A 72,089-nucleotide genomic window follows, 5' to 3' on the forward strand; every position below is an offset into this window, starting at 1 on the left:
CTAATAGTACAAACTTTTCTTCCAAGCACTACAGCTCCGAGAAAACAAATTGGTATTCTTGAGCGCTAATAGTTGCCATAGTAAGGAAGGAGGGTTACGAAGATGAGGGGAAATTTGGTTCAAACTATCAGAAATAGTACTAAAGACAAAGATGGAATTAGTACTAGAGATAGTAGAGGAAAGTACTATGAGGATTAGTACTAAGGGGACTCACGAGAGAAGGAGAGAGAGAGAGAGAGAGAGAGAGAGAGAGAGAATGATGATAAGAAGTCGTATATTATATGAAGAGAAAATACAAGAACTAGGAGGTTTAAGACTAGCGTTGAACCGATTTAGTTTTGAATAATGCCATGTGCCTCTATTTATAGTTTTGTCAGGAGTACTCCCGAAGTTTCTAGAATGTTCCAAAGAAATCTAGAATATACATGAATTTCCTATAGTGAAATAATAAATGAAAATATTATTTATTGTATTACAATGCATAGTTTAATGGTAAGGGTTCAACCCATGTATCACAAGGTCATGGGTTCAAATTTTTATGGAGCCATACCATGCCATATCATGTGTCGAGAAACGTGACCAACCACAACCGGTTTCATGTATGTGTTCGGGTGCAAAGAAAACAAGCAAGGTAATGCACAAACAGAAAATGAAAAACAGAGACACAAGATATTTAACGTAGAAAACACAAACTAGGAAAAACTACGGGGGTCCACAAACCTCGAGAAACAGAATCACTATGACAGTATGATTAGGATGAATACTTTAATGACCCACAAATTGAGAGGAGTATATGTGTGCAAGGAGAAAAACAAGGAGAGGAGAATCACTAGCAGAATTGGTTGTCCTTAACTGTGTGATGTAACTGCCTCCCCTTGTGCTATAAAAGGGGAGGTTTCGAGCTGTTGAAGGGATCCTATGATTTTGGAGAACAATGTGTTGTCGTATCGAGCTCTGCATATTTCTGTTTTCCTATCCTCTATTTTTGTTGTTGTGTTGTAAGGCCTCCGTTTTGCGTTGGTAGCCCATGTGCTCCCGATCGGAGGCTCACTAGCATTTGTGTGTGTGAGTGTGGGGAGCTCGAAGGTCGGTTGCTAGCCGAGTTCGGTTGTAATTCTCTTATTATAGATTAATAAAATACGTCGTTGTTTCCCAATTTCTGTCTTTCCCGTCTCTGCCCATGTTCTTATCTCTGTTCCTTCTCGTTTGCGTGTGCCTACTCGAGTATGTGAGCCCCTTAACTCATTTCTTACTACTTGGCAACAGGTCCGGAATAGTACACGTCTCTGAGCCGTGCAATCACCGTCCGGCATCCGGAGACTAGTCCGGATGAGATACGTGTCCGGACCGTGCTCCAGCAAAGATATCCAGACTCTAATCCGGATAGTCTCTCTTCCCTTACGAGCTCCTTGGTTCGAAACCTTAGTGGTGCCGCCCTGTTCTGACATATCCACGCGAATATCCACGACAACGTCGTTTTTGACGAGTCGACATCTTGGTACGAACCAGAGACAACTCTGATTCCGACCCCAGTCACCCGGAATTAGCCAAAAGAGAGATAGAAGAAGAAGATCGCATGAGGCGTATGTTCCAAGAAAGTCCAATTACGACAAGGCTGAGTTGACCACAAGAGCCCCCAAGTGATCAAAGCACATCTCAGATGAGTCCGTACTTGGACAAAAGGAAGACTAAAATGCAAAAATACAAAGATCCGATTGACAATGAGTTAACTCACTCCCTTGATAGTGAGTTCAAAGGCCTTGACATCCCAACCATCCGGACGAATGGAGCGAAGAAAGCCTTAGTCTTTGCAAACGAGAAGCTCCGTCACTCCACCCAAGAGAAAAACCCGGTTAGCGGATTCCATTACGACGAGTATATGGCATATCATTATGCCTTTATGATGAAGGTGGCGATAGTCCGAGAATCGGAAAAATTTTCTAAGGCAGCCAAGGATCCACGATGGATCGAAGCCATGAATGAAGAAATGTAGGAACTTTACAAAAACGAGACATGGGATCTCGTTCCCCATTCTCCACATCAGAAAGCGATTGGTTGTAAATGGATCTTTAAGGTAAAATATAATGCCGACGGCTCGATCAACCACTACAAGGCATGACTCGTAGCTAAGGGATATGCGCAAACATAGAGAGTCAACTATGAGGAGACCTTTGCCTTGGTGGCAAAGATGAAGACTGTTCGGACAATCATTGCTCTCGCAGCTGCAAAAGGGTGGCACCTCCACCAAATGGATGTAAATAACGCCTTTCTACAAGGAGAATTAGAAGAGGAGGTTTTCATGATTCAACCACTCGGTTTCGAATGGAGCAAATACCTGATAGAAATCTACCAAATCAAGAAGCCGTTATATGGTCTCAAGCAAGCACCACGTGATTGGCATTGAAAGATCACCCAGTATCTTCACCAAATCGGCTTCCAAAATTCGAAATCGGACAACTCCCTATACATCAGAAACGAGTCGAACAACTCGATTGTCATCACCATGAACGTTGATGATCTGGTCACCGGAGTAAAGAATCTAGCCGACATTAATAAGGTCAAATAGCTCCTATCTGGCAGATTCGAAATGAAAGATATGCAGGAGCTCCATTACTTCCTCGGCATTGAAGTAATTCAAACACTAGTCGAGATACTGACCTCTCAACGGCACTACATTCTCCACTTGCTCTACAAGTTCAAGATGACTGAGTGCAAACATGTGTCTACCCCTCTCGATCGAAACCTCGAACTCGATGGCGATTTGGGAACAAACGATTGTGAGCCTACTCAGTATCATCATTTGATCGGCAACTTAATCTATGTAACCATCACTCGACCCAACCTCAACTATTCGGTCGGTCTACTTAGCCAATTCATGCAGAACCCTCAAAATCTTCATCTCGACTATGCTAAGAGAGTACTTAAGTATGTCCATGGGACGATGGATTTCGGCATCCTGTATAAATTGGACACGATCATTCAACTTGAAGGGTACACATATGCCGATTGGGCTGGCTATAAAGCTGACAAACAATCGACATCGGGATTCGTCTTCTCCCCCGGTAGTAGAGTGATCTTCTGGAGTAGCAAAAAGCAACCGACCATCATATTGTCAAGCACAGAGGTGCAACAGTCGTTGCATGCGAAGCTGTTTGGCTCAAACACATATTGAAGGATCTGGGCGTTCCCATCATGGATCCGATTCATCCATACTGTGACAACATGCGCAATATTTATCTAGCTCGAAACCTGGTGTTCCACGTGCGCACAAAGCATATCGAAGTGCATTACCACTTCATCTGAGCGCGTTCAGGCTAGAGATGTTGACCTATAGCACATCAACAAGAACCTGTCATGAATACATAAACATCATGGTTTCACCTGGGCTTGAACCCAAGACCTTGTAATATAGAATCAGGAACCCCACCATTAAAATAGCCCATGATCATATGAGATAATAAAAGCTACTTCTTATAATACACTGATTATTGTAAATACTTTGTAATATTTTAGAACATCTTAGAATATCTGAGAACATCTTAGAATATTCTAGGTGAAGAAAATTCTAGAACATTATAGAAATCTCTAGGCTATTCTATGGGAACCTATAAATAAGGGCATACATGAACTCTCAAATCAATTCGAATCAACACCAGTCTTAGGCTCTCATCGGCTATCTTGTATCCATTACCCATTCTACTTTAATATATTCATTCTTCTCTTATCATTTCATTTCTCTCTTCTTGTGATCTGTTTATACCTTTCTTCTGTCACTCTATCTTCTGTCTTGGTTGTGACAGTTTGATTCGAAGTTCTTGCTCTCCTTTATTCCTCCTCTATAAACATCACGAAACCATGGCCGCCATCAACTCAGAAGAATATCTCTCCCTTGTTGATGAAATGGAGAATCTTAAATCCAAGTTCGCATCTCTTGAATTAGAGAATCAACGTCTTCTTAGAGATCTACAAAAGGTTACTGTGGAGAAGCAACAACAACAAGAGGAGTTTACGCGATAGGTGCAACAACTAGAGTCTACAATCGTAATTTTACAACAGCAAAGGGTCGACGGTCAAGGAATTATCAAGGAGCCCAAAATCAGCCTCCCCGCTAAATTTGATGGTTCGAGGGTGCATTTCCGAGGTTTCTTGAATCAAGTGCGGTTGGTAATTCAAATGGATCCACGCATTATCCGATAGATGCATCTTGAGTTGGGTTAGTGGGCACCTTATTGACTAGCATAACGTTGTCGTCGTTTGCTCTATTATTAGAGACGAATTCTCCTCTACTCCATAATTTCGAGGAATTAGTCAAAGAATTTAAAGCTTGCTTTGGAGATAAAGATGGGGCAAGAACAACGATCAACAAGATTCGTACACTACGTCAAAGTGATCAGCCAGCATCGATATATGCAACCAATTTTTGTCTCATCACAAGCGATATTCCTTGGGACGAACAAGCCCTAATGGAGTAGTTTCATTTCGTTCTTCGTAGTAATGTAAAAGACCTACTTCTTACATTCCCCGAGGATCCAAAATCTCTTACGAAAGCTATTAGTCAAGCAATATGATGCGATAACCGTCTTTTTGAGCATCGATGTGAACGACAACAACAAATAACAAGGTCAAGATTCACACCAACTTATGCATCAGTAACGACGCAGTCATCTCCAAGGCAAACATATAGCATTGCTCCAACTCCAAGGCAACCACGTAGTCCAACCCCAATGGATAGGCCTACACCCATGGAGATAGATATGACGTAACGACGAGGACCGTTGTTGGATGAAGAGAAACAACGATGTCGAGTAAACCATCTGTGGTTATATTGCAGAGGTCCAGGACATATAGTCATTCATTGCTCCCGAAGGCCGAGGTGTCAGGTAAATCAAATTCACTATGACAATAAAACTGAGTCCAACATTTTAGAAACACTTAGTGATCCACCCTTGTCCACCCTTGTCCAACATATTATGAATAATCCACCCTTGTCCAATAAGTTTGAAGTCCTAGCCAATTAGAAGAGGAGTCAAACGAATAAGTCCGGCCAAAACAGGAGCCATTTGGTTGGACAACTCTAAATCTATACAACCTAGTGTAGGTTCCATTTCTTCCAAGCATATTAGTAGAGTCTTCTCAGCCCAAGTACAAGTTAGGACACCAAGTTGTCAATTTCAGGTCCAAGCCCTCTTAGATACCGGTTCCAATTCTTGTTTCATGGATAGAGATTTTGCCCAAATACATCAAATATCCTTGCATACTCTTAGTAGTAATTGATGAACGTCCCATAGCTTCCGAGAAGATATTCGAAGTATTATAGATCTAGGTACTAAAGTAAGCTTAAGATAAGGATAAAGAAATGAAAGATAGAAAGGAGAAAGAGAAAGAAGGGTGCCGATCCACCCGACCACCCCCAAGCGAAAGGATCGAGACGGACTCGAGCCTCGATCGACGTCCCATACCACCGCCGTGGCGTCGAGTCGTACCTGGTGTTGGCGCGCTCGCTACAAGAGTTGACCCACCACACGAGCAGAGTCTCGATGTAGTCAAAAGATGATCAAATGAGGGTAGCTAGGCCTCTTATTTATAGCGATACCCAAGGCCCCCAGGCAAGTTCACACTTGACCTAATGGGTTGTCTCAATCCCGAGGATTAAAAGTAATCCTCCCCTTCTTTACACTCTCGTTTAACCCTCACACTTATCCACGTGTATAGAATACTACGGTAAATTCTTACCACGGGATATTATATGGTCATGCCCGTAACATACTCCCCCTCTTTAAAACATTGCACTCTTGCAATGGAAAGTTAGGGAAGTTAGTTCTAAGAGTATTTTCGCGTCCCCATGTGGCATCTTTTATTGATTTATCCATCCATTTTATTTTTAGCGCATATTGATCCTAAAAAGCCATTTACTATTGAGGCGGATGCGTCAGATTTTGCATTTACTGCTACGGAGATAAACTACGAGGTACACGACAAGGAGTTATTAGTTGTTGTCAACTCTTTTGAGCAATGGAGACATTTCTTGGAAGGATCGTCTCATCAAACCATCATATATAGTGGCCATAAAAATCTTACGTATTTTCAAACAACTCGAGTGTTAAATAGGAGATAGGCTCGGTGGGCAGAATTTCTAACTCGTTTTGATTTCAAGATCATTTTCTGCCCCGGGAAACAACAAGGGAAAGCAGATGCTCTGTCTCGACGATCATATCTCGCACTTCGTCCTTGAGACCCGGCCTTTGACAATCAAAAGCAAATTCTCCTAGGACCATCAAAGCTACAAGCAACAACAGTTTATGCCACGCCACTTCAATCAAGCCTTGTGGATACTATTCGGCAACGACTTCACTCTGATGATTTCGCTAAGGATGTCTTAGCCCACATTAGTCGAAGCCATGCATCTTGCTCCACATTGCAAGGGTCATCTCAACACTATCAAGAATTCAAATGACAAGATGGCTTACTCTTTTACAAGAATCTCCTTTACATCCCTGATGGATCACCCGCCTTGAAGTATTGGAGCATTGTCATGATGCCCCTATGGCTGGAATATTTTGGTATTGCCAAGACCATGGAGTTGGTGAAGCGATCGTTTTGGTGGCCTCATTTGCAAAACTTTGTCGAAGATTATGTCCATACATGTGACACTTGTTGTCGAGCCAAAATACCCAGGCATCATCCTTATGGTTTGTTACAACTATTACCGTCTCCAACTAAGTCGTGACAGTCTATTTCTATGGATTTCATTACGGATCTGCCACCTTCAAAAGGATTTGATACTATTTTAATAGTAGTCGATCGATTTACCAAGATGGCGCATTTTTTACCATGTGTGAAGAGCATCAGTAGTCAGGAAACCGTAGAGCTCATTATGTGTGAAGTGTTTTGTCATCATGGTCTTCCAGACAATATAATTAGCGATTGTGGTCCTTAATTTATCTCTCACTTTTGGAAGCACCTATGGGCAAGCCTCAGAATCTCTTGCAAACTCTCCTTGGCTTATCATCCACAAACCGATGGACAAACAGAGCGCACAAATCAAACGCTCGAGCAGTATCTTCGTTGCATCATCAGCCATCAACAAGATGATTGGAGTAATATTTTACATCTTGCTGAGTTTGCATACAATAACACGGTACACTCTTCTACTAAGGTCACACCTTTCTTTGCCTACACTGGCAACCATCCTCGATGGTGTATCGTAGATCTTCCCGAGGTCACACGAAACCCTAGTGCTGAGCATCACCTTCATCGACTACACCAGATCCAGTTAGCATTATCTTCACATCTTCAGACAACTCAAGCACAACAAAAGACAAATGCAAATCGGCATCGTCCTAAGTCTCCTTTTAAGGTTGGTGACCGAGTATGGTTGCTTTGTCATCACATCAAGACTATCAGACCGTGTGAGAAACTCGATTATCAGCGCTTAGGTCCTTTTCTCATCACGACGCAGATTAATGATGCAATCTTTCGTCTTAACCTTCCATCAAACATGCAGCTTCACCCAGTCTTTCATATCTCTCTTTTAGAACCTTATCGGACCTCTTCCATTCCTAATCGAGTCGTGCCACCTCTGCCCTCTATCGAACTTGCTAACGGCCCCGAATATGAGGTAGCTCTTGGGAATATGTCTCTCCAATGGGAGGATGATCCGACTATTCGAAAAGCCGACAGTTGAAGAGTCGGAAAGTCGACTGTCAAAGAGCCAAAAATAGTGAGTCAACTGTTTAAGAATTCGACTATTATTATTATGGTAATAATGATGATGATGTCAGGAAATAGGTCTCTCCAGATGGGGAGAGAGAGGAGCCGAGTTGATGAGGGACTGTAGCCAACTCGGGAGACTATATTTGTAAATAGTCTAAGTGTGCGTCCCATGAGGGCTATGTATGTAAATAGCCAGAAAAGTTGCATAAGTATATATGCAACTGGGGCAAACTTTAACAGTGTGATAAACATAGTAGAAACAGATAGTGTGCAGTGTGAGGGAGAGAGACAGAGAGTGTGTGTGAGTCGTGCCATAGTTGTGTGAGTAACAACAAACGCGAAGAGTCTTATGCGCCTGATACACTCGACAGAGTTTTGTATTCCTCTCGGTGTTGTATATCCACTTTGTATAGTGAAGATTCTGTTCACCCGTGGTTTTCCCCATTTTAGGGTTTCCACATAAATTTCTGTGTATACTTCTATTTATCTTGTCTTTCTGGCATTTCGGTAATTCATATTTCAGCTCCTAGTTTGCTTATTGTGATCTATTCCGCATGGATTTCTCAACAAATTGGTATTAGAGCTTGAGGTGCAAGGATGGAAGGAGGCGTGAGCGGATTCCCAAGTATGATACTTCTAAACTCTCAAAACTATGCAGACTGGAAGATAAAGATGGAAGACCTTCTCATAGTAAAAGACTTGTACGAGCTAGTCGATAGAGCTAGAAATACCCAGGGGGGTATTGGAGTCGGACTAGAAGCTCCTAAACAGAAAGGCCGTGGTGGCCACTATCCGACAATGCGTCGATGTAAGTGTCCTTTAGCATGTGGCGAATGTCACAAATGCTTATGAGATGTTGCAGAAGCTGTCAGGTCTTTATGAGAGAAAGTACGCGCTCAATAGAACCTCGCTGTTGAGAAAAATCGCACGGCTGAAATACAGAGACGATGAGAGCATCGTTGAGCACATCAGCACATTCATGGGGTATTTAAATCAACTTGTTGCGACCAAGTTTCCCCTAGATGACGCAATGCAAGCCATCCTAATGATGTGCACACTGCCGGAAAGCTGGGAGAACCCGGTGGTTACTCTCAGCACCTCCTGTCAAGAAGAGAACTTGTCTTTATAGACGGTGAAGACAAGCATCCTAAATGAGGAGGCAAGGAGGAAAGACAAAGGAGTCTTGTCCCAAACGGAGTCGAATCTGACTCAACATATGGATAGAGGAAGGGACCGGTGAAGAAGAAGTCTGCAGCGAACGGACAAATCCCACGCCAGATCGAAGTCTAGAGGTAAGCCTGTGTGCTTCTATTGTGGAAAACCTGGACATTTCCAGAAGGACTGTCGACACATGAGAAAAGACAAGAGTGTCGGAAATAATGTCGAACCCCAGAAGATTCCGAATGAAAAGAACACTTCGGCCATTGCTACAAGCAATGAGGAACTTTTGTTCATCTGTGAACAGACAAGTGCAAATCTTGCAAGCGAAGAGTGCACTTGGGTGATCGACTCCGGCGCATCCTTTCACATTACTTCGTTGAGAGAGTACTTCTCGACTTACATAGTCGGGGATCATGGTTATGTAAAGATGGGTGATAGTGGAGAGTGCAAGATAACCGGAGTCGGAAGTGTGTGCTTAACGACGTCGACAGGGTGTCGACTAACGTTGAAGGATGTTCGACATGTCCCCGATATCAGATTGAATCTGATATCAACTGGAAGGCTTGACGACGAAGGCTACAGTGGTAGTTTTCGGAATGGCAAGTGGAAGTTCTGCCGAGGAAATCTCATAGTGCCCCGAGCACAAAAAGAAGGCACATTGTACATGATGCATGCCCGATTGTGCAAATCAGAAATAAACGTGGCAGCCGACTCGGCATGGGAGATATGGCATAAGAGGTTAGGCCAATTGAGTGAGAAGGGAATGTGCATGTTAGCAGACCAGAAACTTCTACCGGAAGTCAAGGGAGTGCACCTAGAGAAGTGTGTCGACTGCTTAGCCAGAAAGTAGAACAGGACGGCATTCCACACAAGACCACTGAGGAGAAGAGATGTTGCACTGGAACTAGTGGACACGGATGTGTGCTATGTGGATGCTCCATCGCATCGAGGAGGACAGTACTTTGTAACATTCATTGACGACCATAGTCAAAAGACATGGGCCTTCGTACTAAAGTCGAAGGATCAACTACTGTCGGTTTTCAAGGAGTTCCAGGCAAGAACCGAAAGAGAGTCGGGTCGGAACCTGAAGGTTGTCCGAACCGACAACGGTGGCGAGTACAAAGGGCAGTTCGAGGAATACTGCAAGTGCCAAGGTATTCGGATTGAATACACAGTGCCAAAGACCCCAGAGTTGAACGGGCTTGCAAAGAGGATGAATCAAACGATCATGGAGAGAGTGAGGAGCATGCTCTCTCATGCGAAACTACCGAAATCCTATTGGGTTGAGGCAATGTACACGGTTGTTTATTTGATCAACCTCCCTCAATACCTCTAAAGGGTGATGTCCCATAGAGGGTGTGGACAGGGAAGGATGTCTCCTACCAACACCTGAGGGTGTTTGGATGTTTGGCGTATATGCATGTACCAAAGGATCAAAGGGCAAAGCTCGACAGCAAGTCGAAAGCATGCATATTCATGGGATACTCGGAAGATGAGTTCGGCTACAAGTTGTGGGACTTAGTCCACAAGAAGGTAGTGAGAAGTCGGGATGTTATCTGATCAACAGGTCTCCCTCAGTACCTCTAAAGGGTGATGTCCCATAGAGGGTGTGGACAGGGAAGGATGTCTCCTACCAACACCTAAGGGTGTTTGGATGTTTGGCGTATATGCATGTACCAAAGGATCAGAGGGCAAAGCTCGACAGTAAGTCAAAAGCATGCATATTCATGGGATACTCGAAAGATGAGTTCGGCTACATGTTGTGAGACTTAGTCGACAAGAAGGTAGTCAGAAGTCGGGATGTCGTCTTTCTTGAAGATAAGAAAATTGAAGACTGGAAGCAACAGAAATCGGAACCGACTCCCCAGTCAACCTCGACTACCATCGACTTAAGGCCAAATGTGTCGTCACCGGCAGCTGTAAGGAGATAACTGGCCGACAGAACCGAATCCGAGTCGGTCGACTCGGAAAGACCAACAAACTATGAGTCAAAGTTGACAGACCTGCGAAAATCAATTGAGGAATATGAGTTGGATCTGTCCAACTTAGAGATGTCGATTGATGAGTAGAATCTCGAGCAAAGAGAAGAGTTGGCAGAGACATCTGGAAAAGAGCCAACAGGGAGTGGATGAAGATACTCACTCAAAGAAAGGAAGGCACCGATTACATATGCCAGTCATTACATCCTCTTGACTGATGATGGTGAACCGGAGTGCTATGAAGAAGCCATTGCTGACAAGAGCAAAGGAAAATGGCTGAACGCGATGCAAGAGGAGATGGAATCCTTGCACGTGAACTACACCTATGACCTAGTAGAGCTGCCGAAAGGTAAGAGAGCACTCAAGAATAAATGGGTCTACAAGGTGAAGACTGGAGAAGTCGACAGCGAGCCCAGGTATAAAGCCCGCATAGTAGTGAAGGGTTTCCAACAGAGGAAGGGCGTTGACTTTGACGAAATATTCACACCAGTTGGGAAGATGACATCCATACGAACTATTCTGAGCATAGCGGCCAACATGGATCTAGAGATCGAACAGTTGAATGTCAAAACCGCATTTCTGCACTGGGAGTTAGACGAAGAGATCTACATGCATCAACCCGAAGGCTTTGAAAAAAAAACGGAAAGAGAATCTGGTGTGTCGACTGAGGAAAAGCTTGTACGGATTAAAACAAGCTCCATGCGAATGGTACAAGAAATTCGAGTCCTTCATGGTGGAACATCGATTCTAGAAAACACAGGCCGATCATTGTGTGTTCGTCAAAAGGTACGAAAAAGGATATTTCTTGATTCTCTTGCTATATGTTGATGATATGTTGATAGTCGGTCAAGGCACAAGGAAGATTGGAAGCTTGAAGAAAGCTCTCGGCAAATCATTTGCCATAAAAGACCTTGGACCGGCAAAGCAAATCCTAGGAATGCACATAACCCGAGACAGAGCTCAGAAGGCACTATGTTGTCACAACAGAAGTATGTGACGAAGATCCTAGAGAGATTCAACATGTCAGATGCAAAGCCGGTCAGCTCCGTGTTGCCGGCAAATTCCAGATTAAATGCAAAGCAGTGTTTGAAAGGGCAATAGGAAAAGGCTGAGATGAAGAAGGTACCATATGCCTCGGCCGTTGGCAGTCTAATGTATGCTATGGTCTGTACGAAACCGAACATAGCATTTGCTGTAGGTGCAGTAAGCCGATATATGAGTAATCCAGGGAGAGAACACTGGGTAGCGGTGAAGTGGATACTCAGGTACTTGAAAGGCACCTCAGAGGTGTGCCTAAGGTATGTTGTCGGAAAACCTATGCTGGAAGGTTTTACCGATTCGGACATGTCAGGAGATGCCGACTCGAGCCGATCCACGTCAGGATACGTGATGACCTATGCAGGGGGAGTAGTGTCGTGGCAATCACGACTGTAGAAGTCTGTAGCCTTGTCGACTACAGAGGCAGAGTATATGGCAGTGGTAGAGGCTGGAAAAGAGCTAATTTGGATGAGAAATTTTCTCACCGAAGTAGGCATGGAGCAAAAGGAGTTCTTGCTTCACTGTGACAGCCAAAGTGCCATACACCTAGCCAAGAAGGCGGCATACCACTCCCGGACCAAGCACATACAGAGAAGGTATCACTGGTTGCGAGAGAGTCGAAGAAGGAGATTTTTCCCTTGTGAAGATCCATACCGACGACAATGGATTTGACATGCTGACAAAGAACCTGCCTATGGATAGACTCAGAGTCTGTTGACAAAATACAAGACTAACAGATTTCCTCCCACAGGTGTCAAGATTCGAACTCTTGACATGACCATGTTATAATCGAGTGTTATGTGTTAACCACACATCTAGCATATAATCATGTATATACTTCCTCATTGTAGGTTTTAGCAAGGATCATGTGCATAATTTCTCCCTCGTATTATTTACACTTGGCACATGCATGCGTACCTACTACCTACATGCTCTATTGTATCACATGCGTGCAACAGGTATGCATGCCACTTAGTATAAATAGTTGAGTTCACCTTGAAGGAATTCAAGGTGAACAACGCCAGTCATAGACATATCAATCTAGTATTGTCGTTTCGCCCATCTTCTCTCCTTAATCTTCATCTCTATCTTTATGCTCTTGTGTCATTCCTTCATCTCTCCGTTGTAGCCTCATCATCCGTGCTTCGTCTTAGTCCGCACTTGGTGTGTCCGTGACAGTTTGTTCACCTTCCAACTAGAAGCATCACCCGTCTCCGTCATCGCCCTTGCTTCTAGAGTTACCATCGTCACCGTACCATCATCAACATCGCTTCATTGTCTCTATTTTTTAGTTTCTCCTCATCATTGTCTCTATTTTTTAGTTTCTTTGCCGTTCGTGTTCGTGTTCGTGTTCTCGGTGAGGGCCGCACAAGGCCGCTCGCTCCCGTTGGTGTTGGTGTTCCAGTTCCCGATGAGGGCCGCACAAGGCCACTCACTCCCGTTGGTGTTTTGTGTTCCAGTTCCCGGTGAGGTTTGCACAAGGCCGCTCACTCCCGTTGGTGTTCGTGTTCGAGTTCCCTATGAGGGCCGCACATGGCCGCTCACTCCAACTATTGTTCGTGTTCCAGATCTTGGTGAGGACCAACATGGTCGCTCATGCCCGTTGTTGTTCATGTTCTAGTTCCCGGTGAGGACCACACATGGTCGATTACTCCCGTTCGTGCTCTTGTTCCCGGTGAGGGCCATATGGTCGCTCACTCGTTCGTGTTCCATTTCTCAGTGAGGACAACATGGTTGCTCACGACCATTGGTGTTCGTGTTCTAACTCTTAGCGAGGACTGTTCCAGTTCCCGGCAAGGACCCCACATGGTTACTCATGCCCCTTGGTGTTCATGCTCCCCGTGAGGACCACACATGGTCGCTCACACCCGTTGATATTTGTGTTCCAGTTCAAGGCCAGGACCACACATGGTCGCTCATGCCCATTGGTGTTAGATAACTCGTCTTGTGGAAGGGTTACTCCATGTCTAGGATTTACGAAATACTTTGGAGGTGATCTAAGATTTTCATCAACAATATCCCCTTAAGACACCAAACAATTTGGGAAGGCATCGTTGGAGGGGGGATAATGTCAAGATTCGAACTCTTGACATGACCATGTTATAATCGAGTGTTATGTGTTAACCACACATCTAGCATATAATCATGTATATACTTCCTCATTGTAGGTTTTAGCAAGCATCATGTGCATAATTTCTCCCTCGTATTATTTACACTTGGCACATGCATGCGTACCTACTACCTACATGCTCTATTGTATCACATGCGTGCAATAGGTATGCATGCCACTTAGTATAAATAGTTGAGTTCACCTTGAAGGAATTCAAGGTGAACAACGCCAGTCATGGACATATCAATCTAGTATTGTCGTTTCGCCCATCTTCTGTCCTTAATCTTCATCTCTATCTTTATGCTCCTGTGTCATTCCGTCATCGCTCCGTTGTAGCCTCATCATCCGTGCTCCGTCTTAGTTCGCACTTGGTGTGTCCATGACAACAGGATGATCTGACTGTTCAGAAAGCCGACAGTTGAAGAGTCAGAAAGTCGATTGTCGAAAAGCAGAAAACAGTGAGTCGACTATTTGAAAATTCGACTATTATTATTATGGTAATAATAATGATGATGTCAGGAAACAGGTCTCTCCGGATGGGGAGAGAGAGGAGCCGAGTTGATAGGCCGAGGCCGAAACCGGAATCGTGTACATAGCCAACTCGGGAGACTATATTTGTAAATAGTCTGTGTGCGTCCCATGAGGGCTACATATGTAAATAGCCAGAAAAGTTGCGTAAGTATCATGGTTGTTTACGTACCAATATTTAACGTTTAAATACGTATAGTACCTCATCATTTGTATAGTACGTACTATACCTCAATGTTGTTCTATCAAATATCATGTACATTTGTCCAATACAGTATTTAACGTATTTATAAAAAAACAAGTATAATACGTATTTATAAAGAAAATGTAAGTAAAACCCCAACAAAAAGCAAAAGAAAGAAAATATTTTAATGAAAAAGAAGCCAAAGGAAGGACGAAAGAAGAATAGAAGAGACGACGATGAAGAAGATGAAGAAGATGAAGAAGATGAAGAAGATGAGAGAAAAGAAGAAGATAGAAGAAGAAGAAGAAGAAGAAAACTAAGAAAAGAGAAACCTATCATGAGTGTGATAATTGTAGACGATTCCTCAATCTATGAAGGCATAATTGTAAATAATTACAATTTGAAGTAGAACGTCGTGATACAAACTTACACTAATTTATAGAATAAGGGAATGTCGACATCCATATTGTGGTCTGCATGTGTTCCTTTGTGCCACCCTTTTAGCACACCCTTTTTAGGATGCATGTGCCTAAAATGACCCACCCTTTTAGCACACCCTTTTTAGCCAAGCCAACCCAAATGGGTTCCGTTGTATCAACTATAAATTGATTAAGAAGTAAGAAGCTAAGTAGACTGGTTTTGATCTCTTATGTGCATTTCACAATATTACTACAAGTATTTTAGGATGTGAAATGTTCAAATGTCTTATATGCATTTTAGGATGTAGAACTATATTGTACATCACAAAATTGTGTAAACATATATGTTTTTTACAATATTATAGATATTTTTTAGAAAGGTAAATAATTTTCAAATTCTAGAAGTATTTAACGTAGCATACGTAAAATATGTATTTTACGTATTTTATAAGTATTTAACACATTAAGAAAACGTATTTAACGTATTTTTAAATTGGGAGGTACTATACAGGTATTAATACGTTATATACGTATGGTATCCGTACCGTACCTAACAACCTTGGTAAGTATATATGCAACTAGGAAAAACTTTAACAATGTGATAAACAAAGTAGAAACAGATAGTGTGCAATGTGAGGGAGAGAGACAGAGAGTGTGTGTGAGCCGTGCCATAGTTGTGTGAGTAACACCAGACGCGAAGAGCCCTGTGCGGCTGATACACTCGATAGAGTGTTGTATTCCTCTCGGTGTTGTATATCCACTTTGTATAGTGAAGATTCTGCTCACCCGTGGTTTTCCCCGTTAATCTCTGTGTATACTTCTATTTATCTTGTCTTTCTCGCATCTCTGTAATTCGTATTTCAGCGCGTAGTTCGTTTATTGTGATCTATTCCGCATCGATTTCTCAACAATAGCTGCTATTCTTGATTCTAAGATTGTGCATTGATTGGGTAGGCTATCCTCCGAGTGATCACACTTGGAGTTGGGAACACGTCAATAATGTTTCTAATGCTCAAGCTCTCTTATCGACGACTTCCATCGCCGCTATCCAAACAAACCGGGCCCTACATTGTTAACGCCGACTTCCACTCATTGTTCTCGAAGGGGAGATAGTGTCATGAATACATAAACATCATGGCTTGACCCTAAGTCCTTGTAATACATAATTAGCAACCCCACCATTAAGATAGCCCATGATCATATGAGATAATAAAAGCTACTTCTTGTAATACACTGATTATTGTAAATACTTTGTAATATTCTAGAACATCTTAGAATACTTTGTAATATTCTAGAACATTCTAGAATATCCTAGAACATTATAGAAATCTCTAGGCTATTCTATGGGAACCTATAAATAAGGGCATACATGAACTCTCAAATCAATTCGAATCAACACCAGTCTTAAGCTCTCATCGGCTATCTTGTATCCATACTCATTCTACTTTAATACATTCATTCTTCTCTTATCATTTCATTCCTCTCTTCTTGTGATCTCTTTATACCTTTCTTCTGTCACTCTATCTTCTCTCTTGGTTGTGACAGAACCTTCAGGTTGCTGACATCTTCACTAAGGCCTTAGGAGTCGACAAACTCAAGCGATTTACATCGGACCTTGGTCTCACAATAGTTGCATTGTCGAGCTTGAGGGGCAGTACAGTATCAGTCGAAGCCGAACAGTAACCAATCATTCGATCAAAGCTGACCAGAGGAGTCGAAGTATCATGATGAAAATCGAGTTGAACAAGGAGCTCAAAGCGATCGAATAGTCGAAGCCGATACGACCGACCATTAGGCCATAGAGCCGAAGAACTCAGAAAGCCGAAATGAAGCCGAACAACAAGACAACCTCTTTGACGATCAAAAGTTGTGTTAGAAGGGGCATGTTGAGAATCGAACCCAACTTCCTGGATGAAGTGCTTTCACACTAGGCTAGTTTTGTAAATAATAGAAAGGGCAATTGCCCTAGACTAGTTGTTATTTAAACCAACCTTTTGTAACTTAGTATTATTGGATGTAATATTATTTTTACTAATATAACTTCTTGTTCTAATGTTTCTCTCTCTCTCTCTCTCTCTGCTTGTCTTATGTATACTCAGCACCTAAACTGGCATGTGACTTCGTGTCCACTTGACACACATCGGTATACACCAGCTCCAGTGGTGGATTTCGTCTCATCGGTGCTCTTGACCGGAAGGAGGTTCGGTTTTGTTGGCCGACCAAGCAATCGGTGCACTTCTCAAGATGCACATCTTTCACCTCCGGAATGAGGTTATCTTCGGCAAGTCTTCCCATCCCCCTTTGGCTCATGTGACACAACGTCTTGTGCCATAGCTCACCGGCATTGTCGGATGCTACGTTCACTTCTTCTTGGCATATCCGGGCATGCATCAGGTACAATGTGTTGATCTTCCAGGCTCGAGTCGCAATCAAACTTCCCTTGCCGAACTTCATGACTCCGTTCCGGATGCTACCCGCGAAGCCTTTATCATCTAGCCGACCGGCTAATATCAAGTTCAACCGAACCTCCGGAACGTGTCGAACATCCTTCAGCAGCAACTTGCATCTAGTTGATGTCGTCAACAACACATCTCCTATGCCGATAATTTGGCAGGTTCCTTCATTCCCCATCCAGACACAACCGTGATCTCCGACTGTGTAGGATGAGAAGCATTTTTGGTTCGATGTCAAATGGAATGATGCTCTGGAATCGACAACCCACGTTGTCTCGTTTCCGACAAGGTTTAACTCATTCTCCTCAGTGATGAGCATCAATTCTTCTTCACTTGTCACCATTGCCAACGTTCCCTTCCGATCCGAGCCTTTCAGGTCCGAACCCTTCTTCAGATCGATGGTGTCGACCCCTTTCTCTTTCAGGAAATGCTGACAGTTCTTCTGGAAGTGCTCCTACTTTCTGCAATAAAAGCAAGTGGGCCTTCCCCTTGACTTCGACCTCGTCCCCAATTTTTCCCGGTTTTGGGGACTCCGATACTGGCCTCTTCCCCAGTTTTGATCATCTTCCATGACCAAGGCCTTCAAATCGTTTCCGGACTATCGGTCCTTCCGGCGAGCTTCTTCATCTAGCAAGTTTGATTTTACCCTTGTTAGGGACAACTGCTTTCCTTCTGGCCCGGCGTTGCCCAACATGACAACTAACATCTCCCAACTATCCGGGAAGGAACCGAGTAGGAACAATGCGAGTACCTCATCCGCGAGAGGTACTTCCAACGAGGTGGCTTGGTGTATTGGCCCCTGGAAGGCATTCATGTGCTCCGCCATACTGGAGTCGTCTTGGTACTGGAGCCTTACTAACTTCCGGTGTCGTGACGTGGCTCGCCTAGAAGTGTAGCGTTGCGCACACAAAAGATAACGTGAAAGTGAGGAAGCAATCACAGGGATTATGGACGGAAGAGACGAAAGAGTAGAGATAGAGTGAATAGAGATCAATAAGATATGACAAAATAGGATTTTTAAGGAATATAAGATAAGACAAGATAAGATATAAAATAATATATGAGAAAGTGTATGAAATTTATAATCATTTTCATGAAAGAATTACAAAATGATTGTGCACGTCGTTGAACCTCCGAACTTTGTCTTGCAAGGTAATCGCTCTTCTCTTTCTTGATCGTAAACCACTACAATCTTCACTTCAATATTTTGATGAAGATAAGGCTCGAACCGCCTCCCTCTTGTTGAGAGTTGACCACCACGACCGCCAAGCTAGAGCTCCACGTTTATGTTAAACTTCTTCCCTTCTTTCTCTATTTTTATGGTATCTCTTATGTAATACATAATTTGATTGATATCTCATACATATCCCTTCGATCTTCTCTTTCACCATTTAAATAGGTGCCCCCATGCATATAATGCATTGGAGGGTACAAGTCATGCATGTAGTGCATGAAATGCATGTGATGCATGATCGCCATTTGGCGTTCATGCATTACATGTGATGCATGATAAACATCTCGCTCATTTGAGCTTTTATGTATGAAACAATATATTCAATAACAATAAACATGAAAACATAATCTTAAAGAGAAAGGGTCTAGCCTAATGGTAGGTGTGTTGACTTTAGTGTATGAGGTTGTGGGTGAGGGTTTGAGTCTCAAAATACTATTGAATACAACATACAACTTTATTTTTATATCATGAAGCAAATCCTTTATGTAATATAAAGTATATATAAAGTATGCTTTATTTTATGTATATTACTAGTATAGAGTAAATGGTAAGATTTGAGAGTCATAGGGTGGGGTTATTGGTTCAAGTCCTCTCTTGTTCGTGTAATATAATATATTTATCTATATATATTATTTGTCTTTACATATATATAATATTATCATATGTGTTGTTAATATTATCTTTATATATAAAACATGATCAAATGTTATTTTAGTTACGTATTTATCTTATTGTAGACTTTTAATGTGAAGCTTTCGTTCTTCATGACACCGTAATACCGAAACCTAATTAACGACATTTTTGTTCTGGAACATGATGTCGATCTTCTCCCAGATTTCATGAGCCTTACTTTCTTCATTGAAGTTGTTGTACAGGCTCATGTCGATGAAGCACCAGATGTATGTTGTCATCTTCATGTGCATCACCTCTCATGTCGTGGCATCGATCTTGTCTGGTTTCTTGTCCCCGAACTGTACTGGCAACCAAAGATCTTTAATCACCAGCATGTCCCTCATCTTCAACTTCCACACTAAGTAGTTGGAGATGGTGAGCTTGAACATGCCACCGAGCAACTCTTCCATTTCCTATTTTGTTCGCTCTAATACCAGTTTGTGCGGAAATAAGGCTCGGCTACAACCGAATCTTCAACAAGGAATAGAAGAGAACAAATTAAAAGCAGAGATGACACAGGATGTTTACTTGGAAAACCCTAAATAGGAAAAAACCACGGGAGCTCATACACTCCAAACTATCACTATATGAGAAAGGTACAATCAGAGACTCGGAGGCAACGACCTCGAGCTCTATGTCTTCGCTTGCCGACGGTTACAAAAAAATTGGTTTTGTATCTCGCTCTCTTTCTCTGTGTACAACAACTCTATATCATCATCTACATAAAGTGATTGCCCTAAGTCATATTTATACTTAATTGACTTTTTGGCTATTTACAAATATAGCCTTAGTGGGCTTATCCTAACATATTTACAAATATGTCCTTGGATCCGGTTCACACCTGATCCATTCGGATTCACTGGTTCCGGTCTCCGAATCTTATCCAGAACCCTTCCGAATACGGCTCGTCCAATCTAGCTTCTCCGGTTCTCATCCGAATCCCATCCGGAGGGACCGAATTCCCAACAGTAAAGTGGTACTCATCCTCTATCTCTATGTGGCATAACCTACATATCCTTTCCTCCCTAGGGACTCTATTAGTACGTCCATTCTCAATCTCAAGTTGGCGAGATGATATTCTAAGTTGACCAATGGCAACCCTTAGTGCATGTGGTAAGAATACGTCTAGATATTTTGGTCGCGTAATAAAACCTAACTTAGAGAAATGCATGAAGTGTTCCTTATAGTACAACATTTATTCCGAGTGTAAATTTGTCATATTTCTTGGCGTATTACTTTATTGCAGTCCTCATGAGATATTAAAGTGTTATCAATCGCGTGGTCATACTTAAGGGGGGGCAGGTTATTAATGTCTAGTCCATTCACAAGAAGCCAACTCACCATCATGCCATACCATGAGCTAGTATAGCTAGACTCATACAGTGATCGAGAGGCCTTAAAGGCTTGATGGGATATTCTATCATGTGGTTGGTTATGTATCCTATGGATAAAGACTACAAGTTGAAAAAGTGCCTCCCCTAACATCGAGGGTAGAGTGACCTCAACCCTAATAATGTCATGTGGTACTGTCGATTTGCTTCAGAGTTGGCATGATAACATCATCACCAATGGTCTCTCTAATTGCGTCCACATGAAAGATGGTAGTCCTAGAGCCCAAACCATTGATGCATACATGAGGGAGGGAGTCACTAATGAGTAAAGAGCCACCATTTAGTCCGTGGCTCTTGAAAGTATGCTTGATGGCATTGTCTCTCAAGGGTGAGAGGGATGCATGTCCTCTTGTAAGTTTATCCTTCACTTCTTGTGTCTTCGAAAATTTACCTGTGCAAGCACTGAAAGTGACTCCGAGATAGACATATGATCCAACCACCTCAACTAGGCTACGGGAGATAGTTAGGTGACACTTAGCTCTAACTTGGGCCAATGTGTGGAAGATAAGGACTTTAGTTTTCCCTAGATTCACTACCAATCGTCGTTGTGCGCAAAAGTCATCTAAGGCATTAAGGTGCCTTTGTAGGTCGTGTTCAGATTCAGAGAGCAAAACTATGTCGTCTGTATAGAGCAAGATATGAACATGTGTATCCCCAAGGACTATTTTGTTGCCTCCCTTACGAGCAATGTTGTTGGGGCGTATAGGTGTACGGGATGGATAGGGTGTAAGGTGTATGGTGTGTAAAGCCATTCTAGGCTTCAGCCCCGGCTTCACCCCCCTCCCAAGCGGGTTACGATAGTGAGAGAGAGCTAGAGAGAGAGACAAATAGGAAATGACACAAATGTGAGAGGGGAAAAATGGCTATCTCTTATGTGCCCCATAAGGGTTTTTATAGTACATAATGTAACGGTAAATAATGACCGTTACATTCTTGTCACATGCACATAATTGTGCATGTGCTCACATATACTCATCCTCACACACTCGTATACATATTACATATTACACACCTTAGACTTTACACACCATAAACATTACACCCTATCCATCCCGTACACCTATACGGATAACAAGCAATAAAATTTGTGATCTCATCAATGTAGATCCCAAAAAGAGTCGGAGATGGGGGGCAACCTTGTTTTACACCAATAGTGCTAGTGAAACAATTGGATAGGCCACCTGGGCATCGAACACACCCGGACACTTGTTCATATAGTGCATAGATGGCCCAAACCATGTCATCTCGTATCCTCAAGCTTTTAAGCCTATCAAACAACCGCTCTCTAGGGACCGTGTCAAAGGCATTGCGGAAGTCCACAAAACAACAATATAATTTCTTTTTGCAAGCCTTAGTCTGGTCAATTAAGCATCTAAGTGTGAAGATATGATCAATTGTGGAGAAGGCTCGTCTAAAGCCAGCCTGTTCTGGTGAACGAAGATTTAAGGTCTCCATATAATCGCTAAGCTCTACCTCCATTACTGCACCATATAATTTAGCAAGGGTATGACCTATCATAATGGTCCTATCTGTATTTGGGTCCATGGGGTCCCCCCCTTTACTGTGTTCATAGTCCATTGTGGTGGAAAACCCTCAGCGAGGGCATGATTGAATATTAGAGTTAGCAAGGGAGCTAGGCACTCTCTCGCATAAATTATGTGTTCTGCTCGCAATCCTGTGTGGTCCATGTACTTCCTATGTTGTAATTTCTTTATGACCCACGGTAGGTCGGGGTGTAGAAGGCATTGGAATGGGTGGTTGGTTTGGGATTTGGTAAAGCCTCTTTGTATATGTGTGCCAGGTTTCGGGATCTTTGATGGGTGTTTGTGGTCTTGGTTCCCTCCCGTAATCTCTTACATGCAGTGGTGCAATCGATACTCATGAGCATATGGTAGAGTTCCCAATACTGGGATGCCTCCCATACTCATCTCTTACGACGTGTCATCTTGCACATTTCTTTGCGAGCTTGTACTGAGGTAATACTACCACTAAGTTGCGATATTGTAAGTTTTCTATGTAAGTAACTACAATCCTCATCATACCATCTATTTTGTGGCATAGATCCTAATCTACCTTGATTGGAGTGTCTCGTATATGGGGAACTGCTAACTGCTGCGGAGTGAAGGATGTGTGTGAGTTTCATACTAAGGCTCTCTAAAGGTAGGGAGGGATCAAGGGAGGAGAGATGGGCTTGAACATGTCGAGAGTATATGTAGAAGAGCCCATGTGTGAAATGTATTGTGGTGTGATGGCGTGGTTGACTAGGGTTGGTGACGTTAGAGATATCGCATTTTAGCTCGAAGTATAAGAAACTATGGTCCGCGCCAATAGGGCATGGAGCCACCCGGAAGGAGTTAATCATGTGGGTAGATTCAGGGTGTCCTATTAGATAATCAACATTGCTTTCCCCTCCTCCATGTGGGAAACATGTGAGCTCTTTCGAGCCTGGCCACTTGGCTAAACCATTATATATGACCATCCAGTGCCGACTACCAAGCTCGTGGCGTCCGCACCTTCCTTTGATCTACGTGTGGTGCCTTTATCTAAAGGATCAACATTTACCATTTCTAAGTTTCTATTCATCTGAAATACTGTGCATTGTCGGGATTGGGTTCTCGCATTGAAGTCTCCTACAAGGAATACTTCTCCTTGGGAAGAATATCGGATTATGTCATCCGATAGAGGTTTGTATGGGGAAGGCCCATGTGTCACTCCTTTATCAACTAATCTCGCCTTGCCAGCTAGATTATAATGAGAGCCTTTCAGGGGGAAGTAACAAATGGCGAAAAATACTGCTTTGTCCTTGCTTGTGGAGACGTTCACCCACATAAAACGAGCTTTTGGGTCTGTCCTCAATATTTCTATCCTATGATGTAGCTCTCTCCGAAACAATATTGTGACACCTCCAGATCCCCTATGCATCAACGTGAGGTTTGTCTAAAAGCGGACTCCCAACGAAATCCTTCGACTCGTGGGAGTCCTCTATTTGGGCTTTGGTGTGTTTCTACTAAGAAAAGTATATCCGATACCTTTAATATCTCGTCTAGGCAGCCGGGGTGTGTCCAGAGTGCGTCATTACAATTCCATAAGGTCATCCTAAGTGTATTTTCTGTCACATGGGCCACACGCTATCAATTAGTAGTGCGATAATTTATGATCACTCGCCCATCTCGATAAAAGGCACAATGCCCTTCTTACGAGCTTGCATAACTCATGGCATACAACTCTTGCGATGCTCAATTTGCATCTTAGTGAGGTCTTCATCGAGATAGATAGGGTCCCCACCCAATCCTCGAAGAATTGGTCTCTTCTTAAAGAAAGTGATTCGAGAGTCTAAGTCTTTAAATTGAAGGACTAAGGCTCTCTTCCTAGTTGTATCACGTCCGACCCTCCAAGCTTTGGTGATAGGTAGGGCCGCTATGTACCCTAACATTTTCCCAAGTGTTTGTGCATCCTCGTCTGGGATGCACCTTCCTTTAGCCCAGTGACACGCACATTTAAGCATCGGGCTTGGCGGTAATAACAATACTTTCATCTTTTATTTCTTTTCTAATGTTTCTTTTAACCACATCTACCCAACCTGTTTTAGCTAACTCTATGTTATTTTTAACTTCCTCTTTAACTTGTTTAATCTTGTCTTTTATACCTCTATGGAGGATATTTCACCGTCCTCTCAAGATACCTCGATGTCATTAATTTGTTTTTTAAGGTTTGTGTTTTCCACTTTAAGTTTCTCTATTTCGGCCTTGAGGGCGTCTTTTTCCTCTCTATCTTTTTTCTTGTGGGTTTCGGCGTCTTTCACCCATTTTTTCATATCCATCTCTATTTTTGTTAAACGATTAAACATATCTAAAAGGTTATCTTTACTTATAGCCTCGTCTTGTATATCCTTATGTTCCTTAGCTCGTTTAGACGCCATTGTGGTATCAATAAGGAAAAGATAAAAAAAAATGGGTGCGAGACTTCGCCGAGTTTGCGTGTATGTCGCAGTCACATCCACATTTCGTAGCACGCGACGAGCACGCCGAAAGAACCCACCAACAGAGGTAGACACAGCGCAAAGGTTCAAGGATGTGCCGTCAAGAAAAGAACAGAGCACCAAGCAACGTCAAGCAAAAGAGAGAAAAGAACACGACAATACAGTCGACGACGACAGACGGCGATGGATGGCAAGAGACGACAGCGCGGCAACAAATCGTGCAGCAAGCAGATAGTCACAGACGACAGCAAACGGTGACAGACGGTCGCAGATGGTTGTAGACGATAGCGCGACAATAGACGACACAGTCGACGACAACGCGACAATAGGTGGTGCAGCACAGTAGCAGACGGCACCGCACGACACCCAACGACTGCGCGACAGCAAACTGTGTTGTCGTTATCACAAACGGCTAGGAGAGAGAGTGTATGTGTGTGTGTGTGTGTGTGTGAGAGAGAGAGAGAGGAAAAGAGAGAGTGTGTAGTGTGTGTGTGTGTGTGTGTGGAGAGAGAGAGAGAGAGAGAGAGAAGTGTTCCCCCCCAATCCTAGAGAAAACTGAGATAACTTTGAGTATAGAGACAACTAAGAGACAACGGTATACACAAAGAAGTGAGAGAACAAAGAGAGAAAAACAGGAAATAAAGAGACATAGTGTCGAGTACGAGAGCAAGAGCGAGAACACTTTGCAGAAGAGAAGATAGAGATCCACGAGGGGTTGTTTGTGAAGTAAGGAACCCACGACTTTATAGCACCTCTCCTATCAATCCGTATCAGGTTCCTTCGTTCTTTGTTTTTCTTCTATTTTTTCTACTTTCTGTTGATTTATCCACCCAATCGGGTGAAGATAGTAACCAAGGTTGTTGCCTTAAGGCTAGCTCATTTCCTCTAGTTCAAAACTAGAGAGACTATACTCAGTTGTAATATTTGTTGTCTTATCCACCTAATCGGGTGAAGATAGTAGCCAAGGTTGTTGACTTGAGGCTAGTTCATTTCCTCTAGTTCAAACCTAGAGAGACTATACTCAGTTGTAATCTTTGTTATTCTATACACTCGATTGGCTGAAGGTTGTAACCAAGGCCATTGCTTTGAGGTAGATACATTCCTCTAGTAAGGTTGTATTCCGTTGTACTCAAAACATAGTGAAGTTGTTCGGAACCTACGGTTCCTGTGGTTTTTCCCTATTTTGGGTTTTCCACGTTAAAATTTTTGGTGTGCTCTCATTTTTGTCTTGTGGTTTCATCTATTAATTGTGTGTGAAATCCAAATCATCCTGATTCAATCCCATATTCCCAACATATTCTATATACTTTATCAGACATCCTATAGTTATTGTCATGGTGTACATGTAACTAGGTTTATGCAAAATAAAATTAGAAGCTCTTTCAAGTTTCATGCAATTGTGATTGGCAAAGTTGACATAGTAATAAAAACTAAGAGTCTCTCCTTCTATATTTGGATAATATCATAATACATTCTTTCACAAAGTCAAATAATCTATAGGTTCATGAACTAGGCAAATTCTTCTACACAAGTGTTTCCAACCAACTATTATATCGAAGTAAACCGGTTTATGGGTCAACAAACAAAGTGAATGCTTCCACAAAAGTATCATGACCAACTTTACCAATTAACAATGAAGAGTTCGTAAATAATCGATACAAAACCGTGTCTCGAAGGATGACTACCTTAGACAGAAAAAAATCATTATACACCTATTTCTACCACGAGCATTTAATATCCAAGCTTTTCTTGCCTCTCATTTCTTGTGTACTCTAGCCTCATTTCATATGAAGTTACTTGATGCTTTTATAAAGAGAAGTAATAATGAGGAATTAATAACAACTTTACGAGGTAATAATGAGTTCGCAAATATATTGACATAAAATTGTGCCTCAAAGGATGACTACCAAAAACAATCATTATACTCCTAATTCTAACACGACCATTTAATATCCAAAGCTTGTCAAGCCTCTCATTTCCTATGCACTCCAACCTCATTTCATATGAGGGGTACTAGATAGAGAACTTTCTAGCTCTCTTTTAGCTTGGATAGGTTGAAAGAGACCCAAGAGCTCAATACCCATGTGTTAAGGAGTCTAGTATGCATAAATATCAATAATTACAACAATTCTAAAATTTTAACACACGAACCCAATACAAAAGCATAACACAAAATCACAACCGCACATTCAAATACACCATCACCAAATCATAATTGCCATTGATATAGAATGATAAATATATAATGAAAAAATGTGCAAATAAGAATTACACATAAAACCATAGGCACACATTCATATCACCATTGATTCGAGAATGTTGGTCCTCAAAATGTGCTTAAAAACCGCCAAATGAAAAACTACAAACAACTAGTTTTTTAGACAAAATGACATAACATAAATACAATAGAACCACAAGAACCAAAATTTGTACTAATGCAATAAACCATTTAAAAATAATAAAATCATAAACATAACTTGTAAAACCAACTTTAAAAATCTTCTTTTGCAAGATAATGACTTTTACTTTAAAATTTACAAATCCTTCAAAACAATAACTACATTCACAACCTTTTGTCCAAAAGTCAAGCCTTGTTACACGACAATTCCTAATAGATTGGAATAGTAGATTCTAGCATAGAAACCTTGGCTTAGGAGAAACCAAGCTAAACCAAATTGCACCATGCAAACCCATACATTGATTGATGAGGTTACTCCTCATATCATAATGCTCTTTTAAATGCCAAACAATTCTTTAAAACAAAATTGTAGACACCATCTCAACAACTAATAAATGAATTAGCCACCAACAATACTCGAAGTAGTTGAGATGGCAAGCCATCATTGCTATATATCCTGTAAAAAAGAAGTGCATAAATAAATTCTTAGAAAGAATTTATACTCTTGGAGCCATAACTAATTGAAGCTTATTCTTCACTTAATAAATTTGCATAGCATATTAACATTCATTTATGATTTTGTCACGCTAAAAATCTTTAAACACAAGAATCCTATAGAGATCCTATTGAACTTTCAACAATGGAACCTAGATTGGATCTACTGATGATGGATAAAATATCACAACTAAGGACACCAAAATCTATTAGAATTGACTCGTACATCGGACTCAGAAACACCAGTACATTGAAAGAGTATGTCATAAAGAGTGTCCAATACATTGGAAGAGTATGTCATAAAGAGTGCCCAACTCATCAAAGCATTCATACACTACATGATTCCTTTTGAAAGAAATAATTGAAACTAGGATGTGAACAGCTTATGAGATTATATACTTCATGAACAACTTATGAGATTATATAAGTCATAAAACTAACTGGATTCCATCAAAATTTCCAATGTCGAGAAACTTGGGTCCAAGAGTACTTCAAAACAAGTTATGACACTACACTCCAAGCAATCTATAACTAGGAATAGATGTGATAATTACCACCAAATATTATTATGATCCCATTCCAATATTATTGTATGAACAAACTCAATAGATTTTGTGCAACCATATAAATTTCCTAGAGACCTACTTTTTTTTAAAGAAGGATATCCAATTTCCTACACACTTGAAACACTTTGGTCCCATACATTTTTCCTACTAGCATAGACACAATTGCTCAAATAATAATACACAACTTCGTAAACAATGTCCAAACAAACAATGTGACACACCAAGGTCCAATAGAGTCCCTCACAAACTTGAGAAAGATTATCTAGGGTCCAAAAGCAACCAAGATAACCATATCCTTATAATGAGCTTTGGAACTAACAAGGGTCCAATATGATTGTACCTACCAAACTTTAGATAGATAATATCTATTCTTTTCGAATAGTACACAAGACCCGGGTACTAACATGCTTGAGACCTATGTAAGGGATAGAGAGAGAGAGAGAGAGAGAGAGAGAGACCTTGGTGAGAGAGAAGCTCTTGAGGAGCATTCCGGGACAAACTTGGAAGATGACAACGGTGCCGTAGACCATGCACCAGACCGCGCCAGCCATGATCAAAGACCACCAACTCCGCCCCGACACCATGCTCTTTAGTGACATATAATTGATCTTGTTCATTTTTGTTCCTTTCTTCTTTCTTTTGGACTTGATTGTGGCAAGGAAATAATCTATCTATCTAACTATGTATGTATGTATCTATTTATCTATATATATATATATATAGATAGATAGATATAGTTGTATCCCTTTCTTCAATCCCAAAAGATTGAGTTACTAATGAGCTAGCTATCCAAACAGGATTCAATATATATGTATGTATGTATACATGTGTAGATCATGAAATGATAAATGGCCCAAGAAAGGAAGAGAAATGATGAGTCCTAGTTGCTTGCTGCTAGGAACAGAGCTTGTGAAGAGAGGTACTGCCGTGTAACTAAAGACTTGTTAGTGAATCAGAATCAATGGTTCCTATTCTGGTTGTCTTAGGATTAAAGACTGCTTTAATATTTGATCTACTGGATAAAAGGAAGAGAGGTTGAGAAGATAGAGGAGAAAACTAAGTTACTATGTCTAGCTGCAAACCACCAAGAGACAAGTGTCTTTTATTTGCTTGTATGTATATATTTACAATACATAGATATGCATACACAAATTCATATACATACATACATACATCCTTGTATGTATGTATGTATATGAATTTGTGTATGCATATGTATGTATAATGTATGTGTGCATATCTATGTATTGTAAATATGTATGCATCCATCACATGATATATATATGTACATGCATGTACCACATGCTATATGTGTGCATAATATGTGTATTCATAAATTCTAAACCATACATATGTATGATAAGTGCATAACAGACCTATACACCAACTCTATTATATGTATTTGTGTATATTGTACATGTGTAGCACTTAATCTATGTATAAATGCATAAATGTAACTTTTTGTGTATAAAATAGAACAATACACCAACAAACAACGAGCAAGATAAAGATTTCTATTACGATTTCCATCATACCACAGTCGTTGCTTGTCGAAGCAACTAAATGCCCTTTGAATTGGAGCCCAATTTGTTGTGAACCCTCTTTGTTTCCAAGTAAGAGACCCATCTTCTTCCTATTTCGATCATCCACCCCCTTATGGAAAAATAGAACTTTACTCGTGTAGAGCATCGTCCTATCAAGCGTCGATAGAAGCACAAATCGCTTCTCAAACTCTTATCATCTTCGTACTCCTCTAGTAGGCTTCTTTCAAACTCCTCACATTCGTGACTCCCCACTTGCATCTCAAGTATCTCCACATGGAGACTCAATACTACTACCCTTGTGAAGCCACTTACTGGAATGTCCCTCATTATGATCATGGCTTTGTAATCCTCCAAGTAGCACAAGACAATCTTTCAATTGAATTGCCTAGATCTTCCAACGACCGTTTCTATGGCTTTGTTTAGCCCGACCACACATATGGTTTGGAATGCAAAGCTAGCCTTAACACACTTACTACAGTTCCTAGTAATGCATGGGTTCCGAGATCTAATGTTGGCTAACCTATTTATCACGTTGATGTCCTAATCAAGGGTTTAGTTTGCACTTGTTTACACAAACTCTTCCCTTAAAAGACCATTTGATCTCCCAAACCTCACTTAATCTTTTGTATAAAGAACTCATTCATCATCCAACTCTTATTCATTTGATTGTCGTTATTCTACCATGTGGATAGTCCATAATACATTTTTATCCACACATTGTTCGTGGGGTGTCATAAAAAATATCACAAAATATGGTCCACTGAATTACAAAATCAAGTGCTATTAGATCTCCATAATCCATGAAACACAAGATTCATTCTTTATGCCACAAAAATGGAAACTTTGGTTATTGCATGTTGTTTGTGCTGACTCCCCCTCAAATATTGGCATCCAAATTCCTTTTGTGAGCTTTCTCAACCACCCTCACTTGTATCTCACATAATATGGTGTGTTATACCTTGATATGCTAACAACAAGGATACAAAGTTTCGTACTTCTTACTATTCAAGGAAAATATCCCTACCCATAAGAGAAAAAATTAGTTGAAGATGGAACTTTGTCCTCTTGATATTTAGCTAGTTGTAAGAAAAAAGTATTTGGTATGATTTGTGTTAGCCAAAGTTGATGTTAAATCTAATTGTACCCTTTAGGCACCTTAGTATATGCCTCCTCATGCCCACCTTGCTAATGACTCTTCTTTAGACTTGTTGCTAGCGCCCCCACCCCATTTGGAATTCCTGGTCTTTGTTTTGCCAATTCGTAACCATTTATTTATGTGAGTGTGATTAAGTAGAAGAGTAGATTGCATAAAATCTAGTAACCATTTATTTACGTGAGTGTGATTAAGTAGAAGAGTAGATTAGATGAAATTTAGTAACCATTTATTTGTGTGAGTGTGATTAAGTAGAAGAGTAGATCAGATGAAACTTAGTAACCATTTATTTATGTGAATGTGATTAAGTAGAAGAGTAGATTAGATAAAATTTAGTAACCATTTATTTACGTGAGTGTGATTAAGTAGAAGAGTATAGAGTTTTCTCAAGGAGTTAGTTTATACGAGAGTCATTGACATCTACTCGAGTTCTTGATACCTACTCTCACTCGACTTGCCAACAAAAGGGTAGATGATAATACATTCATGAGTTAAATCGATCCCTAGTTGATCATCGCAAAGAACACAAGGAATAAGATTTAGGTTTTGATGAGAACACCAAAATATAAACATATGTGGCAATGCTATCGGAAATAAATCACCAGTTGAACCTTGCAATGAGCTTTTCATAAACTCCCATGGTATGTATAAGCGAAGGAGGAACAAAGAACCACAAAAAAAATTATGTGTATATTTTATCCTTTAATTTTTTTTTCTCTCCCTAAGTAATCACCTAATCATCCTAGTTACCATGAACTATAATCCTAGTCATCAATTAACACTAATGGATAGTTTGGACAATAACCATTTTTCTCTTCTCAAAACATATGACTAGTGGTGGGGAAAATCACATATATACAATCAAAGAGTTGTAGTGTACCTTAGAACAATCTCAATGAATTTTCCATAAAAACTCTTTCAAATTGGCAGATACAACTACACTCACTCTCCTATTGTGTCAAGGCACCATGTTGAAGCTAAAAAACACTCTTATTATTGGTAACAACTTAATACTCACATTGTGACGAGCACTAACCACTCTCATGTTTTGGGAACACATTTCATGTGCGAAAATCCTTATTGTGATTAACCCATTTGATCATCATGACCAGTAAACAACTCTCATCATGGTGAAATATGAACTACCCCAACATGGTGATTTGACACATCTTAGAGAGGAATCAACCCTTGAACTCAAGGCCAAAGAGATAGATCTTTGGTCGGAATAACTAGCTAAAGCGAAAGAAAAGCAAGAAAAAATCCAATCTACCTAGCTAGAGGGCATAGGGCTTTGGAATAGTCAATTGGTGTGTGCTTAGAAATGTTGACTGTAGAAGATTGCCAAAGCTCATGAACACCAACATAGTATGAACCATATGTAACATATGTGCATTCACATTCAAGTATGTTTAGATCATTCGAGCGTGGTAAACACCCAGGGAGTATGGTAAATACCATATTATTGTATTACATTATTTATCATAAGTAGCAATGGGCTCGGTTCGGTTCGGTTTCTTGGCCTTGAAACCAAACCAAACCATTTATTAATAATAAAAACCGAACCAAACTATTTTAAAATTTATGAAGCCATTTAAACCGAACCGTTTAGAGACAAACCGTTAAACCAAACCGTTTACGAAAAATTTAAAACCAAACCAAACCGGTTTATCATAAATCAAAACCAAACCATTTTTTATTGATATTAATCATCATACTTATTATAAATTTGTGTGAGAAAATCATCATAAATTTATTCATCATACTTATCATAAAATTTGTCATCATACTTATCATAAATTTGGTCATCGTACTGATCATAAATTTGATCATCATACTGATCATAAATTTGATCATTATACTTATCATAAATTTGATTATCATACTTATCATAATTGATCATTATAAATGAAAAGGAGACTCTACATATAATACATATAAAATTTATTAAGTTAAAACAAGAGTTTAAAATTAAAAGTTGAAACTTAGAGCCTATAGAGAATATTGTTTAGTATTTTTTAACCCATAAACCTTTAAACCGAACCACATAAACAAAAACCGATAAGTCGATAAACAAATAAACCGATAAATTCAAAACCGAACCGAACCGAAATCGATTAGTAACATTTGAAACCAAACCAAACCGTTTATTTATCTTTGAACCTATAAACCATTATGCCACGGTTCGGTTTGGTTTGAGCCGAAACCGGGCTCATTGCTAATCATAAGGTAGAACCTTTTCTAAGGTAAGAAAGTCAAGGTAAAAAACGTAAAAAAATATAACATGTTTTCATAACATGCACATTCATTTGCAAACATATGAAAAAGAATGTTTGCAAATGCATTCGAGTATGTTACGTTCTATGACCAAGCCCATACAACTACTTTTGCACTTACCACAACCTTACCCAAGTTCTACTTTATTAGCAATTCTACTAGCTATCAAGAACGATCAGTTGGATCCCACAACAATGAGATCACAACAAAAACTCAGGGACAAATAACTCGAGACAAAGAGACAATGACAACAAAGACTTAACACTTTTACTCTAGAATTAACCTCCACTCTCGAGCCCATCCAAACATTCTTAGCCATGGTTGATAGAGAAAGGAGACCCATACCTTCCAATACCCCCATTAATCATAGATGGAAGACAAAGCTAGACTTTGGTTCCCCATGCTTCTAGATACATTTGGAGTGACTAACTTCATTTACAGGAGGTTATTTTCACCAACAACACATGAATAGGGAAAGATTTTTGAAACATATTGACCAATTCTTCTCCCTAAGACTAGAAGTCAAAGACATGGTCTAAGATTATATAACCCAACCAAACGCCTAGACAATAGGTGTGACGAAAGAAGTGACATGATGATTGATGAAAAATTCAACGATTGATTCACCCACCTGTTAGTACCTAAAAAAGCTACTCAACAAAATGCCAAACTTTCAATAACGAATGCACGGTACTCACGAGGGGTTCGAACACTCGATGATGGGATTGTAAACACCCACAGAGGTGGAGACAAATTCCAAGGGACAAATCTCCCGTCAATCCCATGGCCACACCCCAACCTAGCAAAGTACAACCACCCTAACTTCCCCAAAGGTTCCCAGTGAATTCCAACCAAAATGAGCAATATGTTGAGATCCATGGCAACATTGTTTAATGTGCATAAAAATACAACACATATCCACACATTTGGGATAATTGACCTTTTTGTAAACCCATCATATTCCAAAAGATAAAATGTATCATGGGTAAGAACCCAAAAGAAGTGCTCAATTATACATCTTCCGCCCACAATTAAAATCATAAATGAGCATTATATAAGGTAGAACAAAGAGATTCCAATCAAGGCAAATGATCGCACAATGGTAAAATGGTTATGTAATAACTAACAAGGGGCACCATAAACAAAGCAAAACTTCCTTCACATTTAAAAAATCAAATAATTTAGAATTTTACAAGGGGGCGGTGTGATATGTTTTTTTCTGTGCATGGCAAAAGAGAAGCTCAAACCTTGTACATAGACTTCGGTACACTTTGTTACAAAGAATATAGCTTTACAGAGAATACTCTCATCAAATCATATATCATATATATTATATATGCTTAAAGAAGAATATATATAGATAGATAGATAAATCTCTTACATTTTTTGGAAAATGGTGGAACAAAACGGCGAAAAAGAGAGCTAAAAAATAATACACACATCGGAAGATCGATTTTTGTCTTGGGTGGGTACGGATCACGTCTCTCTTTTCAGACGATCGATTTTTTGTAACTTGGTTGGGCATTTCTCTTCAGACGAGATCCTTGCATTGAATATTTGATCCAGATCACAACTTCTCTTCTACTGGGTGTGATAAACTCCAGAGCATAATGCTTGCTGTTAGGGTTAGTATCATTTTCGGCCGAACCTGAAACCGATAAAGAGTTTTAACATATTCTTCGTAAGGAATCAGCTTTGGAAATGGTGAACCTAAAAGTTTCAAATGCTCATTTAAACACACGTTGTGAGTTCAAATATCTGAAGCCAATTCAGGTGGGAAAAAAAAAAAGCACCCTTATGTTTCATGTTCAGTTCAAATTTCTGAAACCAATTCAGCAGAAAAAGAAGCACTATTATGTTTTATGTTTGTATCAAGCAAAAAAAAGAAAAATCCCTTCAACCAAACAAAAGTTTCTGTAGAGTTTTTTGTATGGAAAAGGATTTTACTACCTCAACAATATCATCCCATAACAAAAAGACAGAACATCCAAGCTTCCTCGCTACGCTGATGATATAGTTTGCATTCTGCTTCTTCTCTTCATCTTTGGAGAAACAAAAAGGAAGATCAATTTGTATATTTGTTTATTTACTTTGATTTTTATGATTTATTCTTTTCAGTTCTGTTTTGGGAGAGCATATACCAGTCTCCCCCTTTGTTACAAGGCTAGAGTTCACTACTCGAGGTTCCACAGCTTCGAGGAGATCAAGGAAGAATACACCACTTGACAGACTTTTATCCTGGAAACCACACAAAAATTAGGATTAATGTCTGTGTATGCAAGTATGTGTGTATATCTGCATGTATATACATATATATATGTGCGTATACATGTATGGATGTACATTGTGTCCATACAATGTATGTCTTATAGATATGTCTGTATATGACGTCCATACAATGCATGTATATATACTGTATGCATTGAATGTACTAGTTGAGCAGAAATATATGTATGTATATACTATGTACAAGGTATACACCTACATAGGTATCTATGCACCTACAGATATATGCATGTGTGAGCATGCATATTGGTATAGATGCAATACACCTCTTTTTGTTGAATTTATGCATGTGTTGTGTGTACATGTGAAATGCAATGCGTATGGATGGAGCATGCATCTTTGACATACATATGTACACATGCATCCAGTCATCTAATGTTTGTGTGTATTATATTCAAACTCCAATGTACCTTGAAACTCTCCATGCAGGAAGATTTTTCTGCATTCTTTACAGTTTCATTTGCCCATAGAATAATGTCAGCATCTGAGATTTCTTTGTTACCATGAAATTTCAAATTCTCAAGAAGCTGTAGCATATTACGCCGCATCAGTTGCCACAGAAAAGCTGAAAAGGAAAACTAGACAATTCAAAGCTTGAAAAAGCTCTGTACCATCATTATGAAAGGAAAAATAAACACATCATATTCATTTAAACCATTAGTATATATTAATAATATATCATGAGCTATTAACAATTATATAGACTTCATACCTAATACCAGCTTTTTGTTTCCTTGGACAAAGTCATTGCCAGCAACATTAACAAGGGAAAATCTGAGCTGTTTTCCGATGCTGATAACTTGGTTACAATTCTCAACCTTCTTGAAAGGCATTTTTATCGGTGGTTTGTTAGCTTGCTTCCAGTTGACAGAACCAGGAGAAACCTTGTCGAGAACCTCCAATAGAACCCACCTAAATATCCATAAAAAATAGTTCAATATACAGTATACCTTATCACCGTTAACAAAAGGGTTGCCCAAGTGACATAATGCATTGGGAAAAACACCAGTATACCCCTAAGTTTTCAAAAATGATCAGAATACTCCTCTCATTCCAGCATACCCTAAGTTCTCACTAGAATACTCCTGGGTTTTCAAGCTGTGGCAGAATATCCCTAAGTTTTCAGAAATTCCCTGAATACCCTCCCAAAAGTCTTATCATCATCCGCAAGAAAAGAGGGTGGAGTAAAAAAATGCATTGAGCTTAACATAGACGTTCCTAGCTTTTCAGACATTTGCTAGAATATCCCTAAGTTTTCAGATAGTATTGGAATACCCCTCTAGGTTTTAAAAAACATTTCATCAATAGTCTTATCACCACCCACAAGAAAAAAGGTTGGAGTGATATACATGGGTAATGTTTTGTTATAGTGACAACATCAGGGGTTCGAGTGATATAATGCATGGGGAATGGTTTGTCTAATGCATTTAAGCATGAAAACACTTGAATTGGCTGGTAAAAGAAGAAGCCAATCTCCACCGAACCAAAACCTCGGAATCATTATAGCTTGCAACGTACCCGTCTTTAACACCATTGAAGAGATCATGTACGAATGTGTCAATACCAAGACTGTTGATCCACATCCGGAAAGCTCGTTCATCCCTTGAATCTTGTTCATCATCCATTATCATTTCTGCATAGGAATACTTGTTGGACAGTCCATTTCTGTTTGCAGTATCATAAGAAGGCAATATGATCACGAAAAAAAAATTATTTATATAAAATAATGTGTTAATTAATTAATTAATATAAAATGTTGTGTTAATTAATGAATATAAAATGTTGTGTTAATTAATGAACATAAAATGTTGTGTTGTTTACTCAAGTTAAAGGGGAATAGTGGCTTTCAAGGATTTTTTCCTTGCCCATTTTTAAAAGCTGTTACAAAAGAGGGAAATGTACGTGCAAAAGAGAATATTAAGCATTATCAATCATGTGAATCTTATAGAGGCAAGTAAAATAAAGCAGTAAGTTAGGAATATTGTACAAAGAATAATAAATTATTGCGACCTTGATTCATAAATTATTGTGGCCTTGATTCATAAGAGTTGCATTAGAAAAAGATGTTGAATGATCACTATGTTAAATCACATTTTGGGCTTCTCATATATATTTTCAAAAAGCAATATATATCCTCACCACAAGGAAAACATCAACAAAAAATTGTATCAAGAACTAGCTATAATCACACATATATACTAAAGAAGGCGCATATATATATAGAAATTATTGGCATAAAAGACTTACCTTTCTTTAAATATATGAGCAACGAATGCAAGGTTTAGATTAGAAGATCCATCAACAATGTCTTTGGGCGAAAGATACATGCGGCACCCAATTTGTTCTGCTTGTGCTAGTACAAGTGTTGCCCTTTCTAAAGGTTCCTTAGATTCTAGTGGGCTAAGGTCACAGCTTTCTGGTGCTAATGCATTCAACAACACCACATATGCCTCTCCATCCTGTGGAATTTATTTCAGGAATAAAATTTTAATACAACACTTAGGGACAATCAGGAAAATAGTGAAAAACTTTGGACCGTAGCCCCACTAAAATATACATGTCTGAAAATCACACCAGGCCCAATAAGCCTTTAGAAACCCTCACCTTCAGATCATTGGAGAAGTTTGAGACCGTCTTTTCATAACCAGCTTTCTGGAGTTGGAAATTCAACCATTGCAGAAGAACCTTGTCTGGTGGTAAATGCATTAGTTCTTCCATTTCCTGCCAATAATTCAATCCAAGATGATTGATCTATGGTGCAAAGTCAAATCATAACAAGAAGAGAATGTTTGGATAATCTAAAGTTTATCATTATGTAACCCCCCATTATGATTATTACTAAACTTAGAAATCTATGTAAAATCTGCATGAAATCAATGTCTAATGTTTGTTTTCCCACCACCAAAACTCAGGAATCTACATGAATTAAAACCAATTGAAATAGATAATATCAAAAAAGTTCTAGGATTACATAATGGGAAAAGAAGATCAAACCTTTTTACTCTCCACAATTTCCGCAAGTTGAGGGGTTTTCCTCAAGTTCAGGTCTGCTAATAGTTGTATCTGGGGCATACCAAGACAGATACAAAAAAATACGTGCCAATTAAGTAACATTTTCTCATTCCAAATTAAACCATATAGAGACATACATATAAACGAGAAACACCTTGATTATTTGGGAAATTAATCCAAGAAGTAGATGAGCCTGTATCATTAAGAAACAAATAACAATTGAAATTATCTCCAAATTAACTAAAAATGGATAGCATGATACCTTAGGTTCATATGTAATTTAAAGCTAGTTAAAAATAGTTATGGTTATGAAGAGGTAATCAGACAGGCATCTGCATTGATCTATGATGAATAAAAACTACAACTAAAACAGCAGCAAACTATCATGCTCAGGTGAAATGAAGTACTTCTATCTCTAAGGTTTTGATAAAAAGAATCTCATGGATAATCTTACTATTCGTTAGTACTGTACCTTGTAGCAACTATGTTACTGACAATACTATCCGTAAATCTCAAGTCTATCTGCTACACTTATCAATCAAATCAAGATAGCCAATCCATAAATCATGTGTCCATTCATACCTATATCTTATCAGATTGTTTACATTTATTCATCAAAGGAAATCAATATGCCCTCTATGTTAATTATTATGCCTCTATGTTAATTATTATGTATATTTCTGCTCTGATTGGCCGCTTCTTGGAAAGCTTTTCTCCCAGAAAGGCCCATATTCTTGTAAGTAGGTCCCAATTTGCTATTAAAAAAGAAAAATATTTTCAAGTTTCAAGGAATTTGATATATACCCTTCCCTCAACAAGGTCTTCTGTACCAATGTTCACAACTGAGCAACCGATAGCTTTTGCTGAATTCAGGCACAAAGTATGGTTTTCATTCCTCTCCCATGGATTTAGTTGCTCCTTGACATTGATGGCACGTTCATCAATCGTCCCAGGGACTGCCAAGTTGATTAACTTGCTACAGAAATAATCATTGAATCAGCATTACAAACTACAACATTGGTATAAAATATGGGAGAATTTCTCTTTAATCGCTTAAATTTTAACCATACAGAGTATCAAAGATCATGCTTGAAGGCACAAACACATCACATACTTATCATTTCCTCTTGACACAGACAAGGTTGTATGATGTATATCCAATTGCACAACCCAACCATATGCTATAGTTTCCACTCTACATTTTTGTACATGTAATTATGCCCCTGACTTTCTCTAAAAGTTTTGTGCACATTACCACTATCTTTTCCACTGATCTCCTCTTGTACATTTTTGCACATAATGCTGCTATTTTATCCCCTCATTTCCACTCTAATCAAGTACCATTGTTTTCATCCCTAGTTAACACTCTACAGTTTTGCACACATTAACCACTATTTTTCCACGAGTTTAATCTCTACTTTTTTGCACATGTTCTCATTATTTATTAGTTGGGGTAAATATGGCTATGTAGTATACTTACCAAAGTAGGACACCATCTTTTGCAATGTTGAAGAGTTGATCAGTAGATGGATCGATTGGGAGGTTCTTTTTCATTACTGGATCATCCCGAAGATAGGCATTGATGTGATCGATATATGCTTTCTTTTCTGAATCACTAACAGTATGTACTAAAGTTGTGGCGGCTGCCTTCAAGAAAGCCCATGAGTTTCTTCGGGGATGTACTTTAGGATCTCCATTCTTTTGGAAGTGCAAATACATCTATAAAAACACTTCCTTTGGTAAAAAAACAAACTACTAAGATTGCAGAAGATAAGTTCAATTCTGGTTTTAACAAAACATTCTATATCATAGATTACCTTCAGAAAAGACTCAAAATCAAGGCCAGTATCAGTGTTAATACCCTCGTGTTTCAAGATAGATTGAATCTGGTCAGATGATACAGGCCCATCCAATGCTTTCACTTTGATCAATCCAGATTCAAGATCAGATGCAGACATCAATCCATCAGGGCCTATCAAAGAGTCGAACTGATAACAAACAAAAAGATACAAAGAATTCCGTCAACCAAAAACCAACATCATCTATGGTTAGCTTATCACAAAATGCAGGAAGACTGCTGTATACAGAAGATCAAATGATGGTAAAGATAATATATGAACGAATGAAAATGAGAAATAAATATAACTCAGAATTTCAGACTGAATTCAACAAAATATCCATCATGATTTCAACAAAACACATTCACCATATATAAGGAGAGATAGATTATTTCATTGATGGATGAATAGAAGGTTTCAATATGAAAGCCATGGATGATGAGGTAAATGGTTTCAATGGAAAAAAGAAAACCCATCCATCATACGTGGATATATAGACAATTTCACCATTAGTATGGATAGCTGAATAAATGATCTGAACAGAAAAGAAAAACCATCAACAATGGATGGATGGATGATTTCAGCAGAATAAACCCATTGTCACATATGGATAGATGGATGATTTTCAAGGAAAGACTCATCACCATGGTTGGAAAGATTGATGATTTCAATGGTAGTTCAGATGTGGATAGATGGATCATTTCTACGAAAACTTGCCATAGTGGAGTGATGGAAGAATAGAGATATGATTTCCATTAAAATAATCTATCAACCTTATAGATGATTTCAACAAAAATACCCTTTATAAGATGGATAGATGGACGATTTCAACAAAAAAAAATTCATCATTTATATTGATAGGTAGATGATTTCCAACAAAAAATAGATAGATGATTTCAAGAAGAAAACTTTCATCATATATGAACGGATGGATTGACAGAAATTCAGATAAAAAAACAATCACCACGTGTGTATAGATTGATAGATAAAAAGAGAGACCAAAACTGCACAAAGATCGGCTTATATGCAAAAGATTAAAAGGATGATTAAGATCCATAGGTTACAGATTAATGCATAACAAAACAAATCTTTTTACCCGTGATAGTAAAATCTTACAGAATCCATCGTAATCTGTTCAGAAAAAATAAGAATACCTGCGATTTCAATTTTCGGAGCTCAAGCTGAGTGAATTGAGTGGAGAGGGAGAGATCACGGAGGACCACACCCCCAAAGGAAGCCATGGCCTGTCGATAAACCAGAGTTTCTTAGTCAGTTGCTTGGAAGCAAAGGTGCATGCATGGAATCAAAGGTCATGGAAGACTAACAAAAGATTGTATATACATGGAGAGAGAGAGAGAGAGAGACAATCAGAGGTAATGCAAAGAAATACATAGAAATACATTGAAATAGTAGAATGGAAATTGAGAGAACATTAGGAGAGGGGAAAGAGAAAAGGAAAGGCAAAATTTATTCTCTACATTACATACATTATTACATACATACATTACATACATACATTACATACATACATTACATACATTACATACATACATACATACATACATACACACACACATACATACATTATAATTACATTACTACATATATACATACATACATTTTATGTACTTACATGGAAAAAGTACTAGGATACCCCTGGAAGCTCGTCTATTTACCAGAATGCCCTTGGAAGTTCCAAATTTACCAAACTACCCCTATGTCCAAAAAAGTACACTTTATAACGTAATTATACAACTCAAATCTTTGGTAAATACGGCTAGTTCGGGTCCATTTCTTCCATCTTTGGTAAATAGGGCTTGTAGATTTGAGTGTATAATTACTTTATAAAGTGTAATTAGACGAACTTCCAGGGGTATCCTGGTACTTTTCCCTACTTACATTACTACATACATATGTACATACACACACACAAACAAAAACATGTGCTTGGAATATTTCTTACCTCACATTTATTCTTTGGGCTCTTGTGGGTGTGGGTGTATATGTGTGTTTGTGTATGTATGTATGTATGTATGTATGTGTGTGTGTGTGTGTGTGTGTGTGTGTGGCTGTGATTGTTGTGGGTGTGTGCGTGCCTATGTGTGTGTGTGTGTGTGTGTTCCAGTTGAGAGGGTCCCCGTATCCACGACCGGAATGACCCAACCTTAAGACTGCTATACAAAACAGAGCAAAAGTGAAGCTCCCCATAGCTCAGGAATGCCCATATCCAAACCCTTTTTTGTCCATGGAGTACAAAAACCATTGGTTCATCACAACAATCTAGGGCAAAAAGCATCTCTTCCTACTTAGTCTAGATTATTACACTAGAACAACGGGTATTTGAGTTGACATGCAAGGAGAAGCATGAAATGCTGAAACGGATTATGGCATCATTCAAATGAAGTGCTCATACGCAAAGGCATGTTGATGTGGCTTAAAAAAATCTCTCGTCACAAATAAAATATGGGGCTAGTATCTTTTGGTTTAGTTTGTGTGTACAGAGTGTTACGGGCATGACCATATAATATCCCGTGGTGAGAATTGTCGTAGTATTCTATACACGTGGATAAGTGTGAGGGTTAAACAAAGAGTCTAAAGAAGGGGAGGATTACTTTTAATCCTCGGGATTGAGACAACCCATGAGGCCAAGTGTGAACATGGCTGGGGGCCTTGAGAATTACTATAAATAAGAGGCCTAGCTACCCTCATTTCATCATGCATTGACTACGTCGAGACTCTGTCCGTGAGTGGAACGACTCTTGTAGCAAGCGCGCTATTGTCCAGGTACGACTCGACGCCAAGGCGGTGGTATGGGACGCCGATCGAGGCTCGAGTCCGTCTCGATCCCTTCGCTCGGGGGTGGTTGGGTGGATCGGCACCCTTCTTTCTCTCTTTTCTCTCTATTCTTTCTAGATCTATCATTGATATATCCTTATTTTATGCTTACTTTAGTACCTAATCTCTAATATTTGGTATCGGAGCCTATGTACTAACGTTTCTTTTGGTTTTCTTTTTGTCTTCGCGTGGGATGGCGATTGATCGTTGTGCGGTCACCTTCATGCAGACAAGGATTAGCGAAAGAACTTCGGTAAATTTTCCTTAATTTTTTATCTAATTTTTCTTCTCCCTTCTATACATGTGTATACTTAATATGTAGTTTTTTTTTCATATATTCAATGATGTTGACGTGGTATTTAATTGGTTATCTTAAACGTTTACATATGTCCACGAGGTCAATACCTCGTTTGACATATAAATCATATGTGATGAGTGTCGTATGCGTACGAGGTTACTACCTCAATTGCGTATTACGTTCACGAACATATGTTACGTTCGCGTACGAGGTCAATACCTCGATTCGTTCGAAATGATATGCGTTGGATTTACTATGCGTAAGAGGTCAATACCTCAATTGCGAATTACGCTTAACCTTATTTTCGGATGTTTCGTGTGCGTAGAGGTATATGCCTCGATTACGTATCCCGAATACATCATTGTTGGCTATATAAAAAAAACGATTCATTTAGTATACGCATATGTGGTCACTTATATACGTCTCTGATCGTATATATGTGATATATTGACATATGTGTATATTTTAGATTACGTGATTCATATCAAATGTTTTCCTAATTGGGGAGAGGATTTTGGTGGCCGTCCTCACATTTTTGTGAGAATGGCGTTGTCACCATCCCTTTTATCAACAATTTTTATTGTTGAAATTCCCGTTGGTCACTTTGATCTTTCGTTACGTAACGAACCTCGTATAGCCAAAATGATGTTGAATACGTCGGGCTTGATCCACATCAAGTAGGGTCGCTCTAATGACACACGTATCCAACATCTCCCCTCGTTACATGGATACGATGCCACCATGAGCTCGTTCTTACGAGCGCCATTCGTAATGACGTGACCATGTGATGGGCCACATGAGCCTACGAAGACACAAGGGCTCATTCGGCTTGACCATTAGGTTACACTTTGGCATATGCCATTGTACTTACGAGGCTTGAGGGTAGGTAGCGTACAACCATAGTGGGTAATAAATGAGGGAGAAATAAGGCCACTTGACCTATATGTTTCTTTTAAAAAAAACATATAGGGGCAAATGCCTCGCATATCTCGAATACGCCTCAAACATTAAACATTCAAGACGCGCAATCTACTTGGTTGGCTCAAGTGTTTAATGTATTTGTCCTCGAGGTCTCGAGTTCAAATATGACCAACATCATACAACATCGTTGATACATATGACTATAATACATGTTTAGACTTTAGGTCTAAGTGCACTTCGGGGTCCTCGTAATAGGACTTAAAGAGCCGAAACCACATATGTGGGCACAGAAACATAGTTATTGTTAACATTTTTTTCGTGTATAAACTATTCATGACGCGAACATACATGGTTGAGCCTCGGGGAGCCGCCATGAAAAAAATCGATATAGAGATCAGGGAAAGGCATTCATTTGTCACCCCCATGGTTTTTAAAACACCTCTGTGTTACCATAGTAACCTGATCTTGAACCTCATCTCATACGTCTAGAGGGGTATTGACGTGAGATCATGATATCGATTAATGTTTGCCCATGATATGTTTACACCACGACAAGATGTTATGACTATTTGTCTGACCTTATCTTATTTCTTTGCCAGAAATAATCATTCAATGGCTCAGAATAACGACCCGATGCCCTCCGCTCAAGCGGAAAGAACTCAAGGAAATCCTCCTGGGACAATGTCCATTGAGGCGTATATTTTACAAGTACAACATTTCCTTAGTTCAACCGCGCAGCAGTTGACCGAATTTCGGCAATCTCAAAGTGCTCTCGAGGCACGAGTCATTAGTCTCCAAAATGAGATTAATAGACCTGATGAGCGTCAGGGTGAACCATCATTTGTCGTAAAGCCATTTACGGGAGATAAAAAGGAAAGAACCGAAGAAGCAATCTGCACGTGGCTGGGCCGATGGGAGTCTCATTTTGAGCTCTATCCCACGCCAGATAGTACGAAGATTGCATATGTCGGCCGAGAACTAGGGGGTAAGGCCGCCGCTTGGTGGCGTGGGCTCCGAACTTTGGGGAGATTGCCCGAGACCTGGACAGACTTTGTCACAGTTTTCAAGGGTCAATTTCTACAACCTCCCTCTCGAACCGAGGCAGCACAAGCTTTAATGAACCTCTCTAGCAGGAAGTTTTCCTCGCTAGAAGACTATGTCCACCATGCTAGAACCCAAATCCAAAAATCGGGTCTAGAAGGGGACAATTGGTTAATAGCTTGTTTTGTCAATGGCATCCCCAATTCGGACTATCACTGGATAGTGCACGATAAGGATCCAAAATCCTTCGAAGAGGCCGTTGAGATAGTTCTTCGCTATCAACGCACTTCGAAGAAGGACCATAACAAACCCAACGAAGCGCCCGGGACTAAGCAGTCGCAATTCGCTGGGAAACGCAAGACACCCAACGAATTCATGGATCGCGATTATAAGCGACAACATCCTTTTTGCCTATTCTGCAAAAAGAAGGGTCATACAAAAGAGCAATGTCGTAAGCTCCAACGAAAAGAGCACGACGCCAAACCTAAAGCTACAGACCATAAAAGGTCAGATTCCTAATGTCCTTCAGGTCTATACACATCATTTGAGTAATTGTCAATGTTCTTTCCCTCATTATGTATTGGGTCCCAATGATTTACTACGTGCAAACGGGTATATCAATGGATCTCCAGTACAATTTTTATTTGATTCGGGAAGCTCACACAATTTTGTGAATGATCGTTTGGTACAGATATGGGGAATCCAACCCACCGTAAGTGATCACACCTACACGGTGCACTTGGCTGATGGAAGAGTACAACACATCAACGGGGCGATTCATTCTTTAGGAATTTCTATTGATACCTATATAGAGGAAGTAGACTTCCATGTAATGAATCTTAGTACCACCGATGTAATACTGGGTTATCCCTGGTTTTATAATAAAAGCTCTTCTTTATTTATTGATTGGGTTCGCCATTCCATTTCTTTTGTACTCAACGATTGTACGCATTTTATTCAATGTGTAAAAAAACAATCCCTCTCGATTGTTTCCTCGTGTCCATCAATATCCGAGTTGTCTTGTTCTACGTTATTTTATTGTGTACTTGATCCGGACATTCACGTTTACAATATCGATAATGTCTCGGGTCAATTAACATATTTTGAACAAAAACAACTTGATGAAATCGTAAACGATTTTCGTGATGTTTTTCCGAGTGAACTACCCGATGGTTTACCTCCTAAACGTAATATAGACCATCGTATAGATATTGTACCTGGCGTTGCACCCATTAGTATACCTCCGTATCGCCTAAGTCGATCTGAAGAGGATGAGGTAGCTAAGCAACTTAAGGACTATTTACGAATGGGTTATATACGTTATAGTAAATCTCCATGGGGTGCACCAGTTCTCTTGGTTAAAAAGAAAGAGGGCACATGGCGTATGTGTATTAATTACCGACGCTTGAATAAAGTGACGATCAAGAATTCGTACCCATTGCCCCGGGCTGACGATCTAATTGACCGTCTCCAGGGAGCTCGGTATTTTACGAAACTTGATCTCCGTACTGGCTACCATCAAATACGAATAAGTGAGGACGATGTTCCTAAAACAGCATTTCGTACGCGCTACGGCCATTATGAGTTTTTGGTTATGCCTTTTGGTTTGACCAATGCTCCGGCTACATTTCAACAAGAAATGAATGACATTTTCCGAGAACAACTTGGAAAATTTGTCGTTATCTTCTTAGATGATATTTTAGTTTATAGCCGTACATTGCAAGAACATGCTAGACATGTCCGCTTTGTTTTACAAATATTGCGTGACAAACAATTTTACGCGAAGATCTCAAAATGTGAGTTCTTCAAGAAATCAATTACTTATCTTGGACGTCTCATAACCGAACGAGGAGTTGAAATTGATCCTTCTCGCATCGAGAAAATCAAGCTTTGGCCCACTCTTCGGAATATTCGAGAAGTTCGATCATTCCTTGGTTTTGTCGGATTTTTGCGAAAATCTCTTCGTAATTACTCACAATTGACGACGCCGTTTACTGATCTTCTAAAAGGTCAAACGCGTAAGTCTACAAAACCTATTGTGTGGAATGCTACACTAGACCTCGCCTTTAAGGAACTCAAGGACTTGGTATGCAAGGCTCCTTCACTTCTTTTACCCGATCCTTCAAAACCTTTTGAGGTTGAAACCGACGCAAGCGATTATGCTATAGGTGCTGTCTTGTATCAAGATGGTAAACCAATAGCATTCGAGAGTAAGAAACTTGATTCTGCTCAATGTCGGTATACCGTTCAAGAAAAGGAATTATTTGCGGTTATACATGCGCTCAAGACATGGCGCCATTATCTTTATGGAAATCGCTTTGTGGTAACTACGGACCACGAGTCCTTGAAATATTTTTGTGACCAACAAGACCTGAAAGGTCGTAAGGCACGATGGGCTGATCTCATCCAGGACTTTGATTTTTCCATACGATATCGTAAAGGTTCCATGAATACTGTCGCTGATGCACTAAGTCGCATCCGTGAAGTTAACATGCTTAGCTTCACTGAAATAACAACAGATCTTTATGATCACCTTCGAGGAAAGTATCCTGATGACAATTATTTTGCAAAATACTGGGCAAGAGTCGAGTCTGGAACAGACACCACCACACCCTCGAAGGAATACTTCCACATTGCTAACGGTCTGCTCTACCGTAATGGGAAGGTTTGTGTTCCAGATTTACCTGAGGTCAAAAAGAGAATTCTTTTTGAATGCCATGATGCACCCTCAGCAGGGCACCCTGGAATACATCGTACACTCGTTCTCATCTCCACTCAATTTTATTGGCCTAAGATGCGTCCTGACATACATAGCTATGTGACTAAATGTCACCAATGTCAGGTTAACAAAGCCGAGCGACTTAAAGCCGCAGGACTTTTACATCCCTTGGACATTCCCAATAATAAGTGGGAAAGTATATCCATGGATTTTATTGTTAGCCTTCCTCGCACCCAAAAAGGTCATGATGCCATATGGGTTGTGGTTGACAGACTAACTAAAATGGCCAGATTTATTGCTACTAAAACCACGGTAACAGCTCCTGAATTGGCTTACCAATTCGTTGATGAGTTATTTCGTTTTTACGGGTTACCGATGGATATCGTGAGTGACCGAGATCCAAAGTTTACTAGTGACTTCTGGACGCAAGTCTTTAAGAAGTTAGAAACTACGTTGAGCATGAGCTCCACGGATCATCCTCAATCCGATGGACAGACAGAACGAGTAAATCAAATTATTGAGGACATGCTTCAAGCATACGTTGGTGCAAAACCAACAAAATGGGAACGTTACCTCCCAATTTTGGAGTTTGCTTATAACAGCTCCAAGCATACGTCGACGGGATATAGTCCTTTTATGTTGATGTATGGATTTCAGCCACGAGCCCCGATTGATGTTAATATACATCATGATGAGTTGCGAAGTACTCAAAACTTTCTTCGGGATATGCAAGATATGTTGCATATTGCACGGGATAATATAAAAACAGCTCAGGATAGAGCGCGTTTTTATGCCGATCATCATAGGCAACCTCGTGTATTCAGCCCTGGACAGAAGGTATTTTTACGTGTACCTCACAATTCTAAGACATTGTCTACGGGTAAGTGCGCTAAGTTAGCCCCACGGTTTTGTGGACCTTTTACAGTCCTCAAACGCATTGGATCATCAGCCTATCGTCTCGCTCTTCCCGATGGTGTTGGAATCCATCCAGTCTTTCATGTAAGTCGTCTAAAAGAACTTCTAGGTTCTGGCGACAATACAGTTACAACTGAAACTCTGGTTACTTCTGAAGATTTATCTTCTAAACCACATGTACCAGAAAGAATTCTCGATGTTAAAACAAAAAAATTACGTACTAAGGAAATCCGAGAATTTAAAATAAAATGGATGGATAAATCAATCAAAGATGCCACATGGGAACGCGAAACGACTCTAACAACTAACTTTCCTAACTTTCCATTGCAAGAGTGCAATGTTTTAAAGAGGGGGAGTATGTTACGGGCATGACCATATAATATCCCGTGGTGAGAATTGTCGTAGTATTCTATACACGTGGATAAGTGTGAGGGTTAAACAAAGAGTCTAAAGAAGGGGAGGATTACTTTTAATCCTCGGGATTGAGACAACCCATGAGGCCAAGTGTGAACATGGCTGGGGGCCTTGAGAATTACTATAAATAAGAGGCCTAGCTACCCTCATTTCATCATGCATTGACTACGTCGAGACTCTGTCCGTGAGTGGAACGACTCTTGTAGCAAGCGCGCTATCGTCCAGGTACGACTCGACGCCAAGGCGGTGGTATGGGACGCCGATCGAGGCTCGAGTCCGTCTCGATCCCTTCGCTCGGGGGTGGTCGGGTGGATCGGCACCCTTCTTTCTCTCTTTTCTCTCTATTCTTTCTAGATCTATCATTGATATATCCTTATTTTATGCTTACTTTAGTACCTAATCTCTAATACAGAGCATGGTTGGATAGAAATTCTTTGTGTGGACAAGCAAGGAAAGTGTGCCATAGTTTTCTTGTGTTCCACAAAGAAGGAAGGTATGGGATCGTTTGGGATTGACATCATGATTTATCATATGATCTAACATTAGTTTGATACAGCAGAGCTATCATATCATCTTGGAGCGGCTTTTTATTTGCAAGAGTCTCTTTAGTTCATCCCACCTATATTTGACTGTTTCCTCTCCTCATCCCTCGATCTTACTCTTCACATGTTACAAGTCCATTGGATGGCTTGCCCAACCCCCTCCCAAATTGGTTTGTATTGATGTTATGTGACAATTTTTTGGTCCCTTCAGGGTGTTTTGCTTGTGAAGCTAACCACACTACCAACACAACTTACTTATGCATATTAATGAACCTTCTAATTTTGCATAAAACTCTCTCTCATTGTTGGCTTGGTGGTTTACACAATTGCATCAAAATCATAAATTTGAGAGAACGAAGTTCAATCATTGGAATGGGCTCAAAACCATCCAATATATTGCAATTGGAGTCCCATGAATCTGAAGAAGATCGCTTGGTCTCTGCTCCTCCCTCTCCCTCCCTTCTCTATCTATGTAGAAACAACAAGTATATATAGAGACACCATGACAATATATAAAAATTGTATTCACCATCAAACAACTATCCATTTCTTGTATTCCAATTGCACCATATATCCAACACCTAAGGTAATCAAACACTATCTTATATAATTGGGGAGGTTAAAGCTTTGGCTCCTTGAGCACAAACCCATTGAAAGTGCAGTTTCTATTAATGATGCCCAAACTTGTGACATAAAACCCAAATCGCTTTAACAATTGAGCATGTAAGGAATATATTGTCCTCATAACCTAATTTACCATCTCAATTGCAATAGTTGTATCACTTTCTCATTGACAATATCAACCCTTAATTGAAATGTTTGTTAAATAAAATTCTCAAATGTCTAGAGAAATTTACCAACTATTTACACACTACATGAAAATGTTTCACTTTGCTTGCATTGGTTATATTTGACCTCAATGAAAATAATAAAATCAATTCAGAATATGCATATTTCATGTTTGTTACTACTTAAAAGAGACCCCTTACAAACTTTAATGCTTCAATTCTAGCATTGTATAATGTTGTGGCCTCGAGGTTGGATTCCAGTCAAATTACTTTTTAACATTGTGTTTAACATTGTTGGGCATGGGTCCTCGTACCCTATTTCTAATTTCCTTACACAATGCTTAAGCATTGCTAACCCTTTCTTTACTAGGATAGGCAATCTTAGAGACAATGACATACCACATTTCACCATACTATACTTATGTTAAAACAACCTTTGTGATTTGAAACTTGTAACTTTATATGTTCCAAAACACAACCTATTAGCATTTTTTAAAACAATTTTAGCATTGTTAGCATGTTTTAGATTTGATATTTTCTACAAAGTTTGTCAAAAAAGGATGGCGTGGGATAAGGCATAGCTCCAAGAATCACATGCCTATAGTGAGTGAAATTCCAAAATTTCATGCCACCTTATGTGTTACGGGCATGAGCATAAACCGCAGTATTCTACATACGAGGATAATGTGTGAAGGTTATGTTGGAGTCGTAGACCGTAAATGCTGAAACAATAACAATAGTGTGTGATGAAGACTGATAAGTGCTAACATAAGTAGACTAAGATGAACAGATCAAGCAAGACAACCTAACAAGAATCAAGATCTAAGAGACAGAATATGAGTGAGTGAGTGTGTGTGTGTGTGTTAGAATTTGTCAAGTGGGATCCCCCATCACATAGAGAGCATGCAAATTCTCTACAACTAGAGATTTTGGCAACATCAAGGTTGTTGGATTGGGAAAGTAAACAATCCTTGCAACATCAATTTAATTGAATGGCTCGATTAGGATTGGTATCAGTAAAAGATGCAATTTTGACTTCTCAAAGAAGGTTAATGGCTTTTCATACTGCTAGGTCAACATTTGGAATTCCTCGCAATTATCAGCACATTTGGGATACATTACAAGGATTATCAGTGTTGCAAGGGCATGTGCCACATTTGAATGAAGATTCTCTATATCTTGATTGGACATTTGTGGGGGGGGGAACAACTTAAGTATGGTTTCAACGAATGAGGTTTATCATAGAATTATTGGGAAACATATGTGGTTAGAAAATAGGGTAATTAAGGTATGGTCTTTTCATAGGCCAACAATTTGGTGGAAGAATGTACTTCAAAAGGGTTGGTGTTCACATTTGTCATTTAGAGCGATGGTGTTTATTTGGAGGGTTATGGTTGGTGGATTACCATTGGGTGATGCTTTATGCAAAAGGAAAATTGCTAATGGTTTTTGTTTCTTTTGTACGGTGGAAGTAGAGCACAGTCGACATCGATTTATTTCATGTCCTGTTACAAAGATGGTTTGGAAATTTATTAATGCAATATGGATGTCCTTGACAGGAGTGATTCCTTCTCCTTTCAAATGGGTTTTTGCACAAGTGGAATTAGGAGGTCTTTCACCTTCTTTTCAGATTATTTTGGATTATTTGAGGTATTATGGGCTTTGGTTTATTTGGCATATGCGAAATGCTTTTATATTTGATGAACAAAGGGGAGTACACCGTGACGTGTTGAGATTGAAAGGGTTCCTTTTATGGCAATTTTCATTGTTGGAGATGTCAAGCATATTCAATCATGAAGAGAAACAAGTATGTAAGTTAGTTGGACATCACATTCGTCATTTGGTCTGATAAGAAAGGTTAGGGGATGTTGAGAGACATATTCATGGTACTGTTATGGATATGTATCTCTCTATGTATGTAAAGATGACTAACAAGTTGTAATAGGGGTTTTTTTTACATGCAATTAATATAATTGTGTGATTTTACCAACAAAAAATAAAAAAATAAAAGAGAGAGAGAGAAAGAAAGAGAGAAAGAGAAAGAGTAGGCACACAATGTAACTTTATTATTCCAAATCATTACAATACAAGAATGACAACAACTTCTTGAATTAGGTTACAAGGCCAGTTATATACTACCTGGGTTAGGGCAACTACCATTAAGCATATTTACATAAATGTCCTAAATCTGGTTTGTCCAAATGGACAATGTGAATACGGCCATATACACCCGTATTTGACACTCCTCCGTAATGGGTGTATAGACTAAGGAGAGACATGTACTATGAAACAAGGTATACAGTGTTACGGGCATGACCATTTAATATCCCGTGGTGAGAATTTACCATAGTATTCTATACACGTGGATAAGTGTGAGGGTTAAACGAGAGTGTAAAGAAGGGGAGGATTACTTTTAATCCTCGGGATTGAGACAACCCATTAGGTCAAGTGTGAACTTGCCTGGGGGCCATGGGTATCGCTATAAATAAGAGGCCAAGCTACCCTCATTTGATCATCTTTTGACTACATCGAGACTCTGCTCTTGTGGTGGGTCAACTCTTGTAGAGAGCGCGCTAGCACCAGGTACGACTCGACGCCACGACGGTGGTATGGGACGCCGATCGAGGCTCGAGTCCGTCTCGATCCCTTTGCTCAGGGGTGGTCGGGTGGATCGACACCCTTCTTTCTCTTTCTCCTTTCTATCTATCTATCTATCTATCTATCTATCTTTTATCCTTATCATATGCTTACATTAGGGCATATCTCTAATAGTTGGTATCAAGTGAGCTGAAAGAGAAAACCAAAGTACGTAGAGGTTAGAGTGACCATGAGCAGTCCTCACCAGAAATAGGAGCATGGGTGAACGTGGGCAACCATGTGTGATCCTCACCGGAGACTGCACACCAACGTGAGCGTGAGCAACCATGTTCGGTCCTCGCTGGAGATTGGAACACCAACGTGAGTGTGAGCAACCATGTGCGGTCATCACCGGAGACTAGAACACCAACATGACTGTGAGCGACCATGTACGATCCTCACCAGAGACTGGAACACCAACGTGAGTGTGAGCGACCATGTGCGGTCCTTATCTTTCTCCTTTCTATCTATCATTTGTTTATCCTTATCTTAAGCTTACTTTAGTACTTAGATCTATAATATTTGGTATCAGATTTATGTACTAATGTTTCTTTGTTTTTCATTTGTGTTTTGATTGATGCTGATCGATCGTTGTGCGGTCGGCCTTGATCCAGACAACGATCAACAAAGAACTTCGGTAACTCTTTCCATAATTTTTCTTTCTATTCTCTCTTCTCCCATCTAATCATGTGTTTAGTTTATATGTCATTTGTTTTCATTAAGTCAATGATGTTGTAGTGGTCTTTAATTGGTTATCTAAAACGTTTACATATGTGCACGAGGTCAATACCTTGTTTGACATATTAATAATATGTGATGAGTGTCATATGCGTATGAGGTTAATACCTCAATTATGTATTATGTTCACGAACATATGTTACGTTTGCGTATGAGTTTAATACCTTGATTTATTGTAAACGATATGCGGTTGGTCTCGTATGCGTAAGAGGTCAATACCTCAATTGCGTATTACGATGATCTCTTATTTGTGGATGTTTCCTGTGTGTAGAGGTATATACCTCGATTACGTATCTCGATCACATCATTTGTGGCTATTTAATATAACGATATGTTAATATAGGCATATGTGGTCACGTATATACGTATTTGATCGTATATATGTGATAAGTAAACATATGTGTATATTCGTTATTACGTGATTATATCGAAAGTTGTCCTTGTCGGGAAAAGGATGTTGGTGGCCGTCCTCACATTTTTGTGAGAATGGCGTTGTCACCATCCCTTTTTCAACAATTTTTTATTGTTAACCCCGTTGATGACCTCGATTTCGTTACGTAAAGAAACGCCTATAGCCATAATGATGTTGAGTACGTAGGGCTTGATCCACTTCAAGTGAGGTCGCTCCAATGACACACGTATCCAACATCCCTCCCTCGTTACATGGATACGATGCCACCATGAGCTCGTTCCTACGAGAGGCATTCGTAATGACGTGACCATGTGATGGGCCACATGGGCCTACTACGAAACGAGGCCTCATTTGGCTTGACCATTAGGTTGCACTTTGGCGTATGCCATCGTAATTACGAGACTTGAGGTTAGGTAACGTACCAACATAGTTTTGGTAAATGAGGGCGAAATAAGGACCCTTGACATATATGTTCTTTTAAAAAAAACATATATGATCAAATGCCTCGCATATCTCTTATACGCATCAAACTTTAAGCATTCGAGAAGAGCAACTTACTTGGTGGGCTCAAGTGTTTAATGTATTTGTTCTCGAGGTCTCGAGTTCAAATATGACCAAGACCATACAACATCCTTGATACATATGACTATAACACATGTTTAGACTTAAGGTCTAAGTTCACCTCGGGGTTCTCGTAATAGGATTTAAAGAGCCGAAACATAGTTTATTGTTAACATTTTTTTCGTGTATAAACTATTCATGACGCGAACATACATGGTTGAGCCTCGGGGAGCCACCATGAAAAAATCGATATAGAGATCAGGGAAAGACATTTATTTGTCACCCCCATAGTTTTTAAAACACCTTTGTGTTACCATAGTAACCTGATCTTGAACCTCATCTCATACGTCTAGAGGGGTATTGACGTGAGATCATGATATCGATTAATGTTTGCCCATGATATGTTTACATCATGACATGATGTTATGACTATCTCTCTGACCTTATCCTATTTCTTTTCCAAAAATAATCTTTAATGGCTCAAATTAACGACCCGATGTCATCCGATCAAGCGGAAGGAACTCAAGGGAATCCTCCTGGACAAATGTCCACTGAGATGTATTTGGCACAAATAACCCAATACCTTAGTTTCACCGCTCAACAGATGACCGAACTTCGGCAATCTCAGAGTGCTCTTGAGGCACGTGTCATTAGTCTACAACGTGAGACTAATAGACCTGATGAGCGACAAGGTGAACCATCATTTGTCGTTAAGCCATTTACGGGAGACAAAAAGGAAAGAACCGAAGAAGCAATCTGCACATGGCTGGGACGATGGGAGTCTCATTTTGAGCTCTATCCCATGCCAGATAGTACGAAGATTGCATATGTCAGCCGAAAACTCGGGGGTAAGGCCGCCGCCTGGTGGCGTGGGCTCCGTACTATGGGGAAATTGCCCGATACCTGGACAGATTTTGTCACGGTTTTTAAGGGCCAATTTCTGCAACCTCCCTCTCGAACCGAGGCAGCACAAGCTTTAATGAACCTCTCTAGTAGGAAATTTTCCTCTCTAGAAGACTATGTTCACCATGCTAGAACCCAAATCCAAAAATCGGGTCTAGAAGGGGACAATTGGTTGATAGCTTGTTTTGTCAATGGCATCCCCAATTCGGACTATCATTGGATAGTGCATGATAAGGATCCAAAATCCTTCGAAGAGGCCGTTGAAATAGTTCTTCGCTATCAACGCACTTCGAAGAAGGACCACAAAGCAGTCACAATTTGTTGGGAAACGCAAGACACCCAACGAATTCCTGGATCGTGATTGTAAGCGACAACATCCTTTTTGCGTATTCTGCAAAAAAGAAGGGTCATACAAAAGATCAATGTCGAAAGCTCCAACGGAAAGAGCACGACAACAAAGCTAAAGCTGCAGACCATAAAGGTCAGATTCCTAATGTCCTTCAGGTCTATACACATCATTTAAGTAATTGTCAATGTTCTTTCCCTCACTATGTATTGGGTCCTAATGATTTACTACATGCAAACGGGTATATCAATGGATCTCCCGTACAATTTTTATTTGATTCGGGAAGCTCACACAATTTTGTGAATGATCGTTTGGTTCAGATATGGGGAATCTAACCCAACATAAGTGATCACACCTACACGATGCACTTGGCTGATGGAAGAGTACAATACATCAACGGGGCGATTCATTCATTAGGAATTTCTATTGATACTTATATAGAGGAAGTAGACTTCCATGTAATGAATCTTTGTACCACCGATGTAATACTAGGTTATCCCTGGTTTTATAATAAAAACTCTTCTTTATTTATTGATTGGGTTCGCCATTCCATTTCTTTTGTACTGAACGATTGTACGCAATTTATTCAATGTGTAAAAAAACAATCCCTCTCGATTGTTTCCTCATGTCCATCAATATCCGAGTTGTCTTGTTCTACGTTATTTTATTGTGTACTTGATCCGGACATTCACGTTTACAATATCGATAATGTCCCGGTTCAATTAACATATTTTGAACAACAACAACTTGATGAAATCTTAAATGATTTTCATGATGTTTTTCCAAGTGAACTACCTAATGGGTTACCTCCTAAATGTAATATAGACCATCGTATAGATATTGTACCTGGTGTTGCACCAATAAGTATACCTCCGTATCGCTTAAGTCGATCCGAAGAAGATGAGGTATCTAAGCAACTCAAGGACTATTTACGAATGGGTTATCTACGTTATAGTAAATCTCCATGGGGTGCACCAGTTCTCTTGGTTAAAAAGAAAGAGGGCACATGGCGTATGTGTATTAATTACCGACGCTTGAATAAAGTGACGATCTAATTGACCATCTCCAAGGAGCTCGGTATTTTACGAAACTTGATATCCGTACTGGCTACCATCAAATACGAATAAGTGAGGACGATGTTCCTAAAACGGCATTTCATACGCGCTATGGCCATTACGAGTTTTTGGTTATGCCTTTTGGTTTGACCAATGCTCCGACTACTTTTCAAAAAGAAATGAATGACATTTTCCGAGAACAACTTGGAAAATTAGTCGTTATTTTCTTGGATGATATTTTAGTTTATAGCCGTACATTACAAGAACATGCTAGATATGTCCGCTTTGTTTTACAAACATTGCGTGACAAACAGTTTTATGCAAAGATCTCAAAATGTGAGTTCTTCAAGAAATCAATTACTTATCTAGGACATCTCATAACCGAACGAGGAGTTGAAATTGATCCTTCTCGCATTGAGAAAATCAAGCTTTGGCCCACTCTTCGGAATATTCGAGAAGTTCGATCATTCCTTGGTTTTGTCGGGTTTTTGCGAAAGTCTCTTCGTAATTACTCCCAATTGACAACGCCGTTTACTGATCTTTTAAAAGGTCAAACGCGTAAGTCTACAAAACCTATTGTGTGGAATGCTACACTAGACCTTGCCTTTAAGGAACTCAAGGACTTGGTTTGCAAGGCTCCTTCACTTCTTTTACCGGATCCTTCAAAACCTTTTGAGGTTGAAACCAATGCAAGCGATTATGCTATAGGTGTTGTCTTGTATCAAGATGGTAAACCAATAGCATTCGAGAGTAAGAAACTTGATTCTGCTCAATGTCGGTATACCGTTCAAGAAAAGGAATTATTTGCAGTTATACATGTTTCATTTTTATGGGTTACCGATGGATATCGTGAGTGATCGAGATCCAAAGTTTACTAGTGACTTCTGGACGCAAGTCTTTAAGAAGTTAGAAACTACGTTGAGCATGAGCTCCACGGATCATCCTCAATCCGATGGACAGACAGAACGAGTAAATCAAATTATTGAGGACATGCTTCGAGCATACGTTGGTGCAAAACCAACAAAATGGGAACGTTATCTCCCAATTTTGGAGTTTGCTTATAACAGCTCCAAGCATACGTCGACGGGATATAGTCCTTTTATGTTGATGTATGGTTTTCAGCCACGAGCCCCGATTGATGTTAATATACATCATGATGAGTTGCGAAGTACGCAAAACTTTCTTCAGGATATGCAAGATATGTTGCATATTGCACGAGATAATATAAAAACAACTCAAGATAGAGCGCATTTTTATGCCAATCATCATAGGGAACCTCATGTATTCAACTCTGGATAGAAGGTATTTTTACGTGTACCTCACAATTCTAAGACATTGTCTACGGGTAAGTGCGCTAAGTTAGCCCCACGGTTTTGTGGACCTTTTAGAGTCCTCAAACGCATTGGGTCATCAGCTTATCGTCTCGCTCTTCCCGATGGTGTTGGAATTCATCCAGTCTTCCATGTGAGTCGTCTAAAAGAAGTTCTAGGTTCTGGCGACAATACAGTTACAACTGAAACTCTGGTTACTTCTGAAGAATTATCTTCTAAACCACATGTACCAGAAAGAATTCTCGATGTTAAAACAAAAAAATTACGTACTAAAGAAATCCGAGAATTTAAAATAAAATGGATGGATAAATCAATAAAAGATGCTACATGGGAATGCGAAAATACTCTCAGAACTAATTTCCCTAACTTTCCATTGCAAGAGTGCAATGTTTTAAAGAGGGGGAGTATGTTACGGGCATGGCCATTTAATATCCTGTGGTGAGAATTTACCGTAGTATTCTATACACGTGGATAAGTGTGAGGGTTAAACGAGAGTGTAAAGAAGGGGAGGATTACTTTTAATCCTCGGGATTGAGACAACCCATTAGGTCAAGTGTGAACTTGCCTGGGGGCCTTGGGTATCGTTATAAATAAGAGGCCTAGCTACCCTCAGTTGATCATCTTTTGACTACATCGAGACTCTGCTCTTGTGGTGGGTCAACTCTTGTAGTGAGCGCGCCAGCACCAGGTACCACTCGACGCCACGGCGGTGGTATGGGACACCGATCGAGGCTCGAGTCCATCTCGATCCCTTCGCTCAGGGGTGGTTGGGTGGATCGGCACCCTTCTTTCTCTTTCTCCTTTCTATCTATCATTAGTTTATCCTTATCTTAAGCTTACTTTAGTACTTAGATCTATAATATACAGGATGTACAAAGATGTTGAGAGACAAGCTCAACATCGGCCGGATCGGTTGGGACCGATCGGTTAGGCCGAGTGCGTAAATCGGGAGGTCGTTAGGAAAGATATTCCGTGAGGAATATATTTGGGAGTTAGTGTAGGAGGTCTTAATGAGCATTGAAGTACTGTCAGTACTTCGGTTAGTCCTTCTAGGACTTGTATAAAAGTGTTCACTGAGCACGTCTTATGTACAGATCGAGTATTATTGTTGAATATAGTTCTTGTGATTATCAGTCTCTCTGTCTCTCCCGCGTATATTGCATAAGCTCAAGCTCTCCATTAAACCTGTGCTTTTCTTCCTTCTGTTCGGTCTTCATACTTGCTTCCGCACGTTACTTTCTACATGGTATCAGAGCGCGAGGGTTGAGAACCTCTCTACAGCCGACACAGCTTGACGAAGAAGAACGAGAAGAACGATGGATAGAGGCATGGCGAGCTCGCTTACAGAGAAGCTCGATTGAACCAACTACGCGTCTTGGTCCTACAAGATGCACCAGTACCTGCTCGGGCACAACTACTGGAGTTATGTCGAAGGAGCTAATGACGCGGCACCCGAATCGACACACAGAGACTTCCCGTCGTGGGAGCAATCGGCGAGCATGATATTATACTGCTTCACGTCGTGTGTGGGCGAACAACTATTGAGCTATGTTCGGGATGCAAAGACGCCGAAGGGTGCGTGGGAAAATCTGAAGAAGATTTCGCTGCGAGCACCACAGCCAGGAAGCTTCAGCTCCGACAGGAGTTGAGCAACCTACGACAACGCGACTTGTCGGTGGCGGACTATACCTCGAAGATCAAGGATATCTGCGACTCCCTCGCCTCCATAGAGGTGAACATCGAGGAGAGCGAGATGGTCCAGATCTGTCTCGGAGGTTTGGCATCGAAGTTCGGAGCGTTCCGAACAGCTGTGTGTACCCGGGAGAATATGTCGTCCTTTTTCGACTTACAGTCAATGCTCCTGGTAGAGGAGAACCACGCGGGTGGGTCCACGCCGACAACAGAATGTTGTACACGGAGGGAGATAGGCCCCGTGGACGTGGAGGACGAGGCGAGTCGGGGCGCAATGGAGGCGGCCGACGAGATCAAGGAAGAAGGCACCGAAGTGATGCCGACAGCAACTCCGGACCCTCCGGAAACAGGGGGAGTCGAAGCGATGAGAACCGGCAAGGGAAGGCCATCGCGGAGTGCTGGTACTGTGGCAAGAAAGGCCACAGGGAAAGTGAGTGCTGGAAGAAGCGCGCCGATTCGGAGAGAACCGGTTCCGGACATACCGACAAGGGAAATCGGCAGCGATCGCACTATGCCGAAGACTCCGGGAGAGCCGGAGAAGGGTCTACCTTCGTGACGAGACACGAAGCAAACTCAATGAAACAGAGCACCCCGAGATCGGATGAGGTGTGGTACGTAGACTCCGGCGCGTCAAACCACATGACGAGCCATAAGGAGTGGTTCTCGTACCTTGAAAAACCGATACAACCTGGAGTAGTCGCAACTGGAGACGACACTCCGCATCCGATCGTGAATGTCGGAGAAGTTCCCCTTAGCCATGTCGGGCAGAAAGGGAAACTCATGAACGTGCTGCACGTTCCGACAATCACGAAAAACTTGGTCTCGGTCGGACAGATCGTCGACCAAGGGATGGAGGTTCGGTTTACACACCTTGGGTGCTTCATTGAGGAAGAAGGCCGTGTGATTGCGCAAGGGCGCAGAGACGGGAGGATGTTCATCCTTGACTCCACTGACGGCGGCACCGCAATGTTCGCGAAGGGACAAAAATCCGAGTCGGACATCGACTTGTGGCACAAGCGGATAGGCCACGTCAACCACCAACGGCTTCAAGATCTGCAATCGAAACAGGTAGTGTTCGGATTGCCCAAATTTAGTGGCCGAAAGGCACAAATTTGTGAAGCCTGCCAGCTCGGGGAGCAACACCGACTTCCTTTCCCCAACGAGCGAAACTGGAGCCGGAACAAGCTCGACCTTATACACTCCGATGTATGGGGGCCGGCACAAAACGTTAGTCTTGCGAGAGCCGATATTTCATCTCCTTCATCGACGAACACACGCGGCACATGTGGATCTACCTCATTGAGAAGAAGAGCGAAGTCTTCGACTGTTTCCGGGACCTCAAAGGGTTCGTGGAAACGGAAACGGGACGAAAGATCAGGTGCCTGCGGTCGGATGGAGGGAAAGAGTACTTCTCCGGTCAATTCAACGGTTATCTACAACAAATGGGAATTCGGCGCGAATTCAGTTGTAGATACACGCCGGAGCAGAACGGCGTGGCCGAGAGGAAGAATCGGTCAATTGTGGAAGCGGCACGGGCAATGCTGGAGGAGAAGAGCTTGCCCAAGTTCTACTGGGCGGAGGCGGTAAGGACCGCGGTATACATCTAGAACCGGATCGGAGACAAAGTGTCGGCGCATGAGCTATATTTCGGAACGAAGCCGAACTTGCGACACTTGAGGGTGTTCGGTAGCATTGCATATGTGCATATACCGAAGGAGAAAAGGAGGAAGCTGGACGCAAAGGCCGAGAAATGCATCTTGGTCGGTTACTCGGACGAGCAGAAGGGTTATAAGTGCTATAACCCTCGCACCAAACAAGCGCGTGTCAGCCGCGATGTTGTGTTTGACGAGTCCGCGTCCTGGTACCTGCCCCTGACTCCGAACCCTGCCCCCAATCCGAGCTCTGACGATGAGGTCAGCGAGGCCGAGATGCCTATGGATGAGCCCGAATTCGAGACCCGCGAAGAGAGTCCGATTTCACTCTGGTTAAGTGGACCGATTGGACGACTGAGTCGGTACGACCAGTCCGATGAAGAGCCGGCGAGTAGTGGAGACTCGGCCGTGCATTCCTCGCGCAAGAAGCTGAGGAGACGGCTTACACGCAAAGAGAAAGGGAAGAAGAAGGTGTCGGATTCCGGCATGGATAGGAACGAGTTAGACCGACGCGAGTCCAACTCCGAGGGAACCGGTGACGGGTCTTTAAAAGTGAAGTCCGCGTCGATCGAGAAGGCATCGACATCGGCTAATGCGAGATTACGCCGATCTACCCGCCAGAAGAATCCTGTCTTGTGGTTCGGATACAACGAGTACATGGCGCATCATTATGCGTACATGACCCGTGTAGCGGAAGTGCGTGAGCCGGAGAGCTACGTAGAAGCGGCTAAAGACGCGAATTGGCGTGCCGCGATGGAGGAAGAGATGCACACATTGGCGGAGAACGAGACCTGGGACCTGGTTGACGCACCAAGAGGGGTAAAACTGATCGGGTGTAGGTGGGTGTACAAAGTCAAATACAACACCGATGGCTCGGTCAACCGGTACAAGGCTCGACTAGTGGCAAAGGGCTACACGTAGAAACACGGCATCGACTACGATGAGACATTTGCGCCGGTCGCGAAAATGACGACCGTCCTTGTTTTGCTCGCAGTAGCCGCGGCCAAGGGGTGGCACCTACATCAAATGGATGTAAAGAATGCGTTCCTGCAAGGTGACCTTGAGGAACAAGTGTACATGGTACAACCCCCCGGATTTCACTCCGGAACGAACTCCTCGGCAGTATGCCGACTGAAGAAGTCCCTTTACGGACTGAAGCAAGCCCCGTGTGCCTGGAACGCGAAGATCACGCAACAACTGCGTCGGATGGGCTTCGTCACGTCAAAATCGGACTCTTCCCTATTCATCCGGAAAGGTCGACTCGGACCGGTTAGTATTCTACTATATGTCGATGACTTGGTCATCACCGACGCCGACCTAGGTGAAATCGACCGCGTGAAGCTCCAGCTTGTGGCATCGTTCGACATGAAGGATTTGGGGGACCTTCATTAGTTCCTCGGGATCGAAGTGATCCGTACCCCCGAAGGCATATTGATCAGCCAATGTCATTACGTGCTGGGTATGCTCTTCAAACTCGGGATGGCCGATTGTAAGTCCGTCTCGACTCCTCTGGACAGAACCATCAAGCTTCATCCCGATACGAGAAAGGTATGCGACCCGACGAGGTTCCGACAAATTGTCGGAAGCCTCATATACTTGACCATCACCCGACCCGACCTCAGTTATCTGGTCGGGGTGATCAGTTAGTTCATGGCGCAACCTACCGAGGAGCACCTTCAGTGTGCGCAACGCGTACTGCGGTACGTAAGTCGCACTAAGGACAGAGGACTGCTATATCGGACCGGTGCAGCCGCGCAGTTAGTCGGCTACACCGATGCTGATTGGGCTGGCAACGCCGCTGATTGCCGATCCACGTCTGGATACGCGTTCTCTCTCGGGAGTGCCGTGATCGCGTGGAGCAGTAAGAAGCAGCCGATAGTTGTGCTGTCGAGCACCGAAGCTGAGTACCGAGGAGCGACTGTCGCGACATGCGAAGCCATATGGTTGAAGCGGCTACTTAAGGACCTACAAGAGGAGGTGTCCGATCCAACGACGATCTACTGCGACAACCTCAGCAACATCCAACTCGCGAAGAACCCCGTCTTCCACGCACGAACCAAGCACATTGAGGTGCACTACCATTTCATCCGTGAGCGTGTCCTTTCCGGTGAAGTCGAACTTCAGTACGTTCCGACGGATCGGCAGGCTGCCGACATCTTCACCAAGCCTCTTGGTTTGGACAAGTTGCGGCAATTCTCAGGTGCACTCGGATTGCGTCACCTTGACGTGCCGAACTTGAGTGGGAGAACAGTCCCGAACGACCAAGCAAAGCAGCAGGAAAGGAGCAGAGACCGCGACACCGAGTCGGTTGACTCGGGTGTTGACTCGGTTGACGAGTTCAACTTTGGATCGGTTGAAGAAGCCGAGGGTGAACCTGCGGAAAAGTCCGGAAGCGGACAGAAGGGGAGCAACCGAAGGAGAGAGCCAAAGCCAACCACGCATGGGGAAGATGACACCACTGAGGGCGAGAAGACCGAAGACGAGTTGGAGACAACCAACTCGGACGAGAGCGAAAACCGATCAGAGGTAGCCGAGTCAGTTCGGATGTTTGAGGCAGACACGTTGAATCAACCGAGGCCCAAGCGGAAAAACAGGCAGCAGAAGAAGTGTCGACACCGCAACAGCAGAAGAGCTGATAAGGGCCGCATGAGCAGACAAGCCGATCGGATGGGTCGAAGCGCGCGGAGTCGAACAGGTCGAGGAGCGCGAGCGAGGCGTGAAGCCAGGAGGAACCGGAGCTGTGAGCCCGAGGATCCCGAAGAGCCTCGAGTTGAGCTTGAGGGGGAGTGTTGAGAGACAAGCTCAACATCGGCTGGATCGGCTGAAGAAGCCGAGGACCGGATCGGTTGGGACCGATCGGTTAGGCCAAGTGCGTAAATCGGGAGGTCGCTAGGAAAGATATTCCGTGACGAATATATTTGGGAGTTAGTGTAGGAGCTCTTAATGAGCATTGAAGTACTGTTAGTACTTTGGTCAGTCCTTCTAGGACTTGTATAAAAGTGTTCACTGAGCACGTCTTATGTACAGATCGAGTATTATTGTTGAATATAGTTCTTGTGATTATCAGTCTCTCTATCTCTCCCGCGTATACTGCGTAAGCTCAAGCTCTCCATTAAACCTGTGTTTTTCTTCCTTCTGTTCGGTCTTCATACTTGCTTCCGCACATTACTTTCTACAAAAGAGATGCTAGAGCAGGTTGACTTATAGCCGAATTTGTTGTCGTGGGGAATTCCGACTACAAGGGGAAAGGGAGCCGGAGAGCGCGGGAACGAGGGTGTGCACGGATGCACACAAAGTTGCCTTTATGTACAAACAATTGTAAATTTAACATAGGACTAGTAAGTGTTAGGAAGTAGGATTTGATGTGTAATTTAATGCCCCACACGTATACAAATAGGAATAAAAGTGGTTGATTGGAGGAGATTGAGGGGAGAATCGGGGATTGAAAGTGGTTATCTTAACAACTTGATGTAGCTATAAAAGGAGGGAGAGAAGATTGAGAGAGGCATCGATCGATTGGAGAACGAAGTGCTGACGGTTTGAGTGCCGAGCTCTATCGTTCCCTCTGTTTTTAGCGGTTACGGATGAAGGTGGAGGCCTCTGCTCGCATAGGAAGCCTTGTCAAGAGAGAGAGAGAGAGAGAGAGAGAGAGAGAGAGAGAGAGAGAGAGAGAGAGAGTATTGTAAAGATGATGTATTGCAATAGAAGAGTGGAATACAACGAGTAAACAAGGGAGCTCTAGAATGGCGTTGAACCAAATTGGTTCATCCCTTATGGTAATATGCATATTTATAAGTTTTAATAGGATATTCTAGAAAGTCGTAGAATAAAGACCATGCTAGAATATTCTAGAACTTCCTAGAATAAAGACCATGCTAGAATATTCTAGAATTTCCTAGACAAAAGAGCACTCTAGAATATTCTAGAACATTCTAGAACATAGAGTACTCTAGATTACTTTATAGTATTTCATATAGTTTATAAATTCTTTTACAAATAAATATATCATTACAATGGTCAAGAACTCGATGTGAATATAACAATGTTGTGGGTTCGATTCCTTGTAAACCCAAATTGCATGTAAGTGTCATCATGACACTTGTGTGCTCCCGACTAGAGGTCCATCATTCAACGGATGTGTGAGTAGAGCTCGAGGCTCTATCGCCGGCCGTGTCTAGTTGTAATCTTCTGTTCTTTTCTGTTAATCTTTAGTTCATTGAGTCTCTCTGTATGTTTTGGCTTCCCGTGTCCTTGTCTCTAATCTATTTCTGTGGAGTTGTGTAAGCGAACCAGTGAGCCCGTAAGCTCATCGTTAATATCTGTTGACCGGTCCAAAACAACTCCGAGCCCGTGCCCTCACCGTTCAACATCTGGGAATCGATCTGGATCAGACACGTTGTCGTGCCTTTCGGCTCCGGATCGTTGCGTGAGTCGGGTGGGAACCGCTGGGGTTTTGGACTAGGAAGAGGAAGAATTTGAGACAAGTTTATAGTTATGGATAGATTATTAGAAAGAGAGATAGAAATCTCGTGAATCCCACAAGTGTATTGTATTCGATTAATCAATATTTAGATAAGAATATGTATTTAGATTGAAAGAAAGAGATTAAAAAGAACTGGTGAATCCCACAAGTATAGATTATTTCGTGAATCCCACGAATATAGTTTGTTAATTGGTGTTTTAGGAAATATATCCAATTTCCAAATAATCCACACCCTATTACATTGTGCTCCCCATCCTTATATAGTGATGAGAGAGTCTTAACAATCCATATTTTTTCTATAGATAGACTCTATGTTTTCTCTAATATGCTTTTTCTAAAGTGATCCTACTTTTCCTAACTTGATGCGTTTTTATCGATTATGGTGTTCATGCACGCTACATGTGCATGCGTAGCTTTTTCTTTTACCTTGCGTTTTCTTTTAACTAAAGTTTATCCTAGCGTGAACTTACCTTTCTATGTGGGACATTTACTTTTTTTAACACTAATGATATGTTAGTGTAATGGTAAGGCTTTACATTATTAACATGGAGGTACAATGTTTGAATCTTGCCCTATGCATGTAATATGTATTTTTAATATTCTCTCCTATTTACAAATATGTCTCTTCATCTAGTGAGAGACTCTCACTGGCCTTTTTCATCCGGTTCTCACCGGGTCTTCTTTATCCGGTTCTTACCGGATCCTCCTTACCGGGTCCTCCTTGCTGATTCCTCCTTCATCTGGTTCTCACCGGTTCTTCTTTACCGGTTCCTCCTTGCCCCATCCCCCTTCATCCGGTTCTCACCGATTCTTCTTTACCAGTTCCTCCTTGTCCCATTCAGAGGGACAAAAATGCAATTTTCACGTAGTGTGCGAATTACACTACGACATTCGCCCCCTCCAAACCCGCACATCCTCCGGTATGTGCCTAAATTGTTGGAGCTCGTTATTCTCCATCTGTAATATCCTCCGTTTGTCCCGCTATGTCATATTTGTCTCTCCATTTTGAGCATATCCATTCTTTCTACCTAAACCATTGTCGCCATCCGATCCACCATATTCTTTGTTCTCTCTCATCAGAGAATCTCGCGTTAGTGTTTACATTCTTCCAGTTAGAGCCTTTCTTCTTTGTTGAGATCTCATCGTTAATAATACCCTTCAAATCCGCTTGGCCCTTGTCATCCGTGGTAGTGTCTTTTCCTGGCTTCTTTCTTCTCTTCATCAACCTTGACTTTTTTCCGGATCGGTCTCGTCTGATCGGCTTTCGGTTGAGTCGTATTAGCTTCTTTTCGATTCGGTCTCGTCCGATCGGCTTTCGGTTGGATCAGCTTCCGATCGGATTCGTATTCAGCCGAATCAGACTCGGTTGATCGGTTTGGACCGAGTCGGCCCCCTTCCAGGTCGGTTTTTGTTTAGATCGGAATTTTGTCCGAATCATCTTCCATCCGAACCGGCTTCCGACTTTACCTTTCTTGCAGCCACCTCCCGTCTCTCTGGTCTCACATTGGTTCTCGGACACAACCACCAAAGTCTCTAGAATTAGTGGGCAGGAATCCTTGGTATTACCGTCCTCCATCGTTTCACCCATAGCCATCTTCTCGGCTATCTCTCCGTCGTATGCATCGGTGTTGGACTTTGTTTTCTCTCCGCCATCTTCCGTCTCTTCGGTCTCACGTTGCTTTTCGAACGCAACCACCGAAATCTCTAGAACTAGTGGTGGGAAAGTCTTCATACGGCCATCCGCCATTGATTCGTCCATAGCCACCTCTGATTCGATGTCATCTTTCGTGGCAACCTCCTCAATCAAGTCTGCCTCACACTCTTTATCTCCCTCGATCATGCAAGAATCGATTATTCTTAGCCCTTTTTCACCTGATGTTTCGGATACTTGTATTCCGAAACCTTCTTCTGTTCTTGAAGTGGTGTTCGCCACTCTCAAGTCATCGACCTTATCCTTGGCCATCATTCTTTCGCCAGACAAGAGGGTGACTTGTTCCACACCCTCTCCCGTGGTACCATCATATTGTATTTCAGCCTTCATGCCGACTACATCATTTGTCCTCAATCGACCATCCCTCATGGGCCATGTTGTTGTTGACAAGATTCTCTTCTTCCTCTCATCATGTCTTCGGCATACCCTTTCGACTTCAACCCAATCCTCGGTAAGACCATTTGCACCATCATCATCTTCAAGTTGGATCCCGATGTCCATCCTTCCTTTCCGATCGATCGACTTCACGAACATTAGGACTTTATCCATCCCCACCAATCGTTGTTCCCACTCCGAGAGTTGAGCAAAATGATGCTCGAACTCTAGGAATGCTAGTGTAGCAGTTTGGTGGGTCTTCTCTGATGCTACCCATTCGTTGAACTCTCGCCGATCTCATCCCTTCGATCTCCCATAGTCATATGCCTCTCGTAAAGCTTCTTCAAAGGACCCCCATGTACGGTTTTGTTCCCATATCTTGTGGATTCTCTCTTGTAGCTCATCTGTGGCCACCCGACTGAAGGATATCACTTGCAATCCTTCCGGTACCCCATATCGCATCATCTCCGCCTTGTAGTCACATAGATAGCGTGGCACATCATTTTCGTTGAATTGCCCGTTTAGTTGCACAAGCCGCTCTACTGCCGACTTCATCTCCGACATTGCACGTTATTCTTGTTGCATCTGCTCAATCATCATCATCATCATTATGCTCATCGCCTCTTGTTGATTCTCCATCTCCTTGCCACCCACTTTCACGTCAGGCTCACCAAATGACCAAATGTGTCGTGCCTTTCGGCTCCGGATCGTTGCGTGAGTCGGGCGGGAACCATTGAGGTTTTTGGACTAGGAGAAAAGAAAATTCTAAGGCAATTAAGAATATGAAATATATTCTAAGAAAGAAAGATATGAAAAACTCGTGAATCCCATGAGTATAGTGTATTAGTGAGTACTCAGATTAAGAGAGAAAAATAGTTAGCAAATTCGTGAATCCCACGAATATATTATATTAATCAACCTTTGTAAAATAATCAACAACCTTATACATATTTCTCTCCTCCTTATATAAGGATGGAAGAGGCTAAGCATGGCTTCTTGCTTTCCCTAAAAGTGTTCATGCACAGTAAATGTGCATGTGATGCTTTTTTTTCAACCTTGTTTTTATTTGCTAAATATAGTGCTCATGCACGCTACATGTGCATGAGTAATATTTTATTGGTTTACATTTTTCTTATAAATAAAGTATTCACGCACTCTAAAAATGCATGACTTACCTTTTTAATAAAGGTAGGCGTAAATAAAGGTCTTATAGGTATTAAATCTATATTTAGAATACTAAAAATAAGTTAGTATAATGGTAAGGTTGGGGTTTGTCTACGTGGAGGTATAGGGTTTGAATCTTGCCCTATCCACGTAATAAATATTTTTAATATTTTATTTTATTTATTATACGTACTTTAAATCGGATATAGTATTTTACATATTTCACGTAGTGTGTGATTCACACTACGACACTCGCCCCCTCCGAACCCGCACATCCTCTGGTATGTGCCAAAGTCCCCAATGCTTGCTATTCACCTTCATCCGAAGCTTCCTCCGATTCTCGCCTTAAGTCAACTATGAGTTGTAATCCACTTTCTTCGCTTTCCGCATTACCGCGATCTTCGTCCGATTGCTCCTCCTTGTCGGTCTTGTCTAGGATCACATTGGGTTCTTCATCAGTCCGCTTCTTGAAAATCTTCACCCGTTTCCCGGCTATAGGCACTCGTAGCATCGTTCCATCCAGCTCGCATAGTCGGTAAGTTCCGTTGTCGAAAACTTTCTGAACCTCGTATGGCCCGAACCACCTTTTTGCGAACTTCCGCATTGTTGTATGTTGATGATCCAAACTACTGTCGTAGACAATCACCCAATCTCCTTCTTCAATCTTCTGCGGTTGTAGTCGGTGCTTTGTGTTGAACCGGCTTTTATTCCGGAATCGCGCTTCTTGTTGTCGGCGTATTGCTTCTGCTATGTCTTCCGGTCTTCCCTCTAGTTGTCGTATCCGGACCGCTAGTAGTTCTTCCCGGCTCATCTCTTCCTTCCACGGTAGCACTGTCCATGTCGCGATCGTGGTTTCCGTTGGTATTACCGGTACTTGTCCGGTCATGAGTTCTGCCGGCATGTAACCGGTTACGGAGCTATGCGTCGTCCGATCCGCCCATAGTGCATACGGAGGCATTTGCGGCCAATCCTTCATCCTTCCATCGCATGCCTTCGCAAGTGCTTTGACGATCGGACTATGTCCTCGTTCGATCTTCCCGTTCGCTTCAGGATTGTATGCCGTTGTTAGAGTTAACCGAACTCCATGCTTGGCGAAGAATCCCCTAGCTTTGTCAGAGTCAAGTTCTCCCCGATTCGTAATCACTTGTCCTACGCACTTGTACCTGCAAAACACCTCCTCCAAAAGAAATTGGCATACCACAGAACACGTTTTCCTTCGTAGTGCTCGACCTTCTACTTGGTTTGTGAGATCTTCCCGAGCTAACACCAAGTACTTATTTTGTCTGATCTCGGTTGGCATGGCTACAATGTCGACCATCCACTTGAAGTTGATTGTCGGTGAAAATGTCGGATGTAATTCATCTCGGTGTCGAACCCCGGAGTAGACTTGACACTTCTCACAACTTCCCGTGAACTCCGCTACATCTTTGTACATATTCTTCCACCAATATTTTTGTTTGATTTTCACAGAAGTTGCCCATGTTCCTCGATGTCCAGCCACATCGGATTCATGAAAGTCGGATATTATCCGGTTTTGTTGCTCTTTCATCCCGACTACCCGAAGTGGTATGCCATCCGGTCTTTTCGGCTCCTTCCATATTAATCCATTTTTCAAGAAGAACTTTCGGACTTGCCTCTTCTTCCTTCGGATCTCGGCTCTCTTCTCTTTATCGTCCGGTGATTCCTCAATCTCTTGTAGCACCTTCCCGATCATCAAGCTTTCTCCCTCGTATTCTTCTTCTCAGAATTCTTGGATTACGTTTACTCGGCATATGTGCTCTGAAGCAAAGTAGTCTTTAGAAACTTCTTCATTATCGGATTCGGCTATGTCGTCTCCGAACCGAGCCCTTGATAGCATATCCGCTACCGCGTTGTATTTTCCAGAGATGTGTCGTACGTCCGGGTTAAGCGACTTAATATATGCAATCCATCTTAGCATAGCCACATTTGGTATCGTGCAACACCGCATCATCTCGAGTATTGGAAGACAATCCGTTTCGATCACTACTTCGGCTCCGATCAAATAATCTCGATCCGATTTGATTGCCGACACGACTCCCCATAATTCTCTTTTGACTTGTGCATACCCGCGTTGCCTTTTGTTGAGAACCTTTGCTCCGAATCGGATC

At 41.2% G+C, this 72,089-nt stretch overlaps 2 protein-coding genes and 1 long non-coding RNA gene across 4 annotated transcripts; 1 reads left to right on the forward strand and 2 right to left on the reverse strand.

Annotated features, from left to right (window-relative positions):
* Positions 1 to 27,475: 27,475 nt before the first annotated feature.
* Positions 27,476 to 29,049, reverse strand: LOC147857187 (uncharacterized). The gene is made up of 2 exons (XR_015530639.1): positions 28,779 to 29,049; positions 27,476 to 27,716 (listed from the first exon to the last, which is right to left on the reverse strand). It is a non-coding gene; the product is annotated as an uncharacterized LOC147857187 (long non-coding RNA).
* Positions 29,050 to 34,429: 5,380 nt separating this feature from the next.
* Positions 34,430 to 41,773, reverse strand: LOC147857188 (fimbrin-1-like). Of its 2 annotated transcripts, XM_087328251.1 has the most exons (14): positions 41,582 to 41,773; positions 40,407 to 40,577; positions 40,070 to 40,308; positions 39,394 to 39,565; positions 38,744 to 38,782; positions 38,572 to 38,640; positions 38,182 to 38,298; positions 37,825 to 38,036; positions 37,096 to 37,242; positions 36,290 to 36,489; positions 35,988 to 36,142; positions 35,433 to 35,529; positions 35,242 to 35,333; positions 34,430 to 34,939 (listed from the first exon to the last, which is right to left on the reverse strand). In XM_087328251.1, exons 1-14 carry the CDS (start codon positions 41,666 to 41,668, stop codon positions 34,859 to 34,861), a joined length of 1,878 nt encoding a protein of 625 aa, XP_087184377.1. In that variant the 5' UTR covers positions 41,669 to 41,773; the 3' UTR covers positions 34,430 to 34,858. The 2 variants fall into 2 exon arrangements, with proteins under 2 accessions (XP_087184377.1, XP_087184378.1); XM_087328252.1 differs by lacking the exon at positions 41,582 to 41,773 and having other exon boundaries at positions 40,070 to 40,323; positions 40,407 to 40,540.
* A 1,714-nt stretch (positions 41,774 to 43,487) lies between these two features.
* LOC147857189 (uncharacterized) lies at positions 43,488 to 52,114 on the forward strand. The gene is made up of 3 exons (XM_087328143.1): positions 43,488 to 43,515; positions 45,081 to 45,973; positions 51,906 to 52,114. Exons 2-3 carry the CDS (start codon positions 45,094 to 45,096, stop codon positions 52,112 to 52,114), a joined length of 1,089 nt encoding a protein of 362 aa, XP_087184269.1. The 5' UTR covers positions 43,488 to 43,515; positions 45,081 to 45,093.
* The last annotated feature ends 19,975 nt before the right edge of the window (positions 52,115 to 72,089 follow it).

Source organism: Azolla caroliniana, unplaced genomic scaffold (genome assembly GCF_043228905.1).
Source record: "Azolla caroliniana isolate FFs.n. ecotype wild unplaced genomic scaffold, voAzoCaro1.0.p SCAF_12, whole genome shotgun sequence".
Taxonomy (NCBI): domain Eukaryota; kingdom Viridiplantae; phylum Streptophyta; class Polypodiopsida; order Salviniales; family Salviniaceae; genus Azolla; species Azolla caroliniana.

What these genes read in the sequence shown, in the direction of transcription:
- LOC147857189 (XM_087328143.1), top strand. Translation starts at nt 45,094, where the DNA reads ATGGCTCAGAATAACGACCCGATGCCCTCCGCTCAAGCGGAAAGAACT. An exon ending in TCATACAAAAGAGCAATGTC is followed by an intron (nt 45,974 to 51,905) that starts GTAAGCTCCAAC and finishes TGGCTCGATTAG; the next exon opens with GATTGGTATCAGTAAAAGAT.
- LOC147857188 (XM_087328251.1), bottom strand. Translation starts at nt 41,668, where the DNA reads ATGGCTTCCTTTGGGGGTGTGGTCCTCCGTGATCTCTCCCTCTCCACT. An exon ending in AAGACCTTGTTGAGGGAAGG is followed by an intron (nt 38,783 to 39,393) that starts GTATATATCAAA and finishes TTAATGATACAG; the next exon opens with GCTCATCTACTTCTTGGATT. An exon ending in GCTCATATATTTAAAGAAAG is followed by an intron (nt 37,243 to 37,824) that starts GTAAGTCTTTTA and finishes TACTGCAAACAG; the next exon opens with AAATGGACTGTCCAACAAGT.